General features: G+C 44.1%; 2 protein-coding genes across 2 annotated transcripts in view; one reads left to right on the top strand and one right to left on the bottom strand.

Moving 5' to 3' along the window:
• The first annotated feature begins 3,331 nt into the window (after positions 1-3,331).
• On the top strand, positions 3,332-26,769 carry Slc28a2 (solute carrier family 28 member 2). Its single transcript, XM_028878737.2, has 18 exons — positions 3,332-3,583; positions 4,140-4,236; positions 4,339-4,409; positions 11,022-11,113; positions 11,904-12,087; positions 14,727-14,868; positions 16,185-16,298; positions 16,595-16,672; positions 17,054-17,134; positions 17,490-17,570; positions 20,059-20,184; positions 20,267-20,397; positions 20,768-20,936; positions 21,104-21,301; positions 21,868-21,949; positions 23,228-23,326; positions 23,513-23,624; positions 25,971-26,769. Exons 2-18 carry the CDS (start codon positions 4,156-4,158, stop codon positions 26,092-26,094), a joined length of 1,965 nt encoding a protein of 654 aa, XP_028734570.1. The 5' UTR covers positions 3,332-3,583; positions 4,140-4,155; the 3' UTR covers positions 26,095-26,769.
• Positions 26,770-64,881: 38,112 nt separating this feature from the next.
• The window catches only part of Gatm (glycine amidinotransferase), a 17,067-nt gene continuing 11,319 nt past the window's right edge, over positions 64,882-70,629 (bottom strand). Inside the window, exons 6-9 of the mRNA XM_028878738.1 lie at positions 70,518-70,629; positions 68,649-68,712; positions 67,849-67,965; positions 64,882-65,445 (exon numbers count right to left, since the gene is read on the bottom strand). The exon at positions 70,518-70,629 is cut by the window's right edge and continues 53 nt beyond it. Of these exons, the coding sequence (XP_028734571.1) occupies positions 65,333-65,445; positions 67,849-67,965; positions 68,649-68,712; positions 70,518-70,629 (406 nt within the window). The 3' untranslated portion in view covers positions 64,882-65,332. The remainder of the gene's footprint in view (positions 65,446-67,848; positions 67,966-68,648; positions 68,713-70,517) is intronic.

Raw genomic sequence — 70,629 nt, forward strand, 5'->3', positions numbered from 1 at the left:
GTACAGCTGCTGCTCAGTGTTAAATCTGGCAACAACCGAGACTAACACTGTCCCTGATATTGCACCATTCTACATCATGAGCAGCCAGAAACCAGGTGGACTACATCGATCTACTTCTGTAGTAAAAATGGCAGTTATTTATTCATACTGGGAGAGATACTTATTCTGGTTTTGGGTTTGCCTTTCCTGCAACTAATACTTCAGATAAAACTACCATTTTTGGACTTACACAATACTTCCATAGTATTTCACATAGTGTTTCTGACAAAATAACTCACTTCATAAACAAAGAGGTATGGCAATTGTTATATTAATTATACCTCGAGTGCTGTGATAAAATATCATGGCCAAAAGTAAGTTAAGAAAGAAAGTTTATCTTGACTTATGGTTTCAGAGGGCGACATCCATAATGGTAGGAATGGTATGGCAATAGACAGGCACAGCAGCAGGAGCAGGAAGCTAAGAGCTCACATCTCAATCACACACAGGAAGCAGAGAGAAAACAGGAAGTTGGGTGTGTCTGTAAACCCCCAAATATCACCCCTTGTGATGTACTTCCTTCAGTAGGGCTGTGCCCCCTAAACAGTCTATGATACCCCCAAACAACATCACCAACTGTTGTCCATTGCTCAAATACACAGGCCTATGAGGAACATTTCTTATCCAAACCATCATGTTCTCCACCGTCTTGAAGCAGCTGGCTGGAATAAATGGTAGAATGGCTTTTTAAAAACACAGTTACAATGCAGGAAACTGGTTTGGACTAGGAAATATTATATCGAGGTAACTGAACCTCTGTTCTCTCTCCTAGGTGGATCCTAGCATCTAACCTTTATATATATATGCATTTACTTGGGAGTAACTGTGTAGATCCCAGGAAACTAGAAATGATTCCAGGCAAAGGGGGAAAGGCATCTTTAGTGGAAGCAGAATGTGTGTAACATGAAAATGGAAAGGGGAATGCTGGGAGTTGAGAGGTATAAGGAGGCGTGGCAGGGACATAGGAGAAAGGAGTCAGCCAAACATAAGGATACCTGAAAACACTACAAGAAAACACGATCCTTGATCAGCCAACAAAGATAAAGTTAATGGTTTGAATGGAGGTAATGTGCAGGTAGAAAACACTGAGCCCAGAAGTCATGGGATATTTAACAAAAACCCGTGTCAGGGATAAGATACCCTCCTATGGGTTGTTTCTCAGCAAGTCTCATGGGATGGGGGCAAAACATGCCATGGCCATTGTTTGCTCTCCAGTACTAGGTAGTAAGACCAGATTGCTGAAGATGCCCCATTCCTTGACCACAAGACACAGAAAATTTTAGAACGTGGCTAGAAATTTCTTTTAGAATTGTTATCAATAATCTTACTTAGCTATGGACACCATGTGCAACAGTATTGACTGGCCAGATAAGAAAAGCCCACTAGTACAATAACGGTAGGGGAAAGCCAACAGCTATCTGACTGGATTTGATGTCAACCAACAGGAAGGAATTCACAGTCAAAAGCCTATGGTTAGGGAAGTTGTATTTCCCAATAGGGAAGTACTGCTGCTAAATGGACATGGTGTTCCCATCAACTGCAGCTCTAAGCACAAGCAGCTCCGAAGACCTGTTTATGTCCATAAGATGGTAGTCATCAGTTTTATCAGTGGATTTTCTCTCTTAGTGGTCAGTGGTGATAACTGGTCAAAGTACTTCCAATGCTGACCACTGGCTATTTGTCCAGCAATCTGAGAGCTGGAAGGAGACAGATGATTTGGACTGATGACTTCTGGTTGTGACTCAACAGTCATATCAAACACTCTTGGGTTCACGTTGGCAGCTAGGATTATTCATATAAGATATGCATGGCATTAAGCCTGAGCTGTCCACACTCTGCTCAGGGAAGGCTAGAGACTCGGGGAGTCCCACTCTTTCCTGAGCCTTTATTTACGGCATTAGTGGTTGATAGAGAAAGGAGGCACGTTTTCTTCAGGTACAGCCACTGGTAAGGTGCCCATAATCCTGTAAAAAAATCCTAATGAGATGCCCTGGGTCACAAAATGAAAAAAATTGAGACGTGGAAGTGGAAGAGGGCCTAGTTTGGAAGAGAAAGAGTGTTAGTGGGGGTGGGGAGGGAGGAGAGGATAAAGGGCTGGAGGTGATCAAAATACATTATGTACATGCATGAAAATGTCATAATGAATTCCATCATTATATGTAATATAGGCTAATAAGAACTTAACCCCAATCCCCTCCGGAAAAGATGCAGTTGTTTAGCCAGCTAGGTGGTAGCAGCCTGGAATGCCGAGGTTCTCCAGCAGGTTAAACACGCTCAGTTCAGTGCCCAACATATAGTTTCTCCCATTACTCAGTATTCACAGGTCCAGGATGGAGATGTGGAAATGGAAATGGTACCTCATCCCCAGTGAGCCAGCAGCTAAACCTTTGCTTTTTTTTTTTTCTTTCCTCACAAGCTCATGCTCTGCTGGCCTAGAAGTCTTGGTTCCAGAAGAGGGAGTGTGTCTGTCAGGAGACACAGGAGACATCCCACTGAGCTGGAAGCTAGGACATCTCCCTAGCCACTTTGGGTTCCTGATATCCTCGAGTCAATAGTCTGAAAAGAAAAACAGAGTTAAGAGGGGTGAGCGACCCAGACCAAAGGGAACTTGGATTGTTTCTCCACAATGGAAGTAAGGAAGAACATATCAAATACAAGAGCTATGCCTTGTGATTGAAGTTAATGGGAAGCTACAGCAACCCAATCCAGCAGGAAGATACACGGCCCAGACCCTTCAAGAGTGGGTCCCTCCTCCAGGCAAAGAACCAAGACTGGCTGAGGTGCTTACCGAAGGTGGAGGGGCTATGGAATGGGTTGTGGAAGACACTTATTAACTCCAGGTAAGTCCACAAGACCTGCAATAGAAATGAGAGTTGTTATTGCCGAGAGTGGGTCTGTCCTGATTTTGTTAGGAATGTGTTTGAATATATAGACACATACATTAAGCAAATACTTGTGTTTTCTTTCCTTTTTTTTTGTTCCTTTACCTGTAATGTAACGACTAAGATAATACCAGTAATTAAATATTCTTCAACTAATATTGTCCTAGTTAAGCTATAGGCCACTGAAAGACTATGCATTCCTCAAGGGACCTTGCCATTTACCCTGCGGGAAGAATGGCGCATTTTCAGTGGTTCATGAGATAACTATATAATGTTAGGAGAGTTATGATCTTGTCATTTGTCCTCATCTGAAAATAACAATGGCAAAGAAACACACTCCCAAGAGAGCCCCTCCCCTGGAGTGGGCGGCACTTAGGGTGGTAACCACCTAAATAGAAGGAAGTCAGAGGGGATCAGTGCTGTTTGCTTGCCTGCCTCCACTTCCTGCGGTTGAGAGCATTCATCTCTAGGCCGGCTGTCTTTCTCCACTGACAGCTGGCTCCAGCTTCTCCAGGAGTTCATGTGGACCGAAGACCAGTAGCTCTCCAGGAGTCTTCCGGGCACCAGATTTGGAACTACGGAGGTATCTGGCTTCGTAACTTGAGCAGCTCCCAGGTTCCAGCCACTGTCAGACTGGACTGTGCAGACCCATCCAGCACCTTGTAAGTCATTCTAAGAAAACCCTCTTTTCTATACACACGTTCTATCGGTTCTATTCCTTAGAAAACCCTACCGAATGCAGTCTGTTTATCTCTCTTCTTTCCCCAGAAATCCTTGTCACCTGGGGCTTCCTCAGCTGTCATATTCCCTCTTTCCTTCCAGCATAGCTCAGTGGGGCCTGCTCCAGGAAAGAAGATAAAGAACATTACTAAATGACCCTTGATTTGAGGAACTAAATGGGTTATAGTTCAACCCAGGTCCTGAGGCCCTGGGAGGCCCACCAGTTCTTTCCAGTTCTTTCCTGCCCTTTATTTCTCCCCTGTCATATTGCCTTCTCTTCCATAACCATTTACAACAAGAAGTCACATTTTACCTTTCATTATTTATTATATTTATCCACTCCCCATCTTTCCAGTTCTTACCCTTAATAGAAGCAGCTGACTTTTTAGAGAAGTTTAGTCTTGTGTTTTCTGAGACGATCTGGCCTTAAAAATTCTCCCTCGTCCCACAAGACAGAACGAGCAATCTGCCAGCCTTAGCCTTGAGTTTGTTTTTCAGCTGAGGATAACAGGAGATGGAGAAAGCAGAGAGAAGGGAGTCTGTTCCCCAGGCCTCAGTGGAGAACGGCATCGAGAACCCAGGGCTGGAACTCATGGTAATTCGGTGTTGTGGACTTTGGCATGGCTCTAGCCGCTCTCTGTCTATTGACCCTCTGGCAGGCCTGCATGGCTGATGTCACGTTTATCTGTGTTTGTAGGAAAGAGGAGATCCTGGACCAAGCAAGAAGTTAGAAGTGACACAGAGACACAGCCTGAAGGATGGCCTGGGGTAAGGATGGTCCAGAGTCCAGCTTAATTAGCACCCAAGAGCCTGGGGCGTGGGGAAGAGAAGTGAGTGAAACGGATCAAAGCTGCTCATTTTCAGACTGCTTAACTCACAGACAAACCAGGATCACTGCATGTCCCCAACATGTACATGTTTGTGTTTTGTAGAATGAACTGAAGCGTTAGTCCATCCATGACAATGACAATTAGTATCAGCCTAGATGACATGAAAAAAATATCAACAACAGCAATAATAACAGTAACAATGGCTAACAGGTTTTTTTTTTTATGGCTAACATTTATTGAGTACTATTATGTGTAATTTTGTGTAATTAATTTTCATAACAGGAAAGTACTAATTTTGATACTTTTGTCTAAATTAGAGCATTAGACTTAGGAATGAACCTACTCATATCAATTAAAACAAAACAAAATAAATCTCTTTGAGGCCAGGCCTTGGGGTGCACGCCTTTAATCCCAGCCCTTGGGAGGCAGAGGTAGACTGATCTCTATGAGTTTGAGGCCAGCCTGGTCCACATAGCAAGTTCTAGACCAGCTAAGGCTACATAGTGGGACCCTATATAAAACAAAACAAACAAACAAAAAACCCAAAACAGCCCACCTCTATCAGGATTAAAGAACTTTTCTGGAATACTCATATCCAGGAGTAGGAAAAAGAACTTTCTGTGGAGGCTAAAGAGAGACGGTGAGTTGGACGTGAAGGGCAGGGTCTGCTGAGGAGAGCTGCGGTCCGCAGGGCTGTGTGCTCGGGAGCCGAGGAGGGTGGACGGACCAGAGGTATTTAATGAGTTTGGACACGGACCTGGGTCAGAGCTAATGTCAAAGGTTGGGGAAAACTGCTCAGCTGTGTTCTGTGGCATGAAAGGCAGGAACTGAGAAGCATGCCAAGAACAGAATACTGGATAGCTGATGCAGAGAGTGTAAGCCTATGTTCCAGAGATGCTCTAGAGTGAAAGATTTTTTCTTGTTGGTTTTTTTCCCTAAAAATTAATTAGCTCAGTAACATCTTCACCTTTTAATTGTCTTATGTTCTATAATTGCCACAGTTTGGTTTATAGATTTTTGTATTTATTTATTTATTTATTTATTTTGGAAAGAGAGTCTCTTGTAGCCCAGATTCTCCTCTAAGTCATTATGAAGCTAAGGCTGGCATTGACCTGTCAGTCCTCATTTCTAACTCTGAAGTGCTAGAATTACAGACCCGCACCATCATACCCCGGTTTATCTACAATTTTTATATAAAATATCTATGTCAATTGACACGTATTTAAATGTAATTTTGTTGTTCTACTTTTACTTTTTGAGATAGGGTTTCTCTGTGTAGCTGTGGCTGCCCTGGAACTCACTCTGAGGAGAAGGCTGGCCTTGAACTCAGAGATCTGCCTGCCTCTGCCCCCTGAGTACTGGGATTAAAGGTGTGCGCCACCACACCCAGATGTTTTCCTACTTCTAAAAACATTTATTTTTATTTTATGTTTATGAGTGTTTCGTCCGCAAGTATGTATGTCCATCACATGTGTGTAGTGCCCAAGGTAGCCAGAAGAGGGCACTGGATTCCCTGTACCTGTGGGTTTAGGATTCAAATCTGTGTTCTCTGGAAGAGCAGCTAGTGCTCTTAACTGACGAGCCATCTCTCCAACCCTCTACTTATTTGTTATGCTACCTCTTTACTACGTGAACAACCAACTGTACTTTTTTGTAATCACAACATTCATACTTTGGTTAGCAGTTTAGCAGTCAATAGTGAAAATCCTGCTTAGAACTATATCTGAGCTCTATGCAGGAATGTACTGGTTTTCTTTGTTTGGCTTTGGGTCTTTTTTTCTTTTTTTTTTTTTTTTTTTTTTTTTTTTTTTTTTTTTTTTTTTTTTTTTTTTCGAGACAGGTTTCTCTGTGTTTTGCGCTTTCTGAGCTACTTGTAGCCAGCTGGCTCACAGAATCGCTGGCTCTGTCCGAGTGTGGATTAAAGGCGTGCGCCACCACGCCCGGCTCTTTTTTCTTCTTTTTGTTTTTTGACTTCTATGTAGTCAAAACTGGCTTGGTACTCACTTGATAAACTAGGGTGGCCTTAGACTTACAGCTGTTCTCTTACCTCAACCTCCTGAGGGCTAGGATTATATGCAGGCTGTTAAATGCGTGAGAGTGGGATTTCTGCTGATAGAGTGGTGCATGTCTATCAACCCATTACTTCGAGGAGGCTGAGGCAGGAAGGTGAGTTCTGGTCTTGATGAGTGTGAGAACAGTCTGGGCAGTATAGTAAGATCCTCTTTCTAAAAAAATTTTTTTTTCTCTTTGAGCACAGTTTAGACATGGGTGTTATAGATTCATTTTCTTACCTACCAAGTAAGATTAGCAATTGGTGTACTTTTTTGTGAAGGGTAAAGTAGTAAGCAGTTTAGTTTGTAGGTTGTATAGACTCTGCTGCATTTACTCAACCCTAACATTTTAGTGAGAAGCCACAGATAACAATAAACAAATGGGCGTGGACATGTTCTAATAAAAATTTATTTGAAAGTAGGTGAATGGACCTAGCCCATCCACCACTACAGTTGACAGTCCTTGATGTGGAAGAGCTATTATAGCAAGCTCCTCTCTGTAGCATTGACATATAGTGTAAGTACTCCATGGTTGATGTACGTTACCAAAGGATGCCACTGAGCAAGATACCAGGGAGAGATGCACACTGGCTTGTTGTGATCTGATACCTCAACCGTCACACACACAGCAGGTGTGAAGAGTCTCAAGAGCTTGGCCTCTTTAAATTCTAGTACAGCCTCATGCTTCCCACTCTGGCTTACTCTCCTCGACTTCTAAACACAACTCACTCATTATATCTATGTAGTGGATGTGGGACTTGTAACCTCATCCTCTTGTTCCTTAATTATTCAAACAGCACCTACAATTTTGCTTGCAAAAGAAATATATACAAGGCCCCAGCCTGAAATTGGCATGGGGTGTAGTCATGAGATAGAACAGTTTCCCTGAGAAGACTCCACTGCCTATCAGAATAAATGCTACCTCCAACTTGGAGAGAGAAGAATTCTGGAAGGAAGAAGCTGAGGGTAGGTTGGAAAACCCACTGTATAGGTTCTTCATATTTGTCTGTCTATTGGGGCGTTTTTATTATTTCAGTCCGGCTGGCCTCATACTGCTGTTTCCTGACAGATTTTCCCCTGGATTTCCAGTCCCTACTCAGCTCTCCACATTGGTTACTAACATCTGTTTGTTTTGGAGACTTGGTTTCCTGTACAACGCTATCATCCAGCTCTTAAGTTCAGAACCAGTTACGTACATAACTTTGACTATGGAAAAGTGGTTCGTCAGATGATAGGTCTGTGGTTAGGAAGACCAGGACAAAACCTCTTGCCTGTGACTTATTTCTGCTATACCAGAGCATGTCTCTTGTTTTGCAGTAGCTTTTTCCAGCTGGTATTTAATTGGGTGTAAAATAAGACCTTTGACCTTTTGAAAGACTCTGGTCTCTGTGCTAGGCGATCCTCACACGATCCTCACACTGTAAACTGATCCTGAGTTGACTCCTGTATTTCCTTCTTTTATCTCGTCCTTCAAGCTGGAGTAGCAAAGACTCAGGCAGGGCCACACTGTCTCCTGTCACTAGAGCTGGATCCTCTGAAAGCTCCCTCAAGCTTTCCACATTAATGGCTAAACAAGAGTTCCAGGTTGCAGCAGTTACCAAGGCTCTGTCTCCCTCAGTTAGGAGAGTTTCTACATCTTGCAAGTAGGTTACTAAGAAAATGCATGAATGTCTTTGCTGCTGGATCTGGTGATCACCAAAGTCATGTTTAGCTGGTACTTTTGACCAGGTTCACCGATTTCTTTTCCACCTATCACTCGGCGATGCAGTCAGTAAGCATGTGAGAAGGTCGTCTTTAGTCAATACCCAGAAAGCCTCCCATACGAACTCTTGGAGGGAGAGGCAAAACATCAGTGTTCACTTATGTAGCAGTTAAACGTCTCAATTAAACTCCTAGTCATTGCACAGATACCAAGGCTCAGAGTGTACCATTGTGTAGTGTAAAGAGCTTGTACTATTAGTGAGATATTGGACCAGGCAAGACACCTGCTCATGTGCTGCTATGAACTGCTTGATTAGTATAAAAGGCTGAAAAATCTTTTCTTGTTTTGTTTTGGAACATTTCTCTTTATAACCCATCATCATTGTTTTGTTTGTTTGTTTATTTGTTTTTCCAAGACAGGGTTTCTTTGTGTAGCCCTGGCTGTCCTGGAACTCACTCTGTAGACCAGGCTAGCCTCAAACTCACAGAGATCCTCCTGCCTCTGCTCCCAATTACTGACTGGGACTAAAGGTGTGCACCACCATCGTCTGGCTCATTTGTTTTCTGTTTGATACCAGAGGCTCAGTTCTAACCCGGTGTTAGATTCCGTTGTTAACGAGTTTTGCAAAAATCTTTAAGCAATTTCTGAAATACACACTGAAATTTAGTTCCAAGGAAACAGTGGGTTTGCAGTGAAGAGGTAATGGCAGAAACCCTAAACCTGTGATTTCTGTCTACTCTTAGACCAGTATATGGACCCTCCTATTTGGCAGTGGCTTTTCTCAGTTGTTATTTAATTGGGCGTAGTTTCAAGCCAGCTTCACCTTGTGTGTTAGGAGACAGGTGGCATATTTAAACTAGAATAACCAGAAGAAAGTTCACTCATAAAGAGGCCATTATGTGCAAATAAAGTAAAATGACACATGTATAAAAATACCATAATGAAACCCAATACTAACTGGAAAAAAGTTAAGGAAAGAAAAACAAAGCAAAAAGAAAAACAAAAGAGTGGCTGGAGAGATGACTCAGTTGTTAAGAGCATGTACTGCTCTTCCAGAGAACCCAAGTTCAGTTCCTAGCACCCACATCTCGTGGCTTACAATGGCCTGTGACTCCAGCTCCATGAAACTTGATGTCCTCTTCTGGACTCTACATGCACAACCCCAACCCCACAAATATACACATAACAACAAATAAGCAAAGACGAAGATGGACATTTGAAAATGGTATGAAGTAGAGCAGAACCATGGGGAAGGATGGCACAAGACCTAAGGTTTGAAATAGTGAACACGATCTATTCCTAGACCAGAAGGGGTATGGTGCAAGAGAACCTGGTAGGATGGCCAGATCAAAATCCCTTCCTGCTTACTTGTGGACCTCAGCTGTCCCGTACTGAGATCTCCGGTGAGGTCACATTGGCAGAATCCCATTAGATAAGCCAAAGGGTTTGTAGTCCAGTGGTGTAGTCCTCACAGACTGAACTTTCAGGCCCCAAGCAGGGTAGTGTGAGGACCTGGAGGAGCAAACAAAGACCTGGCACTCCCGGAAGTCTAGAGTTACAGTCAATTGCATGGCTTGATGTACCTTGTGAATCATGTTCCAAAGGTAATGACGCCTTCAGGTACTGACTTTGTAAACAAACTTTCTGGCTCACTACTTTCTCCACTAATGGACAGTGGCAGTGGTCTTGAGATCCCCAACGCCCTCTGGAGGTGATGGGCTTAGACAACCCATGGGTGATGAGGATAGTTTCCTTCCCCCTTTGACTTCTCTGTACCTGAGAATGTACACCCTGCTCAGGCAAGCCAGGGTTGGACTACCTGTAGAAGATAAGGGGAGACGTAGGGGTGAAGAAGGAAGGATATAGAGGCAATGGGTATGACAGGTTCAATCTCAAGTAAGATGGGAGAGGCAACAGTAGAGAAGGAACTCAAAACTGTGTGGACCTAGACCCCAGACCACTTAGTCTCTGGTCTCATTCCCGGTTAAGCACCACACCTTAGCACCATAGTCACACAGGACACGTCTTCTTTGTTGAAAGTGGAATCTTTTTGCTCATATGGCTGCAATGTGCTCATAAGGACACTTAGAAGTGGCAAGGGTGGGTGGTGACCTGGGGTTCAGCTCAGGTGCAGCCTGGCAAGATCATTGAAAGCTTAGATTCAGGACAGGCTACTCAGATTTGAGATCTACTCCTTCCAACCTCTGGGACCTTGGGACATTTACTCAGCTCCCCTGGCTTTCAGTTTCCAATAACAACCTCCAGTGGTCTTCGAGGAGCCCTGTTAGTATTTGCCAAAGTCTTTGAGCCCAAACTCATGGAAAACACTATACAAAGAATCTTAAATCGTTCTTGCTGGGTATCTTCCCTCAGACCTGTTGACATAGGGATTCCTGATGCTGGTTTGTCTTCTCTCCCATCTGTCAATGTATGCACAACTCCTAAGGCTTTGTGCGATGTTAGGAGAAGGGCAGGCAGAATATGGAAGCTGAACAGCATCTGTCCTTAGGAAAAACACAAGGAGTAAGTCCCTGGCGTGCTTAGTGTCCACCGCTTCTTGGTGGGAAATTATTGAAGAGGTAGCTACTCTAGGCTGATAGGGCCATTCTGACCTGATGCCCAGACACAAGGCTTGAGCTGGCCTTTGGAGCCTTTGCTGGAACACTATCGAACACCTGCCAGCTGAGTAATTTTCTTCATTGACTAAGAACAAACTCTGCCTTGGGCCATCCGAGGTCTAAGAGGTGCACAAACAGAATGAAGTAATTCTCACGTTTTAATTTTGGTTTCTCATCAGGAGGAGTCTGCAGCCTTTCATCAAGGCGAGAAGTTTCTTCGAAAGACATGCTGTTTTATTCAAGAAAATCCTTCTCGGTCTCTTGTGTTTAGGTGAGATCATGAGAATTCATGGAAGGAAGAAACACAAACATTTTTAGAAATGTTAACTGTGTCATGATTATTGCTGGGTAAAAAGAAGTATCACTCATAAATTAACCTATAGGCAATTTGAGATATAGATCTTGACTGCCTGTAGGTAAGCCCTGATTTATTGCCTCATATCCAGAAAGATAAGTAAAACTTAAACATAAGCTATAGTTCAAAACTGTACTATTTGACAGGCTTAAAAGTTTAAGAATATATATATTTACAAAAATATGTAAATATATATTCTCTTTTTTAGTTCTGAGGCTTGACTCAGGGCACAAGTCTGTAGTCCTTATGAAAGACGCCTATTATACACAACTTATTTACTGGTTTGTAATTAAAATCAGTGCTGCACATTATTTTTGAAAGTCAGAAAACCTTGTTTATAGTAAGTTGTCAGTGACATGTAGGGCTTTGATTAGATGCAGCTGGGATAGTGAGATCAAAAATGATTCTCGGGGGTGAATCTGGGAGCACTGAGAAAAAAAGCACCATGTGGCTTTTCCTCTCTTAGGTGCAGCCTCCTTTACACAGCTCTGCTCAAGAGAAAAGTTTAATCATCTGACATTCCAATGTAGGGGGGGGTAAAATTAAAATTCAAGAAGAGATGTCCGGTTTCCGAAGAGTCTAACAGTGGATGTTGACCAAATCTAAGGGAGAGAGTGAGGACAGCAGCTAACATGGAAGGGAGCAGAGAGGCATGCTTTGGTTCTCCACGGAAGCTCAGCTTTCACTCTTCGCATTCTCTCTGTAGCTTATGCTGCCTACTTCCTGGCGGCCTGCATCCTGAACTTCCAGAGGGCGCTGGCGTTATTTGTCATCACATGTCTTGTACTCTTCATCCTGGCTTGCCGCTTTCTGAAGAAGTTCTTCGGTGAAAAATTAGTAAGCTGTCTGAAGCCCTTTAACAACTCCCGCCTGAGAATTTGGATGAAGAGGTAAGTGCGTCAATCAATTTTGTTGCTGTTCATGAGCGCCTAAGAACAATGTGCAGGAGACGCTGCTCAGAGGCTTAGCCCAGGGCCTCACCTAAGAACAATGTGCAGGAGATGCTGCTCAGAGGCTTAGCCCATGGTCTCAGCCCCATCGATGCTGTCTGGTGATAGGGCAGAATATCATGGTGGGGAGTGAATCGGTAAAGCAAAGCTGCTCACATCCTGGAGGCAAGGAGGCAAAGAGATCAGGAAGGCAAGGGACCTGGGAGAAGGGCATGTCCCCAGGGACCAGTTTTCTCCAATTGGGCCCCACCTCCTACAGCTTCCACCACCTCCTGATTGTCCTTTGATTGTCCTTTCTCTCCTTTTCCTTTTCTGTTTTGATACGAAGTCTCTAGTTCAGGATGGCCTCAGAGCTCTCTATGTAGCCAAGGATGATGCTGAACTTCTGATCCTCCTGCCTCCACCTCTTGAGTGCTAGGATTACAGGCATGTACTACTACACTCAGTTTACAGAGTGCCAAGGATTGAATAGAGTGCCGGGGATTGAACCTAAGGCCTTGGGCATACTAGGCAAGCCATCTACCAGTTGAGCATCACGACCATCTCATTTCACATTTTAACGTTTTCACAGTTCCCGAGAGGGCTCCAGGCTCTTACCTATACAAGGTGTAGAGACCACAGAGCAACCCAGCCTTTGGGCCGCAAAGCCCAGTCCCGTTCTTACAGCCTTGGGTCAACATTGCTGGTGTAGATGGGACTCTAGATCAGGGAAGAGTTTCCGTCTGAAATCCCAAGAGCCTGTGACAGAAGTGAGAAAGTCCATGCTTCTCTTTAATGGAGTGGTCAGAGCAGATGCTTGCACTTACATTAAGCTACCAACCAAGTTGCTTCTCTCTTCCCTAAACTTTTTCTTCTCTTCTCTTCTCTTCTCTTCTCTTCTCTTCTCTTCTCTTCTCTTCTCTTCTCTTCTCTTCTCTTCTCTTCTCTTCTCTCCTCTCCTCTCCTCTCCTCTTCTCTCTTCTCTTCTCTTCTCTTCTCTTCTCTTCTCTTCTCTTCTCTTCTCTTCTCTCTTTCCTGGAACTCACTCTGCAACCCAGGCTGGCTGGCCTCGAACTCACAGAGATCCTCCTGCCTCTGCGTCCCGAGTGCTAGGATTAAAGGCATGCACCACCACCACCACCACCACCACCTGGCTCTTCCCTATGCTGTATCTTCCTCCCTTCTAGTCCTCCAGGGCCCCTCTACCTGCTTTTGTTGTTTGCAATCTCTCAACCCTCCTAATACTGGGACCTTTAGTACATTCCTCATGCTGTGCTGACCCCAACCACAACAATGATTTTCCTTGCTACTTCAGAACTGTAATCTTGCTATTGTTATGAGTTGTCATGTAAATGTCCGATATGCCACCTCAAAGGGTCATTACCCACAGGTTGAGAACCATATCTTAAAGTCTAGGAGCAAACTGGATCATCAGCACAACTGAACTGGCTTCTTCAGCAGCTGTAGCTAATCTAACCATGCCATGTCCATGTGCATCGACCGTAGGCCAGACTCTGGAGAAAATGCCTCTTTTCCTGTTCTCCAGTGAATGCACAGAAAATAGGTGTTCAATAGTGATAATTTGGAGAAATAATAGATAACTATCGAAGTTTTGTACCACTGATTTACTTGATAGTGTGTGTGAGGAGAAGCCAGAGCGAGTTTATTCATTAACTACGTTTTTGGAACTCAGAGTTTATTCACTTTGGGAGAGGTGTGTAGAAAAGAGCTGCGTGTGAATTCTGCTCTGGTTCTGTAGTTCCCTTGGGGCATTGCTGTGGAGGTGTCTCAGTGGGTCACGTGCTTCTTTTGGTATTGCTTTATATGTATGAGTGTTTTGTCTGCATGAATGTATGTGCACCATGTGTGTGCCTGGTGACCACTATGTTCAAAGAGGGTATCAGATCCCTTGGGATTGGGGTTACAGATGGTTGGTGAGCCACCAACTGCAGTGCAAGTGAGAATTGAACTTGAGTCCTCTGAAAGAACAAGTGTTCTTAGCTGCTGAGCCAATTCTCCAATCCCAACATTAAAATCTTGATCCTCTTGCTTCCATTTCCTAAGGCTTGCACTACCATGACCAGGTCCTTATTTATTTTGGTAGGCTGGGGATTGGACCATTGTAGGCAAGTGCTCTGCTAAGCTATGTCCCAAGCCTCCATTCTATGTATTGAAATATGTATAGTGCATGTAAAGACCATACATCCATAAATTACTTACTTAGTTCTCACCCTTGGAGTGGTTAAAAATTGAGTAGCACTCCATATGGGACCAATGCATTCTCTTCTTGGGTTTTCAGTATTTTGATTAGTCATTAGAAGCACCATCAGGGATGAATCTTTATATAGAATTTCATTGATATGGTTATATGAGAAAAGGGAAGCCATGTGATTTGTATTGTTGGATTAGACACTTATTTCTGTAAACTGGGGGAGAGCAGAAGCTAGGGAACTATCAGATGATTCTCGAAGTCCATCTCTGTCTAATCAAGAGTAAATCATTGAGTTATCTCACTGACCCTAAGACTAAGCCGCCTGTTAGAGGACTCTTGGTTGCTCGTTCGCTGAGTTGGTGACATAGCTCTGGAATTTCACCTTTAGGGTGTTCACAGGAGCCTCTGTGGTCGGCCTTATCCTGTGGCTGGCTCTCGACACAGCTCAAAGGCCAGAGCAGCTGATCTCCTTTGCAGGAATCTGTATGTTCATCCTCATCCTCTTTGTCTGTTCCAAACACCACAGCGCGGTGAGTTTGGGGTATTAAGTTGGACATAGCAACCCACAGCCAGGGCTAAGTAGAAACTACAGCATGTATGTGTCTGATATTTATGATAAAGACACAGAACTAAGTGACAACTCCTGGAATTTTCCTCTGACAGTCCTATTCCTAAGAGAAGTTGGAAAGTGTTTAGAGACCTTAGGCCTGTCAACGATTATTGTGGTATATATGAATCTAGACAGCACTAGAGGAAAAGAAAATATAAAGAAGGAAGGAAAGAAAGAAAACAGACTGTGGCGGAAAATCAGGTGGCACTGTGTAAAAATGACATTTGTGGACCTTATTTGTATGCCTGTGTCATAACATCACGTAACTTATTTTAAAAATCTGTATGGACATACTTGTCTCTTTGAACAGTCACCCTATTTTTAATTACCAGTCTCCCTGTTCCCTGTGCCATTGTCTTAGGGTACTATTTCTGTGATGGAACACCATGACCAAAAGCAACTTGGGGAGGAAAGGGTTTATTTGGCTTATTCTTTCACATCACTGTTCATCATAGAAGGAAGCCAGGACAGGAACTCAAACAAGGCAGGAACCTGGAGGCAGGAGCTGATGCAGAGGCCACAGAGGGCTGTTGCTTACTGGCTTGCTCCTCATGGCTTGCTGTTTGCTTTCGTACAGAACCTAGGACCACCTGCCCAGGAATGGCACCACCCACCATGGACTGGGCCCTCCCATGTCAATCTTTGTTTAAGAAAATGCCCTACAGACTTGCCTACAGCCCACTCTTTTTCCGAGACAGGGTTTCTCTATGTAGCTTTGCGCTTTCTGGACTCACTTGTAGCAGCTGGCCTCGAACTCACAGAGATCTGCCTGGCTCTGCCTCCCGAGTGCTGGGATTAAAGGTGTGCGCCACCACTGCCCGGCTTTACAGCCCACTCTTTTTTTTGTTTTTTGTTTTTTTTTTGTTTCTTGTTTTTTCGAGACAGGGTTTCTCTATGTAGCTTTGCGCCTTTCCTGGAACTCACTTGGTAGCCCAGGCTGGCCTCGAACTCACAGAGATCCGCCTGGCTCTGCCTCCCGAGTGCTGGGATTAAAGGCGTGCGCCACCACTGCCTGGCTACAGCCCACTCTTATAGAGGCATTTTCACATTGAAGTTCCTTCCCCTTAGACGACTTTAGCTGATGTCAGGTTGACATAAAGCTAACCAGCACAGCCATGTTATCCCAGACTGACTGTTAACATCCTCACTGAACTCCATTCCCAGTACAAGGCTGAACTAGGCAGTGGCTGAGTAAGGTTTGGAACTCATACTGGAATATTTTCTTTTTGATCCCAGGTGTGCTGGAGGACAGTGTTTTGGGGCCTGGGCCTTCAGTTCGTCTTTGGGATTTTGGTCATCAGAACGGAACCTGGATTTAATGCATTTCAATGGTTGGGAGATCAGATCCAGGTACAGGGGACTGAATGTTTCGTTCATCTGGAACCCCAGAGGATGTAGATTTGAGGGAAGCATGAGGCTTTGGGACTATGTCTTCATGGTGGTATGGGGAATCTGGTTGGGTAAAGAGAGAGAGTAATGGGGTTCAGGTGAGAGCACAAGTGAGGAGAACTGATTGGCCGAGTCTGTCGTTTCATGACCAACTCTTGGGACACGGCCTGCCCACAGGTGGTCACATCTGAGGCAGATCACATCTTCCTCTGTGTCCTGCCTGTCCTAACTCTCATCCCTTATTCTCCCCACTTCAGATTTTCCTGGCTTATACTGTGAAAGGCTCCAGTTTTGTTTTTGGTGATGCACTGGTCCAAAATGTCTTTGCTTTTCAGGTAATTCCTCTTTTGTGGGCAGGGATGACGTTGTCAGTGAAGGGTACAGGGATAAAGCAGAGGTTGATATGTGTACTCAAGAGATCGGGAGGTCTCTTCACCAATTTGACCTAGAAGGGAGTCCACTCTTTTCCCATGATCCTTACCATCATGAAACTGTTTGAAAGGCAGGTTCGAGGAGAGGCTTAGGAAATATCCTGTGGTTTAGTACTGACAGGCTTACAGGGTTGCGGTACATTTTGAGTTCATTCCTAAACTGCATTGTACCAGATATCCTGGGAATGCCCAGGGCTGGATTTAGAGGCCCACAAGAGCTTGCTTGGGGCACACACAGCGCACGTAGTATAATTCTCTCACCCCTCGCCCCCTTTCTCATTGCAGTCCTTGCCAATCATTATCTTCTTTGGATGTGTGATGTCCATTCTCTACTACCTGGGCCTTGTGCAGTGGGTGGTTCAGAAGGTAAGTCCGTGAAAGGCTCTTCAGCGTGGACCTGTCAGGGGAGCGAAAGACGCGGAACCGATGAAAAGGCACTCACTCCCCTTTGAGCATCCTGATGTCAAATGATGACCCAGGCCGGAGATAGGAAAAGCTGGGCTGGCCTGCACTTTAACACCGAGTGTGGTGTGCTCAGTGTACAAGTCCCAGGGCCCGAGTTCTGGCTAACACATTTGTGACTTGTTCTGTCACCCCGCCACACTATATTTCCCTAGCTCTCGGTTTCCTTACGAGAAAATGGAATAGGGGGAGGGACTTTGCTGGATATTATCCAAGACTCCTGCTAATGTAGATGATTTAGTTGTCTGGATCCTTTTAGATTGCCTGGTTTCTGCAAATCACCATGGGTACCACTGCTGCAGAGACCTTGGCCGTGGCAGGAAACATCTTTGTGGGAATGGTAAGTACCGTGGGCCTTCTGTCTTTCTTCTCTCTCGAGAACTGAGAACTTGGCAGAAGACAAATTCAGAAAGAGGATTTTCCCTTCTTACCTTCCCACCTCCTTCCTTTCTTTTTCTCTGGAAGAGAATCTCCTATAGCTCAGACTGACCTTATACTGTGTAGTTGAGGATGACCTTGAATTCCTGATCTCCCTGCCGCCACCTCCCAGGTGCTGAGAGTATAAGCACATGTCACCACACAGCTCAAAAGCCCATTTTTCTTATGAAAAGTCTGAGAAACGGAGATTGTGAAGCAGTTGGTTCCTTACGAAAGGAACCTCAGAGGGTCAAGGAGAACTCAGTTCATTGCTCTAACCCTTGATGTCTGGTACAGTCTGGACACACTATGCCAAGGCACTTAGCAACTGGTCCAGCTTCTTACACAGGAATACAGGTGAAAGTCTTAGTCCAAACCTTATCCCCTCCAGGAGCTAGGAAGGATGTTTGAGCTGCTTTCTGGTTTCTTGGTGTGACGTCCTGTGATCCCTGTTTTCCGAGGTCTCTGAGGAGGCAATGGCTTGTCTTGCTTGAGACTAACAGGGCTCTTCTCCACAGACTTTCTTAGTGCGTCCTTCTGTGTGGAATTGTAACAAGCCTTGCTCTGCACCATCAGCCCCAATACCGACACAGAGACTTATTATTAATCGTGAAAGCTTGACCTTAGCTTAGGCTTGTTTGTAACTAGCTCTTATAACTTAAATTAACTCATTTCTATTAATCTACGTTCTGTCACATAGCATCCATCCTGTTTCTTCTATGTCTCCTCCTGTCTCTCTCGCATCTAGATTCCTCCTCCTTCATCTTTCTCTGCTTGGAATTCCACCTACATATCCTGCCTAAGCTATTGGCTGTTCAGCTCTTTATTAGACAAATCTCACCAAATGCATCTTCACACAGTGTACAAATATCCCACAACATGAAATAAGAGTGGTCTTTGTGTGTAACAGGTGCCCTTCTCTATTGCTGTGATAAAATACCCTGAAAAAAGCATATTAAGAGAGAAATGACTTATTTTTGACTCACAGTTTGAGAGTACAGCTGTCATGTTGGGAAGGTCTTGGTGGCAGGAACTTGAGGCAGCTGATTATATTGCATCCCGTCAGGAAGAAAAGAATGATGCCTGTGCCCAGCTAGCTTTCTCTTAATGCAATCCAGAACCCAAGCCTAGGGAATGGTACTACCCATTGTTCGAGTGGGTCTTTCCACCTCAATTAACCTAATTAAAACAGTCTCACAAGCTGACCTAATCAAGATAATCCTCAAGGCATTCCTAGAGTCTTGTCTCCTAGAAGATTTTTATCAATTGTTGATAATCAGTATTAACCATTATAGTATTAAATATTTGCTAGTGATTGACCAAATCAATATGAGGGACAATAGTTTTTCAAATGGGCAAGAAGTTAACATTGGCGTCTTTTCCCCCAAAGCCTTAGGCTGATTATCTGCTTTTGTTATGTTTTCACAGTACTTCTGATTCTTCTATTATATCCTTCAAATCTTGCTAAAATGATTTACAATCAGTTTTGCACTAACGGTCTTAGTGGCTAGGTCCTTTGTTGTCACTCATTAAAGGACAAATGACATCCTAGATCGAGCTCGGTAATTTCCTAGTTGAATCTTCCTAGTTGATAAACATTTTACAGACATTTCTTTAAAACTTTATTACATTTATTTAATGCAGAGTGTGTGTGTGTGTGTGTGTGTGTGTGTGTGTGTGTGTGTGTGTGTGTGTGTGCGTGCACAGGTGTGTAAGCATTCCTGTGCCATGGTACTCATGTGGAGGTCAGAGGACAACTTATGAAAGCAAGTTGTCTCTTTTACCATGTGAGTTCTAGATAGTGAACTCAGGTTCTCAGGATGAGCTTTCTTGGCGGCCTGATATTGTTACTATTTCTTTATTATTTCACAAAGCATGCTTAGATAAGTTATTTCCAGTTCATGTACTGCATGCTTTGTAGATATCTAGTGGGTGGTCAGTAAGTGCACTGTACTCCATAATGCACTCAGAAAGTGTATGCATTTAAACATGGTAGAGCCGGTGTTGAGGCGCGCTTTAATCCAGCACTCGGGAGGCAGAGCAGGCGGATCTCTGTGAGTTCAAGGCACCTGGGCTACCAAGTGAGTTCCAGGAAAGCGCAAAGCTACACAGAGAAACCCTGTCTCGAAAAACAAAAAAAAAAAAAACAAAAAAAACAAAAAAAACAAAAAAACATGGTAAACAGAATAAATGAATACTGGTTGTCTGCAGCCTTTTATAACATGATATAGAAATAGGTGGAAACACGGTCATCAAGGAGATGGTTTGGCAGGTCTGAAGCCTAAGGGCAAAACTTTTTGTCCACTGGCTGGAAGGGCATGCATCTGATGGGTCCATGCCACGCCTCAAATAAGCACTTCAGGATGGGCTGTGCTGCTCTTGGAATGTGACTGCTTTTTCTTTGTTTTTAGACAGAGGCGCCTCTGCTCATCCGTCCCTACCTTGCAGACATGACCCTCTCTGAAATACACGCAGTGATGACTGGAGGCTTTGCTACCATTGCAGGCACTGTGTTGGGAGCCTTCATATCCTTTGGGGTGAGGCACCGTCCACATCATCACTCCCAGTGCACCCAAGTGGAGCCCTGCAGTGGTGCTAATGCCCCATCTGGCCTTACAGATTGACGCCTCATCCTTGATTTCTGCCTCAGTGATGGCCGCCCCGTGTGCACTTGCCTTGTCCAAACTGGTATATCCAGAAGTAGAAGAGTCCAAGTTCAAGAGCAAGGAGGGAGTGAAACTGCCCCGTGGGTGAGTCAGGGGAAGTGTGTAATTTGGGAGATGGTAAGGTGTGCTACCTAGAGAGGACCTGTGGTGGTAGAGACTTCCAGTCTCCCCGAAGGAAGAATGTCATTCCATGTCTCCTTTTGACGGCTCTGCATCCAGCTTATCATTTTCGTTTTGTTTGGATTGAATCTTCCCACCTGGCATTAACTCCTTAGACACTTACTCCAGGTCCTTGGCATCAGACTGTCATGGCAATTACATCTGAATCACTTCAGAGTAATCTTCACTATTGAAATCACAAAGGGATCCCATCAATTCTCACACTTCGGGGGCAAGGGAGCTTCTCTTCTCTGAGGAGCTGAGGTAGCCTATACTTTCTGTCCAATAACCACAGGGAAGAGAGGAATATCCTGGAGGCTGCGAGCAATGGAGCCACGGATGCCATAGCCCTTGTTGCTAATGTTGCAGCCAACCTGATTGCCTTTTTGGCTGTGTTGGCCTTCGTCAACGCTACTCTTTCCTGGCTGGGGGAAATGGTGGATATACATGGGCTCACTTTCCAGGTAAGTCTTATTATACGTGTTGGCCATGATTTCTTACCCACAGTAAGCTAAGAGAAAGCCCTAGCAAGAAGATGGAAGTGTAAGGAGAGGAGGGCTGAGTCTCCAGAGCGGCTTCTGGACCTGACCTTGTCTGCTCTTGTTTCCCTGGGGTGTTTCTCTTCTATCAGGTCATCTGCTCCTATGTCCTTCGGCCCATGGTTTTCATGATGGGTGTAGAGTGGGCAGACTGTCCACTAGTGGCTGAGATAGTGGGAGTCAAATTCTTCATAAATGAATTTGTGGCCTATCAACAACTGTCTCAATACAAGAGCCAACGTCTCTCCGGAGTAGAAGAGTGGATCAATGGCGAGAAACAGTGGATTTCTGTACGTGACAATCCAGAAAAATCACCGAGTGGGAGGTTTGGGCCATGCACATCTGAGGGAGTGCACAAAGTTCCACACAGACATTGTGGACCCACAGTCATTTCCCAGTGTCCCAGCCTAACCACAAGACAAGTAGAACCATATGTCTCAGTGGTGAGCTTCTGCCCCAGGTCTGTGTGTTATTTCTCCTCCGTATTCTGGCCCAACTTTGATCTAGAAGGTAACTGTGCTTCTTAGCCTTGGCACAGTCTGAGGAGCACACCTTTTGGGTGTTCTGAAGTCCCTTTATTTATACATTCAAATTGTTGTGAGTTGATTTTCTTTCTATCTGTCGTTGTGTTGCTGGGTAATTTTCTCCTTATCTTTAATAAGAACAGTGCTCTGGGCAAGGAGTCTTGTGGTTATTACCATATCATGGCAGCTGTTGTAACTTAAGGGTCAGCTATTTTCTGAGCATCTTTTATGGTTCTTTAGAACACTGTAAGAAAGAGTTGGTGTGCCCTGGAAAATCTACCATGGTTGTGACACACGGAAGGACTGAATTTATCTACTTGTTTCCCCCCTAGGTGAAAGCTGAAATTATTGCAACATTCTCGCTCTGTGGATTTGCCAATCTTACTTCCATAGGAATCACATTGGGAGGCCTGAGTGAGTTGTTAAATTCCCCCCGGTCCTCAATATGCCAGACAGATCCCAACCTTTGCTCCTTTCAAAGCTGAGGCTAGACAGAGTAGTTGATATGAAGTGGGCCTCTTAGGCCTTGAGGAACTCAGAGCTCATGCAGTCAGGCTGACTGGGGCTTAAGTCCTTTACAGTCAGAGCTTTATTTGCCTTCTTCTCCTTCCTGCCAAGGCACCAAAAGGGTTTATTTTTATTTTCCTTGCAAGGGAGAAGTTACTAAAATGATATTTCTGTCTTTCCATTAAACTGCCCAAGGTACGTTCTGAAATTAAGCTGCTCAATAGTTTTGCTTTTTCACGAAAGCGGTATTTGTACAGGAATAAAAAAACAAAACAACAACAACAAAACAAAACAAAACAAAACAAAACAAAACAAAACAAAACAAAACAAAACAAAGCAAAACAAAAACCCCGAAATGACAGGAGACAAAAAAAGCAAACAAATAGAGCAAGTGAGTATTGTGCATTGTCGGGTTGAAAGCTGAGGGTCCTGGAGTACCGAGGACTTAGTATTTGAGACAGAGGCATTCAGATGGCTGGTGAGATTGCTGAGTGTGCCTTATGGCTGCAGGAACACCAGGAGAGAGGGAGTGGTCCTGGAAGGCAGAGTGGGGGATGTCTATCAGAATCCCAAGCGCTTGGAAGAGCCAAGTTAGATATGGGTCTAAGAAGAAATAGAACATGAAAAGAATGTGTGAAAAATGCCGTTTCTGGCAATCTATTCTGGGGTGGAATTATTAAATTTATTTCATTGTTAGCTGATTAAACAGTTCGAAGGTGGAACATTTCCTTCTGGTGTATCTTCCCCCTTCTGTTAAACACCTGTCCACGTTGTCCTACTTCTGCTGCGTGATAGCTGTGATTCTGGAGACGGGAGTGAGGTGGATGCTGCCCTCTCTAGTCCGCTAGTTCACAGTGATCCATCTAACTCCAGTCTAGACTTAAGAGTGTAGATCTCAACTGGCACACACCAGGCGTGCACCTGCTTGGAGCCTTGCTTGACTCAGATATATCTTGAGCAGATTCCAGAACCACTGAGGTGAGGGTCAGATATACAACCCAGGAAAAGCCTGAGTTATTTATCAAGACTGATGTATGCACACACCTCTTATGTCAGTTTTAGAAGCACTGTTCATCTGATGTGGGTTTTTTTTCCCCTCCCATATTCTTCTGAATGGGGACTCCTGGGCCACTCCTCCTTGCTGTGTGGGGAAGACATCTCATTGTTCTCTTTTGTTGCCCGTAGCGTCAATGATACCCCAGCGGAAGAGTGACTTATGCAAGATTGTGGTCAGGGCCCTCTTCACGGGTGCTTGCGTCTCCTTCATCAGTGCCTGTATGGCAGGTGGGTGCCTAAGCACTGTCTCTGGCAGAGATCACAGCGTCTCTCTCCGAGTAGTCACGTAACTCACTATCCATCCCACAGGCACCTAATCTACAGTGTTACCAACTCCCAACCAAACAGTAAAGAACTTTGGGGACCATGTGCCAAATATTCCGCCTTCATGTAATGCCTGTCTTCTTCGTGCAGGAATCCTCTATGTTCCCAGGGGCGCAGAAGCTGACTGTGTCTCATTCCTCAGCACAAGTTTCACCAACAGAACCTACGAGACCTACGTGTGCTGCAGGGAGCTTTTCCACAGGTAGGTGAACACCATAGTTCCTGCTCCCTCCTCCTACCTCCTCTCCTCCATGAAGGAAACTTCCGGATGTTGGGAGATGAGAGGTCTTGAGTACAGTCCTGTGGAAGCTGTATGGAGTATATGAAACACAACATGAATGTTGGCGATGGCCTCCATCTGTATTCCTTTCTCTTATTATCTTCAGTATCAGCCCTGCTGCGTGTGACAGGTTCTGGTTATCTGTGCCATGTAGGCGAAGGGAAGGAAGTGTGGTCCCTCTGTTATTGTGACTGAAATATAGTTTATAGGTGATAATTTTACAAGTCCTACTTGGCAAAACTCGGAGGTTTTTTTTCAAATAGAAATGAAGCAGACCATCAGGCGTGGTGGCACGCCCCTTTAATCTCAACACTTGAGAGGCAGAGGCAGGTGGATCTCTGTGAGTTCAAGGCCAGCTTGGTCTACAAAGGGGTTCTAGGATGGCCAGGGCTGTTACACAGAGAAACTGTCTCAAAAAACCAAAAACCAAACCAAAACAAAACAAAACAAGAGACCAAGAGAAGATAAATTTTATTTTACAAGATAACCTCGAGTTCAGATAGTATAAAGATGATTTCACTTACTGCATTTTAGAATGTGAAAAGGACCTATCATTGAGACAAAAGAACTAGTTTGGGGCCTCATAAAAGGAAGGTGTGAGGAATTAGAATATTTGACATTGCCAAAGCTGAAGGTGTGTGCTGGTGGAGGTCTGCAGGGGATTGGGGAGAGCTTTAGAAAGAAAGGCTGAAACATTGTTGAAAGGCCTTGTATGAAAGCCTAGAGAAGTTAGATTTTGACCCCAGCACAGCAACCACATGCTGTAACAGTCTCAGCAAGAGATGATGAGATACTTAGAAGGGTTTAGGTATGCTAGACCAAGCAGAATCAGTTAGGACTGGTTCTCAACTAGCTAGGAGGAGCAAGGCCCAGGTGAGGAGGAGAAGGAACTCCCTTTTCTGTCCTGAGCTATGTGTCCACCACAGTGAGGAGCAGGACTAGTAGAGGAATAGGAGCAAAGGAGAAAGGTGTGGTCCCCTCCAGTCCCGGATTTGATAACTTGGAGGTTCCTGTGTGAATATCACATAAAGCCACTCCCAAGTCAGGAGTAGGGCTCAGGAGAAAAACCACAGCTGGAGTCTGCTTAGGAGGTGATATGTATGCAAGTGATCTCTTCACTGTGGGGTATTCAGAGGTTAGCTGCATAAAAGGTCAAGAAATAAAGTAAAAGGAAATGAAACCGGGCAGTGGTGGTGCAGGCCTTTAATCCCAGCACTCAGGAGGCCGAGGCAGGCGGATCTCTGTGAGTTCGAGGCCAGCCTGGGCTACGGAGTGAGATCCAGGAAAGGTACCAAAGCTATACAGAGAAACCCTGTCTCAAAAAACCAAAAATAAATGAATCATTAATTTTATGTATCGTTAAAGGAGAATTTATAAACTGGATAGATCTTTAGTCTGGTCTGTATGTTCTCAGTGGATTTTCTAAAGCCATGTTATAAGAGTCATTGGCAGCTAGAACCTGAAAGGAATGTTTTTGGAGCTGGAGGAGATGGCCCAGCAGTTAGCATGCTGCTCTTGCCCAGGACTCCAATACTATTCCCACCATGCACATTGGGTAGCTTCCAACCAGCTGGAACTCCAGCTTCAGAAGGATCCCATGCTTAAGTCCTCCGCAGGCACCCGCTCTCTCCTGCACATATCCACATCCACACATAAACATAATCTGAGAAAACTAACAGCTGGCTAACATATGTCCATAACGATAATCATTGAAAAAAAGAGGATATTAACTTGAGAGTGGAGGGGATGACAGGAACGGTTTGAGGGAGTGCATCTGGGAGGGGCTGGAGGGAGGACAGGGGTGGAGTGATGTAATTCTACTTCAATGGGAATAAAATGGACATCAAAGAAATTTAAAAGAGAAATATCTTTGCCTAATTCATTTATACCAATTAAATGTAAGGAGGTTTTTGGCCTTAAGAGGAAAATGGCCTTAGGTTATCAGCTTATTTTTTTTTTATTATTAAATTCAATTCTAGATCATTTTTAAGGCATTAATTTTGTCTCAGCTGTCTGGAAATGTTATTTCTAACTGGGCTGAGGTTAGGAGCTGACCACAGGGCAGACACTAGACAGGGTTCTGTACAGCATTAACTAAAATGTGAGCAGCAAAATGCATTTGAGTGGATCCCATTTCATTGGTTGTGGCCAACAGACCCACCCACAGGTTTGGGGTTTCGTTCTCAGCTACTTGGTAAAACGTGTTGATGTGTTGTGTTGCCTTGTTTGGTCTGACCCCTGCGCATCTCCCTGGCTTTATCGTTTCAGTACGTCGCTGAACCTGAACGGCACCAACGTGCCTTCTTTCTCGGGTCCCTGGGAAAACAAGGAGTTCAGTGCCCAGAGTCTCGCTAACTGCTGTGGCCTCTACAGCAGCCCTGTCTGTGTGTGAGGCTGGGGGCAGGGGCATTTCCATGATAATTCTTATAGAACGGGTTTGTTTGGCCAAACACACACTTAAGCTTCCAATTCTACAAGGACCACACTAGAATCCACAAAGTGAAATTCTGGGCTCACTCTAGCCCTGTATGAAAATCAGCACCCACCTTTCCCCTGGAGTGCTGCACACCAGACAGGAATCTCCTCATAGGCCCTCCGGAGCCAAATTATGGTAGCAATGTAGCTAAGGGGATAATATCTGTATGGAAAGGGCCAAGATGCAGGCTCCATCCCTGGCCAGGCCCGGAATGGGGGAGAGCAAGGAAATCAAAAGCAGATGCTTGGATTTAAATCTGGAATGGTGGCACACCCCTGTAATGTCCTAACGGTAAGCCCACAGCTGAGGAGGATTGCCTCAGAATCAGGGCAAGTCTGGTTTACAGTGTGAGAGACTGTTTCAAAAACACCAGAACTCAAAAGTGTTTCATAAAAGTGATATAGGATATGATGAGTCCTTGGGCAGAGATGGAGGTGAGGAACTATATTTCTAAAGTTGTATATATGACATGCATATGAATATTTAATGATAACAGTTTTTGCATTGCCAAATATTTGTAAACTTGAAAACTCCTTATCATCTTCATATAGTAACAAAAAGTTCACTGTACATAAATTATTTTTTAAAGGATTTATTTTATTTTTTTTAATTATGTGGATGTGTCTGTGTGGGTCTGTGTGTGGGTCTGTGTGCATGAGTGCAGAGGCCAGAGGTGTGGGCACCTGGAGCTGGAGTTAAAGGAGCTGTGCCACCCAGTGTGGGTACTTGGACATGAATTCAGGTCCTCTGTGGGAACAGTACACAGCTTAGCTGCTGAGCCGTCTCTCTGGCCCTCTCTACATGAAGTCCTAAGGAACATCCACCTTTAAAGGCCTTTGCTTTGTTTGGCATTCTCCTTATGTGCCAGCTCTTTGTGCCTCAGGTTTATAGAAGGTCCATTAAAAATAGTTTTGGGCCAGCAAGATGGCTCACACTGTAAAAATGCTTGCCTGATAGTCCAAGTTAGATCCTTTAAGAACCTCTCAGAAGCAGAAATTGTTAACAATTGCTCACAGCAACCTCACGGATCCCGGCTTCAACTCCTCAGTAAGGGGCCAAGTGTGGCGACACATGCCTTGGATCTCTGTGAGTTCAAGGCCAGATTGGTCTACATAGTGAGTTTCAGAACAGCTAGGGCTACACAGGGAGACCTTGTCCCAAATAACCAGAGGGAAAAACAAAACAAAACACAAAGGAGAGTCTGCTGTGCTTATTATGGTCTGATGTGGGTGCTGTGCTGCAGGATCCAGGAGCTGTCCAGGGTAGGTAAGTGGCAGAGACAGAGCCATGAGCAACAGTCAACAGAGTTCCACAGCTCAGCCACGGGGCACAGAGAGGAGTTCCACAGCTCAGCCACAGGCACAGAGAGGAGTTCCACAGCTCAGCCACGGGACACAGAGAGGTTGGCTGTCCCGAGAAACCTCAGCATGTTTGGGTCATTTCTTTAAAAATTTAAAAGATAGTTGATGCACCAGTAGGCTAGAGGGCACAAAGGGCATCTAGAGAGCCAGTCCTTTGTGGTACTCCTGTGTAGGGGTCCTAGGGGTTGGATTCAGGGGTTCAGGGCCTCATCCTTGCACAGCAGGCACTTTACCGAATGACCCATCTCTTCATCCCAAGAGTACCTTTAAAAATGTGTGTGTGTGTGTGTGTGTGTGTGTGTGTGTGTGTGTGTGTGTCTGTCTGTCTGTCTGTCTGTCTATCCAGGCATGCAGGCACGAATGTGGAGTCAGAGGACAGGTGTCAGGAGTCAGCTCTGTCCTGCTGTTCTGTAGAGTGGTCTGGAGGCTGGTCTCAGATCTTTAGCCTGAGTGCCACCACCTCTACCTATTGGTCCATCTTGCCAACCCAAATCTATCTTCTGTCTCCTTCTTACACTGCCTCATGCTGCCTACTCCTAGAAGTGATCACTCAGTCGCCACGCAGAACTGCTGAGTTTCCTTAAACATGTATCCCTTCCTCTTTAAGTGACCCTCCGAGGTACCTAACCTCCCAAATGAAAATAACTGCAGCTTTTTAAAAGTCTTGCTGTGGAAGATGTTGTGTCTTCACTGTAACGCCACCACTGACGTGCAGAGATGAACAATGAACATTAGTGCTCTTTGCCCCGGCTTCGTTTTCTTTCCTATCTCCTGACCTAACGTTTGACACTGCTAGAATCTGAATGATTGTGCCTCGCCCTCATTCATGCATTTAAATCCTGTCCCCAAAGGTGTTAGTATTAGAGGTGAGAACTTAAGGTGTGCTTAGGTCATGAGGGTGGAGCTCTCATGAATGGGGTCCATGCCCTGATGAAAGAACCAGAGAACACTTTCCCTTCTGCGTGTTGAGGTCATAGTGAGTGCTGGGCATGAATATGGAAGCGGGTCCTCAAACACCAAGTCTCTACTGTTTTGATCTGGGTTTTCAGAAATGTGAGGAATAAATTTCTATTGTTTAAAAGACACTTGGTCTATGTGTTTTTTTTCTAATAGGTCAGGTAGATGGATGAAGGTGAATACTTTTTGTATACATCTGCCATAGTGTAATATATTTCTTTCCAGGGGTACCTGGCACCATGGCCTGCACATGCCAACTCCTCTCCTAGCTAGACCCAGAAGGGCAGGATTAAAGGACATGCTAGGTTGGCTGGAATTTGCTGAGGGGTACAGACAGGAACCCCAGGCTGCAGTTAACGTGCAAGTCTAAAGTTCAGAATTGATGGAGCCACATATACTCTTACATAATGAAGGCGACCCAAGAATGGGGGGAACCAGGCCATTAAAAGGCTCCAGTGCAAATTGTAGTTGTTTGGAACAACCCATCCCAGCAGATGAGAGCTTGGCCACCAGAGGTGAAGGTGATGAAATATTTGAGAAAGAAACAGATATGTCCAAGATTGCACAAAGCACAATTTATTAGAGATACCTATGAGTAGACACCTGTACTGGCTGATAGTGAGACATGAGGGTTTATGTACCCCAAAGTAGGAGGAAAGGTTTAAATGAGACAAAGGTATACAGCAGTCAATCAGAATGTGACTGTCCATTCTCAGAGACTACTCATGTGTCCAGTGTCAGTCAAGAAACAGTCTAGGGACCAGCAGCTTGGGCTCACTGGGTAAAAGTGCTTTCCCCAAAGGCCTAATGACCAGAGTTCAATTTCTGGAACCTATGTAAAGCTGAAAGGAGGGAATTGACCCCCAAGATTTGTCCTCTGGCCTCTGCACTCATTCTGTGGCACGTGTGTGTTCTCTTTCCTACACACACCATATACATGACAATAAATAAAACACTGTAAAACAAAAAACAAAGAAAGCGTCTTGACATGGTGCTGGCATGGCATGCTCAGCCGTTTTGACTTTGTCTCACAGAGTTTGGAGTGTATGCCAGGATCATCTGGCAGGAAAAACGGCAGTTCCAGCCAAGATGGCTACAGTCAAGCTGAATCTCTGCAAGCAGATGCTCACGCAGACATTTTCCCGCAACAGGAGAGCAAATGTTAGGAGATGTGCTGGGAGCCATTTCCCTACAGCTAATCTTTTCACTAGACACACAACTTTGATCAGTTTCTAGAAAAGCAAAAGTTACGTAGTTTTTTTTTCAAGGCTCAAAATTCTTTTTGTCCGTCCCTCAAGGTTGACGTCTGTCACACCATCACCAGATTACCCTTGAGTACAAGAATCTTTCCCATGTATTTGAAGCAACACAGAATACTGAGGTCGTTTTTTAACAAGCACAGAGAACTGAGCTTTTTGCTGGAATCATATTTCCTCGTGTCAAGAGCTGTTGCTCCCTCAAGAGAGGTAAACATTATGCCTGTGGAACTGAGTGCCTCATAAAAAACAATTGGCAAAGCTAGCTGCTCCCTTTCCATGGCAACATGATTTGGATTTGAATTATTCATCAAATGAAAGATACTTCCTTATGGCTAAGCAAACTCAAAGGATAATGTAGCAAATTCCCCAAAGAAAATACCATTATTCTTATATTTGACATTTGAGTTTCTCTCTGCACGGCTTCAGAAGCAAATCTATGAACCCTGTGATTGGGCAAACTATCCTTCAGCTACAGGGCTGTCATTTATAAAACAAAACTAATATGAAGTTATTTCCTTGGTGGCTTTCAGAGACCAGTCAAATATTTAAAAGGTTTAAAGATGGATAGGCAATGTAAGGGATCATTAGTAGCCACTCACTACCGCCTAGCTGGATGCTATCTGGAGGGAATCACCGTCATGTGGATTTGCCAAAACTACTTGCTGTGTGGTTGGCCCACGCTGACCATGTCTTACAGCATTGCTGAACCAGCCAGATCTCATTGGCTATATATCTGATTGCCATTTTGGCACAAAGGTGCTTAACCAAGACTGAGAGAAGGTAGGTGGTGCTCCAGCCAGTCATGTTATGCACGCGACAGTCATGCTATGCACGCAACAGTCATGCCACGAAACTCAAGAATGGCTGTTAATGGTAATACTATGTAATAAGTCCTTGCTGAAATGCCAGGCACTAACCACTACTCGGCTGTGGACCCCCACACCTCTATGCTGCCTCTTACAACCATAAATCCAAAGTGAGTGCTTCCAGGAAGGAAGGCTGAAGCTCCTGGCCAATAGCCACAATGGCCTTAAGAGACTTTGGCTTCCTCAGAAGCCTCTTGGAGGCATGACAGACTGCAAGTGAACTCTTGGAGTCACCTTGGAAGACCAAGCCACCCACTTTGCCTGTGGTGAAGTGATGGCCTTTTTGGTTTCTGCTTCTTTCCTGCATCCCTCGCTCCCTCCCCACCCCTTCATGCTTTCTTCTTTCAAATACCAGCCTATAAAGCACTGTCATAAAAAGTGAATTATTGTGTGAATTATACTCCCATTGTGTGTGTGTGTGTGTGTGTGCGCGCCGCGTTATCCTAGGCTAAAAACACATGGATGTCAGAAGTGGCCTTTGGGAACGGACGTCAGAGTAGGATCTCGGGGTTGAATAGCTTAGTCACACCCGTCTGAGCTTTCAGAAACTGTTTCTGTGGTGGTGGTGATATAGAAAAAGTCCAGGCCACACCTCGATCACTACAGCTTTGAGATGAAGAGCAGGTACAAGATGAAAGATTGAGAAGGTGAGGCTTGGAACTGATGGGAACCCTGGGCAGGTGAGGCTTGGGACCGAAGGGAATCTAGGAAGGTGAGGCTTGGGACGGAAGGGAATGTTGGAGTTGCTTGGTGATGAAGATGATGATAAGGACGAGAGAATAGACAGTATGCTTTTGAACAGCATATTAACACTCTGCAAAAAGAAAATGACATAAAAGTCCCAGAGCTTTCATAAGTGAGGTGCTTATCTCTGGCAACAGCAGATTAGACACTTGAAAATTTGAGGTTTAGGACCCAGAGCATCTGCCCAAGACATCAAAGGCAAATCTTCAGTGGTTCTCTTTTTTTAGTCTCTTCCAGATAGAAAATGTGTGAGACTTTAAAAACTGGACAACAAATATTCAGGTGCGTCAGCCTCAGAATCTTAAGATTCCAAATTGTCCTCGAATGTTCCTGGCCGTTGGAAGCAGTTAAGTCTTGACAAAGAAAAGCGAGCTCCCCTTGACTGAAGACCACACAGGAACTGAGGGAAGTAGGAAAACTGTGAGACAGACTTGTATCACTTAGGGTGATAACCAATGTCAGAGCTCAGCACAGCCCAAGAAGGAAAGTAGTTTCTGCTCTAGAAAGAACTAAGCTACGCTGCATGGGACTTCCAGGATCTGGGGAACACGCAGGAATCAGGATAAGGTGAGGCTAGATCTCGGAATTGTGAAGACTGGGGAACAGGATGGTGTGTTAGACAGGATTTTGTAGAATAGGGTTCTTTGAGAGGAGGGCATCTCCGCATGAACTTCATTTAGTGTTCTCTTTTTTTCTTTTTTTGGTTTTTCGAGACAGGGTTTCTCTGTGTAGCTTTGCGCCTCATTTAGTGTTCTCAAAGGTATGCTCTTGACATCATAGTTTGCTGTGATGGTTCCTTGAAACTGGACAGGAGGTGGAAATGTCAGGAATACTATTTTGAGAAAGAAATCAAAAGTGAGAATTTTAAATAGAAAAATGATAATATTGGGATAGATTTTCTGTGTAAGACTTGTAAGCTGCCACCTGACTGAACTTTAGTAGAACACAAGAAGCTTCCTTTCAGTAAGAAACAAAGACCATGCCGAGGAAGGGCCCGACACCCATGTCTTTTTGTAAGTCAGTACCAAGAGTGGAGGATGCTGTTATAAAACTGAGATCCTTAACATCAGAGGAGGTGACGGGATTCTAGAATAACAGAGGCCAGGAAATAACACTTAACAAAGAGTACACACAGTCACTACAATGCACAACAGAGCCCGAGCAGCAATGAAGAGTCTTGACCTGCAAGGATGTTTTGTAATGATCAGTAGATTATGATACTTCTTTAAAAGTTTTTTTTTGTAAGTGTGTGTGTATGTATGTGTGTGTGCATGTATGTGTGTGTGCATGCATGCACACACATGGCACAAGGCACATGTGAAGACCTGAGCTGTAACAGATATACAGATGACATACCTTAATAAGCCATATCCCAAAGAGTGAGTGAGGTTTAGATTCATACATTTTAAAAGAGAAATCATTAGTCTTTGTCTTAAAAGTCAGGAAGAGAAAGTTTTATTTATCAAGTGTTTGATTCTACAGTGAGTGCTGTGTAACATTGCTTAAGGGATGGGGGATATGGACATAAATAAAACACAGTCACTGGATTCAGAGATCATAGACTATAGAACTGATTTACTCTTGAGTGACAACAGACAGACAGACATCTCAACCCAAACCTTACCAGTCTTAACATCTTGCTACAAGACAAATAATAACATAGCTGTACCATAGCTCTGGTAACTCACTAACCACATAAGGATATAATTATCTTTCATAGAGGATTCTATAGAAGTTTAGAGGGCAGAAAGTATATAAAGATACATTCTGACCGGGACTGGGACTCAGCAGTTAAAAGTGTTTGCTGCTCCTTTTTGTTGTTGTTGTTTTGTCTTTTAAGACAGGGTTTCTTTGTATAACAGCCCTGGCTGTCCTGGAACTTTCTTTGTAGACCAGGCTGGTCTTGAACTCACAGAGCTCCATCTGCCTCTGCCTCTGGAGTGCTGGGAGTAAAGGCGTGCGCCACCACTGCCCAGCTTGTGTTTGCTGCTCTTACAGAGGACCTGAGTTCAGTTCTCAGCAGCTCACACCTGCCTGTCACTATAGCTTCAAGAGACTGGATGCCCTCTTCTGCCTCCATGGGTATCTGCACACATGTACACATACAATCACACATAGGAAGTCTTTAACAAAGATAATTACTGGTCAACATAAAAAATGACTTGAGTATTTACTTTTGCAAAGTTAGGAACAGCAAAAAAAAAATTCTTTCTGAGGACACAGAGTGTCTGGGAGATCATCCTTTAAATGTAGTACATGTGCAAGCATTGTGTGTGAGGAAGTGTGCATTTACAGTCACTATTTAAACAACTAAGCACTCCAAACGGTTGGCAGGTTTCAAAGAACGGGGCTCTTTCAGGCGGCCCACCGTATTTTGAAGGAACTTGCATTTTCTTGACACTCGGGCAGACTCCTCCACGAGAGCGGCTGCAGATGCGGCTTCAGAGCATTTCAGTAGCAGAGGTGTGATGTCTTGATAAGCAGCCCCACTTCCTCCTGTGGGGCCTGGGTTTGGCACCTATTCCTCCTGTGAACTCACACTCATCCTCGGCCTCTGAGAAGATGAAGGGTTCCCTGAAGAGAGAGAAGGAGGCGGCCTCCAAGCAGAAAAGTTGAAACTCATCAGGCTCAGGCTCAGGGCAGGGATGGTAGTAGTGTAGAATTGAACCTGAGTAGCTGAATAAATAAACCCTGAGATTTTGTTTGTTTATTTGTTCTTGAGACAGGGTTTCTCTATGTAGCCCTGGTGAGCTTGGAACTCATTATGTAGACCAGGCTGGCCTCAAACTCATTGAAAGATCTATCTGCCTCTGCCTCCAAAGTGCTGGGATTAGAGGTGCATGCCACCACACCTGGTCCAGAGACTGTAAATCCTTTACCACTTACTTAGGAGGCAACAGCCTCCTTCATCAGGTAGGGTGATTAATAACCAAAGCTGAGTGAGGTGGTCCCTGCCTGTAATCTTGGTACTTGAGAGACCTAAGAAGCAGAAAGATCATGAGTTCAAGGTTAGCCTGGGCTAATAGGAAGACTCTATCTCATGATAAACAATAAATATTGTTTTAAATCTATATAGTACCTCATAGAAGATGCCAAACAAAAGATAGATGCTATTTTAACTGTTGTAAAATTCATTCAGAAATGGGAGAAGAATAGTCTCAAAGTTAGTTTTTCTTATTTTCCAAGGCAACCATCTCTTTGCATTGATAGCTGTCATTCTCTTAGCCATCCCGTCTGAAAACCTGTCATTAGATTTTTCTGGTTTTGTTTTGTTTTTACAACTGCCTTTAGCCAGTCGCTAGGACCTCTTCCTTTCCTCTCCCTTTGCCAGTCCCCCAGTCTCATATTTCAGATCTCCGGCCAGAACAGCTGCCATCATCTTCTAGCTGGTCTCACATCTCACTTTATGTTAGTCTTGTTCCTCGGTGCCCAAATCCTCCACGGGCCCATGTTAACCATGGAGAAAATTCCCAGCATATATCAAATCTCTCTGCAATCTGGTCCTATAGATGCCAGATTTAGCAAATTAAAAATGCAGAATGCTCAGTTAACTTTGAATTTTAGTTAAGCCAAAAAAAAAAAAAAAAAAAAAAACCGTTAGTGTAAGTAGTTTGCATGCAGTGTTTGGGACACATTTCAACTGGTAAATTATTCACCATTTATGTGAAATTCTAATTTAACCGAGTGTCTTGTTTCTCTTCTGTCAAATCCACGTGGCCTTTACCTCCCCCTCTGGTGCTGTGACTCGACACTCTTCCTGCTCTCACCGACACAGAGTCACGTGGCCTTTACCTCCCCCTCTGGTGCTGTGACTCGACAGTCTTCCTGCTCTCACAGACACAGAGTCTGTTCCAGGTCTCCTGATGCTCTCTGCTCTTGCCTTGAGGAGCCTGAGGAGAAAAAGCTCGGCCTTGGAATCAGTCCCTGGGGCTGCAGCACCCTCTCCTGGCCTCCACAGGCACCAGGCACACACGTGGTGCATAGACCTACATACAAGCAAAACACTCTCCCCACATAAATTTAAAAGAAAAAAAAATGAAGCCAAAGAAATAAATGGGGAAGAGGTAGAATTCTTTACAGCTAAAAACAACTAATAAATGTAGCAGGAATGGTGGAAATAGAGAATCAGCTATTGCTGCTCTTCACAGCAGTGCTTTTTTAAGATGAGATGGTCAGTGAAAGGTTTCATCGTACCTGGATGGATGAGGGTGGATCATGTCTTTGGAGCACATTCCCACTGGCCATCAATCAGTTACAGAGACAATGATGACCTTATGGTCGATACTACCAGATGGTTATGGTCCATACCCTCACTGGTGGGATAGATCAACACTGTGTGTCTGTCTCCACCCAGAGCTTTACACAGCAGCATCCCTGAGGTTTCCCTGTCAGGAAAGAACAGCCCGAGTCTGGTGGGGAAGCTATGGTGGGTGCTCTCTGCACACATTATCAACATCTACACATGGGCTGGAGGAAGGCTCCAGCAGCCCTCCAAGCCCCACTCCCCGCCTTGGTGAGGAGGGATGGGGTACTTGGTTGTTTTCCCATTGGTATGAGGTCCTTGACATGCTGGCTCATGTCAATAACACACAGCCAGTCAGGTCTTCATGTACTCAGAGCTTCTTCCTTTGCTCCCTACAGGGCAGAAGTGTAAAAGCATAGCAGCATGAGAGAATGAGGTGCTCAATGTTGCCCAAGTAAGAGTGAGCATGTGTGTGAGTGTGTGTGTGTGTGTGTGTGTGTGTGTGTGTGTGTGTGTGTGTGTTGTGATGATTTATATCCCAGTCCTTCTGGACAATTTTAGGGCTGTGTCATGAAAGGTTGGTGTGAAATGGTAAAGTGTTTAGGTTTCACACACACACACACACACACACACACACACACACACACACACACACACACACGTTTTTAGAGACAGAGTTTCTCTGTGTAGCCCTGGCTGTCCTGGAACTCTCTCTGTAGACCAGGCTTGGCTTGAACTCAGAGATCGACCTGCCTCTGCCTCCCGGGTGCTAGAATAAAAGGCATGTGCCACTATCATCCAGCTTCTCTGTAATTTTGAAAAGTTGCACTGTTATTAGATTTTCCTTTTGGAAAAGTCATCTTAGCTACAGATGAATTAGAGGTGGTCGAGGCTAGAAGAAGCAGCTCCTGCCATGGGTGAGAAATAGTGGGGCAGATATGCTTGAAGCAAAAAGCTTCTCCATTTACAGCTTTCCTTGATTCAGCTAGCATTCCCTGACGTTAACTCCCTGAACAGTTCACACTGATTTATCCACACCCCCCTGCCTGAGTCTGATGGATTTTCCTCTCTAAACTACTCTTAGCCAGGTTCATGGTGAGAAAGAGCAGAAAGATGTGAAAAATGTGAAGTTCAGCCAGGAAGAACATTCAATCCCAGGTAGAGCTGTGGATGAGGCAAAGGAACCACAGTAGTTAAAGAAACGAATGCTGTGAAAGAGCAGCCTTGCCCTCTGCATTTAGGACAATAGCTAAGGCGTGCTGAGGGCCAGGGCCTACCTACCAAAGGCCTGAGGGTATAAAGTGAAAATTCCCTTGAAAGAAAATACTCACACAAAAAGTACCCCTGCAAGGGTTTCCTAATCCCAAACAGCTTCCCAGGGAGGAGCGCTCAGCTGCCCAGGGCCACAGGGCCACTCTGTTGTGAAGGAGGCCAGGGTAGATCTTGTGCTGGTGGCAGAACTTGATGTCACTGTTCACGTAGTACTGGGTTTTCAGATATGCATGGTACAAGTTATGAGGAGGCCTGTACCAAGGTTCCAGGGCTGCCCGAGCCCAGTGGAGCCAGATCATGTCACCAGGAATCCTGGATGGCGGACATGGAGCTGCAGCATTTGGTGTTGGGGGAGGGAGGATATTATTGCTGTTGTTTGAGAAAGGGTTTCTCTGTGTAATAGCCCTGACTATCCTGGAACTCTCTTTGTAGACCAGGCTGGCCTTGAACTCACAAAGATCTATCTGCCTCTGCCTTCTGAGTACAGGGATTAAAGGCGTGCGCCACCACGCCTGGCCATATTCTGTGTTGTTTTTATGTTGGAATTGAGTAATTTGGATTCTGATTTACAGGTACCCATAGTTAAGAGATCTTTTGAGTCTCAGAAGAGACTTTGGACTTTTAGGTAGTGTTGGAGCTTTAAGATCTTCAAGACTTTGGAACTGGATTTGAATGCATATTGCATTGTGAGATGGCCGTGAGCCTGTGGAGGCCAGGGATAGGAAGCTACGGTTTCAATGTGAAATGTCTCCCAGAGGGCTCATTTTAAATAAACACTCGTTTCTAGCTGATGCTGGTCCAGAAGGTTGTGGAGCCTTTTGGACCTGGGGCCTAGATGGCTAATCCAGGGCCACAGGGGAGGGTCAGATCTGGCTCCCAGTCCAGCCTGAGCTCTCTGCTTCCCTGGAAGCACTAAGCTGTGAGCAGGTCGCCTTCCCTCCCACTGCTACAGACGGCTGTCCCTGCTGCAGTGACAGCTGCCATGCTCTTCTCACCATGAAACGGATGGAAATAAATAACTGGCCCTAGGTTGCCTCCATCAGGTGCTTTGTCCCATCACTAAGAAAAATATTCTTTATAAAAAAAAGATCAAGATCATGAAAGGTAATGAAAAATGGGAGACACTCACAGATTAGAAGGGACTAGGCAGAAATGATAACCACATCCTGTGTATGCTCCTAGAACAGAGAACAAATGTAAGTGGAAACATTACTGATGTTCAGATAAGCTCTGTGCTTTAAATAATAGCATTATACTAAGGTTGATCTCTTATTCTTGATGATGATGATGATGATGATGCTTTGGTTATGCAAGATGCCAGCATTAGACAGAGCTATGTGAAAGATACATGAGGATGATATTGTTTCTGTAACATTTCCTTAAGCTTGAAATTAGTTAAAACTAAATTGACTTTCGATTGAGACAAGGTCTCCTTTGTAGCCCATGCTGGCCTCAAAATCAAGATCTTCCTGACTCAGCCTCTGGAGTGATGGGGTTATATGTGTATGGACCACCATATTTGGCTTCAAAGATCAATCTTAAAGTCACAAAAAGTAAAACAGTTAATATTATGTGCTTCATTATGGGCGTGTAGAAAGACAGCACTGTCTAGGAGGAATGTGTGTGTGCACATGCGTGTGTGGATGTACAATTGTGTGCGCTGTATGTGCAGGTGCCGAGGCAAAAGGAGATCAGGTGTCCTGCTCTCTCTCTCTGCCCCACGTCCTTAAGAAAGGACCACTCACGGGACCTGGTGCTTGCTGTTTTACCACTAGAGTCTGGCCGGCTAGTGAAAAAACTAGATTGTCCCTGCTGCTGGCCACACCATCTGGGGATCTGAACTTGGGTCCTCACGTCTGAGGACCAAGCACTCTTATGCACAAGGACATCTCCCTGCCCAGGGAGATCTTTTAAAATCATAATTAGAAGGGTCTGGAGAGTTGGCTCCATGTTTAAGAGCACTTGTTACTCTTGCAGAGGAACTAAAGCTTTTTCGGCTGAGGCAGCTCATTCGGCTAGAGGCCTATCGGCTGAGGCTTTTTCAGGTTGAAGCCCCTTCAGCTGGAACTCTTTCAGGCTGAGGAGTTGGCTAGGTAAGAGGTGGTGGCTGGGGCTTGCTCTGCTTCTTTGATCTTTCAGCTTTCACCCTGATATCTGGCTTTGGGTTTTCATTATAAGACCATTTAAGATTTGAGTGACGCCACCGGGCGGTGGTGGCTCACATCTTTAATCCCAGCACTTGGGAGGCAGAGGCAGGCAGATCTCTGTGAGTTCGAGGCCAGTCTGGTCTCCAAAGCGAGTTCCAGGAAAGGTGCAAAGCTACACAGAGAAACCCTGTCTCGAAAAAAAAAAAAAAAAAAAAAAATTTTGAGTGACACCCGGTCTCAAGACCCTCGCTTGCTGTGACCACCATCGCTAACCATCATCCTTACCCAATCCTGACCAAGTCTGAGCATGTTAAGACTGCTCTTAGATTTCAAAATTTCATAAACACCTCAACTTTCCCCTTCCTCCAAGACGACCAAGAAAGGTAAGTTAAGGCTTTAGGAAACAGCTTTGTTTATGCAGTAGGCTGTTTTGGTGCTCTTTTTGATGGCTCTAAAGATCATTACCATTCAAAAAGTAGACGGGTCTGGGAGGGTAGGAGAAAGAAAACCCAGGAAAGTAAAAGATCAATTCTGGATCTCTGATAAAACTTCCAGCAAGAACAAAATGATGGGAGAAAAGTATCAAAGAATTCCAGAAAAAAAATCTTAGTACTTAAGGCCTGATACATCAAGGAAGACCCACCCAAGAATACAATCACAAAATTTCAGGAAAAATGAGACCCAGTAGGCAAAGGGAATGTTGAGTTTCTGTAGAGAGAATGTTGGCCACCAGGGGGCAGGACAGCATCAAAAGCGCCAATTAAAACAAAGCCTGGGTTTGTTACTCTTCCTAAGGCATTATTGGAGAGGTTGGCTCAGCTGGGAGTTCTAACTTTTAGGGACTTTTAGGGTAGGGTTGGGGTGGGAGTTTAAAGAACAGATTCTAAAGTGTAATTGTTGTGGTGGACACAAGGTTTCTCTCATGCAGGCATTCATTCTTAATTTATTTTTTTTTTTATTTTTGTTTTTGTCGGAGCTTAGGAACGAACGAACGAACGAACCCAGGGCCTTGTGCTTGCTAGGCAAGCACTCTACCACTCTACCACTGAGCTAAATCCCCAAACCCATTCTTATTTTTTTTTTAAAGATTTATTTATGTGTATGAGTGTTTTACCTACATGTATGTGTGTGCACCACTTGGGTGTCTGGTGTCTGGCAGGGAGGGACCCAATGGATCCCCTGGAACTGGAGGTCCAGATGGTTGTGACCCACCATGTGGGTGCTGGAAATTGAACTCAGGTCCTCTGCAAGAGCCGTCTCTCTAGGTCCTGATGGAATGTTTTCTGCTTCTATTTGTTTTAATTTTATTAATTTTTTTGTTAATTCTTTGAGAATTCCATACTCTATATGTTTTTTAGCTATTTTGTTTGTATTTGAGATAATTACATTATTTTCCTTTTCCCTTTCCTCCCTCCAGACCCTCCCATATATACCCTGCCTTGTTTTTTTTTTTTTTTTTTTTCAAATTCATGGTCTCTTTTTTACATTATATAACCCCTTTGATATTATATAGTTGTCCTTTTTACATATATAAGACTACATATGTATGTATATATATATATATATATATATATTCTTAGACATGTAAGTACAGCCTGCTCTGTCTGTGTACTGTTACTTGCACGCAGGTTTCCAGGCTGACCGTTTGATCCAATTGCTGTGCTCTTCCCTGGGGAAGACTGTTCCTCCCACTCTCAGCATTCCTTAGCTGACTAAGTTCTTTGTGTAGGTTGAGGCCTCTGGGGCTCCCCCGACGTTTTCACTCACTGCTTTGCTCAGATGACTTGGAGGTGAGGCTCTGGAACAGCCAGAGACCTACAAGTAGACTTTGTGTTGTGGGCTTTTATGAGGAATGGTGTCTAAGTGCCCCGATGGAGCTTCCCGAGAGCCTGTGTTCCAAGAAACACCCGCAGAAACTATACAGCCATTACAATCTAGTCTCAGAAGTCGCATTGTGTCACTTCCATATTCTGTTGCAGAGATCAGTCAACTATAGCCGGAAGCCAGGCCGAATCCTGCCTGCCCTGTTCTGTCCCCTCCCTGTCCCCCAGCGCTGAGCCTGCTCACCTCTTCCTGACATTGTTTTGCCACGCTGTCTTCTTGTCTCAGCTCTCTCAGATTGCTGCTTTCGGTTTCTCACGAACTGGTGTTTTGAGGAAGAGCCCTCTAAGACTTTCCAAGGGCAAAATAGATGCGTCTTATTTTATAAGAAGTTAAAAACCTAGCTGCTGTGGATGTCCAATAAGTTTCTTTTAGTATGAAGCAGGTCTTTATTTTAGCAACCAGTAGACAAGCACAACTTTGAAAGTTTATACACAAACATTGTTTCATGTTTCAAGTTTGGAGAACAGCTTATGAAATCTATGAAACTTACCAGGTCTCTTCATGTGGACATATAGAACTGCCTGTTGTTCTTGATAAGAGGATATAAAGTTCCAGTTTCCTCCATATATCCACCCTCAGCTTTTTATGCATTTTCAGTGAATACTAAAAGAAAGGCAGGAAGTATTCTTTTAGTATAAAAGTGTCACTGGCACTTTTATCTACCGGTGACATCGCCTTAGAAGTTAATGAATAGTAATAAATAGGCCACTGCCAGAGTTTTTACCTAGTTTATTTTTTCTTTAGAGAAAAAAGAACTTTATTTTACCCTGGGCATTTGAAGACTACCAAACTTGGAAGACTGATGATATACACAGCATCGTCAAAAACACGCTGAATAGCCATTTCCTTTTTAATCACTGGGTTGGATTAGTCCCTTTGATCTGAAAATCTTCAACTCTGATGTCATCAATTGCTTCAACTTCTCAAAGGATTTTGAACTTAGGGAAAGTCTTGGTTCCTGCTGAAGCTGAATTTTTAGGAGCTTGATATGATGCAGGGGAAAATGTGCATCTTCCAAAGGATGACAATATCACTGGCTGCAGGCCCATGATGTAGGTGAGCGATTGCTGGCGATATCCAAGAACATACCTAGGTCGGTATCTCCTGACCTCTGGTATGGCTGGCTGGACAGCTCTTGGCTTACCACATAGAACTGTCAGAGGGCATGGCAAGGAGGCAGCCCCATTGGAGGAAACTCTTTTGGATTCAAGACACACATGATGATTTCTCTGTCACCAGGATTGATTTGATGATCTCAGTCATTTTTATAGTTTGGCCTACTCCTTGACTGGAGTAATGAATCCATATCTTTGTAGTCTGTCCCAGAATGTCTTCCCTAGACACCATAAACTGGTCCCAGGTGTTCTTCCTGTTTTGTGGAAAATCCCTGAATGTCGAAAAAGCCTAGGGACCCATTGCTATGACAAATTCCTCTCTCTTGGAAGGAAGTTCTTTGTGGATCCCTTGAGAGGCACAGCAACTCTTCTAAAACACCCTTATAGAATATTCATTTGGTTGTGAGTGTTAGAAATCCATCTTTCAGGCGGTAATACACTTGGGTGTGGAAAACCAATAGAGTGCCAGTACCCATAGGTCCCCCTTCCTGAAGCCACAGGGTGCCATTGTCCACACATCCCTGTTACTGAAGCCACAGGGTGCCAGGGCCCACATATCCTCCTTCCTGAAGCCACAGGGTGCCAGTGCCCACACATCCCTGTTACTGAAGCCAGAGGGTGCCAGTGCCCACACATCCCCCTTCCTGAAGCCACAGGGTGCCAGTGCCCACACATCCTCCTTCCTGAAGCCACAGAGCAGACTGTTTCACTTGTCCCAGGTACCACAGCCCCCCTCTTGTCAGAGACTCTGTGCCTGCTGCTGAGTAGCAGGCACCCCAATAATGTTGTTTTTTTTTTTTAACTATTGTCAAGAGATGCAGTATGGTGCCAGAGAAGGTCCCTATGATGTCTGGAAGAAAGTAAGCCATCCAAGCCAAGGGGATGTTCAAGTGTCGAGTTGATGGTAAAATTAGCCAGTACAGTCTGCAATCCAGAAATTGTAAAGATCTGTTTGATCTGTCTCCATCATAATGGAGGAGGCGGGACAAACCACCACCTTTTCCTAGACCCAGGACAGGAGTCAGAATCCCAGGAAAAGGCTGATAATAATTGTACTCAGCTGAGGTGTTGGCTGAGCCCTCAGGCTTGATAGACCTGGACCAAAATTAACAGGACGTTAAGGAGGCCTCAAGCAGACTGGTAGCTTACTACTAGTTGTGGAGCAGACATATTTGCGTTCATTATAATAGAGTAACATAGCAATTTATAAAAGAGCTGATTCAACCTCTAGACAGTGGGCTAGAGAGAGGGTCTCTAAGTAACCCCCGGTGATGGATGATTGGCCAGGGAGCTAACTCTAGAGTGAAGGATAATGAAGCAGTTTCCTCTGAGCTCATTCAAGTAGCCATCCTGGCCCTAGAACACTAACACAACAAAAGATTTGTGTGTGTATGCAATGTGTTGTGCGTGTGTGTATGTGTGTGCATGTGTGTGTTTCCACAAAAGTGAATTTCGGGGATCATGACTGAGGCCAGAGCAAAGCTAGTGCCCACACCAGTAACTGGCCCATATCACACAAGCACATTTCCAGGGTTTCATGCAAATGAAAGAAAGACACTTTCGCTGTGTTTCTGTTTCATCTGGAACATAACCTGGGTGATGCAGTTTCTTGGGCGGTTGGGCACAGAAACTCTGCATATGTTAGGGAATGTTTTGTGCTCTGGTAAATAACATTCATCTCTCTCTTTAGTTAACCTGGGATATTTTCACACTCAGATTTCTCAGTCCCCCAAACTCGTTGCTGGTTGATATAGATGGTTTTATCAATTCCATTCAGAACCTTCCTCCGTGAAGGAAACTCTTTCACCCAGGCTTTTCTGATGACTGGTCACCTGAATTGTCAAATTTCAAACTCAGGCACCTCCCTCGCCAACTAAAATACTTGGTGCCCCTGTTTCTGGGGCTGTTTTGTTAGCAGAGTAGCCAGGGCTCTTTAATTTGTGGTGACGCCCGTCCTGATGCTAATGATCTTTTTTTCTTTGTAGAAAGTGGTCCTTCCACTTCTACCGAGCTTCCAAACAGGGTGGACCTATACTGCTTGGAATCCATGTTTTGATGGCTGGTGACTTTGCTCTCACTGAAAGACATAGGAGGGGTGCTGTGTGTATTTGGAGAGAAGATTCTCTTGTTAAGTTTGGGCGAAGGCAAGAGAACCAGATACAGATCCACTAATACAACTGCAAACTTGCATGCTTGTGCAGTAAGTCAGACATCTAACACAGCGCTGCCCTAACCCTAACCTGCCCCTCCAGAGTATCAGTTATGGAAGCCTGTGTAAGAGTTTCCTTTCTGGTCTTAAATCTTAAGAACATTTTTTAGAATATATAAATTGGTTTAATCTAGCAATCAGAAAAATCTAAAGACAACACAGTAACATACAGAATCTAGACTCCCATGTATTTTCCATCTTTATGTGACTTATTTTTTATATATACATATTTATTTTTTAAGGACTTTACTATTTTTAAACTATTTTTAAGTCTGTGACTATCTCTACCCTTTCTCTTTTCTTTCCCAAGCCTATAAATATTTTTAAACACACTGTAACCCATTTAGAGTTTTTTTTTTCCATCTGGATCTGATTTTACTGAGCATCTGTATTTTTTTTTATTGCATGAGATGAATCTTATGTCAGTTGCCACTGCTGGTTAGCTCAGTGCAGTTTAGCTTTGTGTATGGTGGTAGTGTATGGCAGCTGGTGGCTGACTCCTCCTTCAGGCAGCTGCTGGGAGATGCATCTCTGTACTTTAGCCAGCATGAGAGACACAAGACTAGAAAGCTGTGTTAGGGCTCCCATTTTTGTGTGTTTAGAACCTTTTTTTAAAGCTTTCTCTGGTCTTATGTGGATGTAGGTGCCAGGCATTCGGGTGCCATTTGTAGGTGGAGTTTCTCTGTAGCCTCTGAGCAGCCACTCTCAAATAACCATTCAGAGACTTATTATTAAGTATAAATGCTGAGCAGATAGCTTAGGCTTGTCTCCAGTCAGCACTTACAACTTAAATTAACCCATTTCTATTAATCTATATGTTGCCCTGAGGCTTGTGGCTTTTACCTTCCCTGCATGTCCTGCTTTCTTTCCATCTGGTTGGAAACTGTAGGCAGAAGTTTTTCTCCTGCCTGCCTGTTCTGCAATACCCAGCAGCTGCTTCTTAAATAATTGATTCTGAGGCTTAATATTACTTATAAATGCTCAGCTGGTAGCTCAGGCTTATTACTAACTAACTCTTACACTGATATTAACACACAATTCTTATCTATGTTTAGCCATGTGGCTTGGTTCCTTGAGCAGCTAGTCTCAGGCAGAGGCATGTTTACTAATACCTCTGAAAGCCATGTTTACCACTGCAACTCTGACAAGTTTTTGGGTCCACACTGCCACCGAGTAGTGTGCACTTGCTGCTCATAAATTACATTTAAATGTTTAGTAGCAAGGCCTCTTAAAAGAGCCACAAGGTCTTTGCCACTAATGCTGAGTCAGTCTTAAAGGAGCTGTGCCTCAGCTCACCACCACCAGCAAACAGAGCCTACAGGAGAAAAGACAGTTACAAGAAGCTGCATTTGGCTCTGTTTTTGTGTGTTTGGAATCCTTTTTTTAAAGCTTTCTCAGGTTTTATGTTGAAATTCTTGCCAAATGTTTGGGTACCACATGTAGGTGGAACCTGACTCTGCCCTTTCTCTTCCCAGAATTCTCCTAGTTTGGTCTCCCTGCCTATACTTCCTGCCTGGCTACTGGCCAATCAGCATTTTATTAAACCAATTCAAATGACAAATCTTTACAGTGTACAGGAGCATTATCCCACAGCAAGTGACTCCTCTCACTCTGCTCTTCTTCCCAGCATTCTCTCTGCCCCAACAATCTTGCCTGGTATTGGCCAATCAGCTTTTTTTTTTTTTATTAACAATGAGAGCAATACATATGTTACAGTGTATAAAGATTGTTCCACAGTAAACCACATTAGGAATGATATGCCCACATTTAGACGAGGCTATAGAGATCTTCAAGAAATCTTAGTGAAATCACATCATTTCACATTTATTAATCAAAACACATTTTATTGTTTTCTTCTTTCATATTTACTGAATGCAGCTCCAACTTATTTCAGAAGTCATCCCAGATATAATCTTGAATAGCACAGCCGCTGCACTGAACTGGACTTTAGCAAAATAAACCAAACCTTATCACATTTGAGACAGTGAACTAATGGGAAATAGAGGGTCACAAGAAGGAATGCCCCTCCAGTTTTGATTTCTGTCTCTTGCCTGAAATGTCAGCGTAATTAATCAGGCCACTCATAAAAGAATTGTACTTCCCTTCCTGGGTAACACGTCATAAATGAGACTGTTAAAGGTGGCTAGTGATCTATGTCTTGAATACAATCCCTTAAGTGACCTGTGGAGAAGCACAGGTCAATGTCCCATCTCTACAGCATGCCTTTCTCCAGCTAAAATCAGTGCGATATAACTCTTTAAAGGCTCCTCTTCACAGACACCACCTGAGGCTATGGAAAAGTGAGATGGAAACAACTTAGCCGCCGATGAAGCAGCTTAGGAGCCCCCATGTCACTGTGTAGCTGCTGCCCAGGCAGAGGAGCGCTCCGCTCCCAGCCTCCAGGCTGGCCTCCCTTTAGTGGGTCAGATCTTTCTGCCTAGTCAACACGCTGCTCACTAACTTTTCTCTACTGACTCATCCGGAATCTTCTTCTGCGGGGGATGTCAAGGACCTGAGCAGAGGCCCCAGGAGGCTCCCAGGGACTCCTCAAGCTGCCATGCTGGCAGTGGACATTGCTGAGTCGAACTTTCTGCTGCCAGCGACACACTGACCTTGGCAGGGCGTCTCACATGGGCTGCTGCCTTTAAGCGAATGGTAGGACTCTGAGCTTTTCAAAAATAGCTTTACCCAGAATCAGAGGAGTCCAAATTCAACTCAAAATCAGGCGAACAGAATGGAGTAAGGCAGCGACTGGATCTCACTTTGCATTTCTGTCACCTTATAACAAAAATGTCATAGCGTAGCCCTTCCAACATGTTACCATGTTCATCTTTATGATAAATTAGCCTTTCTGGATTTCCAAGGAAAATCTTAATCATTTCCCATAGTCAGAAACTATGGAAAAGTAGCTCTGAATTCTACTTTTTTTTTTTTTTACAGGACATTTTAAAAAGCACATTAGAATCTTGCAAGTTTTCAGGAAATGCTTCATGAGATTAATTTTTAGTGCTAACAACAGGGAGACCCAGAGCCTTGTTGATCCTGGAGCTGTGCAGCATTGACCTTTTCCCTACAGCAGCTGAGGTCCTGGGGATTAACCATCTCTGACTTTTGTGGTGTATCAGCAGCTGTGCACATGTAAAAATAAACATCTTTCTCTGAAACAGGAGATCAGACAGGAAAAGAATATCAGCGTCTATCTATAAACCATCTGGTCAGTCCACAGGGGCAGGGTTACATCTTCATCAATCTGTGTGTAGTAAAGAAAGAAGAGGGTTGTTCGAGGCCCTCCCCACGGATGCAGCCAAGCCCCATGGGGATAGGGAGATGGGAAGACACCTCCACACCAGAGGCGATGCTTCCGGAAGGCAGTGGTGTTAAAACTAGCTTTTGGTTTCCTTGATTTCAAGGTGGTTCTTGATTGGCATTTTTAGGAGTTGCCGTGGGCTAATGGTGAAAAAGGAATCGAGTGTGGGCAGGATGGTCAGAGGGAATGTAGTGGGAAAACTGGTTTGGACTTTTGCTGTCCCACCAGAGGTGTTTAGCCTAGGTTTGCAAGTTTGCATTCTAGAAACTGCTTCATTTTAACCTAGGTATTAATTAAGCTGCTGTTGGGTGTCCTTCTCAAAGACAGATTAACTGAGTCAAAGACTGCTTAAGCTTTTTATTTTAAAAAAATCATAGCACTACTAAAGGATCTAAGTGTAAATATTATCCCAAATTATCCCTGAGTTCAAAGAACTTGAACTCTATTAGATAATTCAAAAAATAAACACCTAGGTATAATAAATTATGCTTCATACTATGTTGAATATTATTACTCATTGCTTATTCTAATGTTGTCCTATGGACTTCATTTTTATCCACACCATAGGTTAAGACGAAACAACAACAATAACAATAATTTTATAATAATAAAAATAATTATTATTTGAGTCAGGGTCTAGTTATATAACTCAGTTTGGCCTTGAACACACGGCAGTACCCTGCCTCAGGCCTTCAAGTACTGGGATTACAGTCATGTGTGCCAACATACTCAGTTCAGAAATGAATTTTCCAAATTCATCCAATATGATTCTTTTTTTTACCTTAAATTTTTTTATTTAATTTTATTACTTAATTTTTTGTTGTTGTTACAAACTCCATATTTTATATTTTACTTTATGGGTCAAAGTAATAAATAGGTATCAATGGTAATTGGAAGATGATTATATAAAATGATCAAAATGTTGCTGTCTTATGTCACTGCTTTTTTTTCTTCCTTGAACTTGGTCTTTGAGGGCTGGACTCATAGTTCTCGAATCTTTAGCAGCAGTGTCAGATAGAAAAGCCAAGTTTCTCCTGTTGAGGGTTTAACAGCATTAGAATAGTGTCTGTTGATCTCAAATAAACCCTAGCTTATCTTTCCCGAGCCCCTGCTTCCGTCCTAGAATCTCAGAGTTGGCTTTCTTCCTCAGTGGGGAATCAGTGGTAATCGGGGAAGAATACCCCTCCATTACCTTTTGATGGGCAAGTTTACGCATCAACGTGGCTAGGCTGCCCTGCACAGCAGGTCAAATACCAGTGCAGCTGTTACAGCGTACAGGAGGGCATCGGTAAGAGTGGGTCAAATACCAGTGCAGCTGTTACAGCGTACAGGAGGGCATCGGTAAGAGTGGGTCAAATACAGTGCAGCTGTTACAGATACAGGAGGGCATCGGTAAGAGTGGGTCAAATACCAGTGCAGCTGTTACAGCGTACAGGAGGGCATCGGTAAGAGTGGGTCAAATACCAGTGCAGCTGTTACAGCATACAGGAGGGCATCTGTAAGAGTGGGTCAAATACCAGTGCAGCTGTTACAGCATACAGGAGGGCATGGTAGAGGGGTCAATACAGTGCAGTGTTACAGCATACAGGAGGCATCGGTAAGAGTGGGTCAAATACAGTGCAGCTGTTACAGCGTACAGGAGGGCATCGGTAAGAGTGGTCAAATACCAGTGCAGCTGTTACAGCATACAGGAGGGCATCGGTAAGAGTGGGTCAAATACCAGTGCAGCTGTTACAGCGTACAGGAGGGCATCGGTAAGAGTGGGTCAAATACCAGTGCAGCTGTTACAGCGTACAGGAGGGCATCTGTAAGAGTGGGTCAAATACCAGTGCAGCTGTTACAGCGTACAGGAGGGCATCTGTAAGAGTGGGTCAAATACCAGTGCAGCTGTTACAGCGTACAGGAGGGCATCTGTAAGAGTGGGTCAAATACCAGTGCAGCTGTTACAGCGTACAGGAGGGCATCTGTAAGAGTGGCTAGCCTTCAGATCAGGAGCGACTTCAGCTCCTCAGCTGAGGACTGATGAGTCAAGACTGACAGTGTCTGAAGGAGAAAGACTTCTCAAGACTGCAACAAGGAAACCCTGCCTGAGCAGGCTGTGGCCCTGCTCTGTGAGTTTTATAGTCAAGACTGGCAGCCACAGTTCTTGACCTGGATTTCCGGGCTCTGAAGCTGCCCTCTACTAATGTTAGCTTTGCCAGACCCAGTAACTTCCTGAGCCAATTCCTAAAAAAAATTCCATCTCATTTCTCTGGAGAACCATGACTAATAAAAACATCCTGCCAAGAACATTGCCACGCTACCCTTTCAACCTGGTTTCTCTGACACAAGATTTCTATGAATCAAATGCTTGCATGTATTTGTAAAAAGTTCTCTGTAGCACCATGGGGGTTTCCTTAGCTCTAACAGGTTTCTATTGTTTATTGCTTCTCATTTTTCAAAGCTTTATCATTCCTTTTAATTTTTTGTAGAAAAAATCCCATTGCATTTTATAGTAAGTATTGCTAAAATACAAATACAACATCCCAAATAAATGAGCATTTATCAAAGAAAATTGTAAATACAAAGTGATTCCTACATGTCCTTCCAGGACACCGTTCACTGTAGTTGTGGAAATATGAGTGAGGAAGAAGTTGATTTGAGTGAATTTAAGATTAAAAAAAGTGCATGATTGGCAACAGGATAGCACCAGAATACACACTAGATGGTAATAGTGATATACTGACATTTCCGTAGGATTTCCTCTAATGGGCTGGCGCACAGAGAGTTGCTGAGCACATTAGATTCTTTTGTAGTCTCTCTTGTTGCCGGTAGCCTTTACTGTGACTTTTCTAGGACTGCCATGGCATCCTTTCCTCAGGGATCTTGTGTGAGTCTAAGTTAGTCAAGTGGCAAGTAGGTGCTCCTTTGAGTCTTGGTGATGTAAACACACAGAAATGTGATTTAATTCACAAGGACTATAAAAGGATCCATTCATTTCCTCAGTGGGTGAAACAGTAGTTTACAAGAATTAGCACTTTTTTTTTTCATACCAGCTACATGTGAAACACCTTACTCAGGCTTCTTGGTGTGTGTGTGGGGGGGAGGGGCAGGCATTGCTTGCCTGTAGTCCCAGCTCTGGGGAGGCAGGGTCTACAGGGCTTGCAGACCAGGTAGTCACACCAAATTGGCGAGTTCTGTGTTCAGTGGGAGATCTTATCTTAAAAAAGCAAGACAGAAAGCAATTGAGGAGGTTGACCTCAGGGACACACACACACACACACACACACACACCCCTGCACTTGCAATTGCATACATAAAAGCAGCCAACCAGGAGAAAATAGACCCAGTGCCCATAATGAAGTTACCAAGGGACTGATGTTTTGTTGCTGTTGTTTTTCCTGAGACAGGGTCTCCTTGTGTAGCCCTGGCTGGACTAGAGCTCACTATGTAGACCAGGCTGGCCTCAGACTTGTAGAAATCCACTTGCCTCTGTCTCCTGAGTGCTAGGATGTTGTTGGATTCTGGATACAGTTTAACAGTAGACAGATTCACCGGGGATTTGGTGTGAGGTATGAAAACGAGAAGAATCAAGGATGAGTCTAGTAATATCTGCTTGTACTCCTGCAAGGATGGGATTGCCTCAGCTCAACAGAGGAGGATCCAGGGAGGGGCAGAGTTGGCAGGGAAGATCAGAAATCCAGTTTGGAGCAGGCCTATCGGTCAAGTGGAGACCTTGAGTTGGCAGTTGAATAGATACGTGCTGACAAGACAGTCCATACACATTTTCAAGTCGTATACACAGTGGTGCTACTGATGGTCATGTGAGAGGGAGGGACACGGGCCTTGGATTTTGCATTAGGGAAAAAGTAGCAAGAACAGTTACGTGAAGAGGTGGGGACTGAGGGCTGAGCACTGACGTGTAGAAGAGCATGTGAACTGCAGGTAGAAATCGTCTATTTGTAGAGACTGTGGAAACACAGCCGTTGGTAGACGAGGAAGTTTGGCCAGGAGATATCTGGAATGGAAATAATAGAGAAAAAACAAAACAAAACAGAGAAGGGATTGCTGAGGGCACCTCTTGTTTTAGGATGTCTTACAAAGCGGTTGTAAGTTTGTGTCAAAAGTGTCCCATTCTAGGCTCGATGCAATGCCCAACGTTCTGGTTATGGAGATGATTATGGTGGGAAGTGTTTTCGAGGTCCTTATGGAAGCTACAATCCCCGTGTCCCTGAGGGCAGGATGTGTGGATGACAATGCCAGTCTCAGTGTCTCAGAATTGACTGGAGGATATACATTTTTTTGTGTGTGTGGGGGGCATTCACACAAACCCCAACTGAGCAACATTTTATTTATTTATTTATTTATTTATTTATTTGTTTGTTTGTTTGTTTGTTTGTTTGACTTTCGAGACAGAGTTTCTCTGTGTAACAGCCTTAGCTGTCGTGGAACTTGCACTATAGACCAGTCTGGCCTCAAACTCACAGAGATCCTCCTGCCTCTGCCTCTCGAGTGCTGGAATTAAAGGCGCATGCCACCGTAACTGGCCCACAACTTTTGTTTGTAAAATGGGCAAAAATAGATTTTAGCATTTGTGATCATTGAAAGAGGAAAAAAAATCCTTTTTTAACATGAAGTGATTTTTTTTCCCATAGAGCATTAAGCCTGCTCACAAAATTACACGAGGTTATTTTTCTTAGCATTTTAAAAGGTTGTAGTTATTGCTGGGCATAGTGACACATGCTTGTAATCCACCAGATCTGGGGTAGAATTCAGGCCACCAGACTCGCCTGGAATACACTTTCACTTCCTGAGCCATTTTTCTGGCCTTGAATTTTAAATAACCAAGAAAACATTTCTTCACTCTGTTATGATCTACAAAAGTTTTTAGTGATTGATGCCAAAACACTGTAAAAAAAATAAATAAGACTCCCCTAGGACTGTCCAATGTGTTTAAATCACCAAATTACACCAAAGAGCAGAGAAAACTGAGAGAACGCGAATTCAGTCCGATAAGCCGATGAAATAGTAAAATTTCTTTGAAGTCTTCATTTAAAATATTAAAATCCACATGAATTTTACAGCTCATGTTTTAGTAAGTGCCTTACATTTTCTTTTGGGCTGAAGAGATGATTTCGTGGTTAAGAAAGCATCTTGCTCTTCCAGAGGAGCTGAGTTGGTTCCCAGAACACCCACTGTGCATGACTCAAAACTCTGTGCATGACTCAAAACTCTGTGCATGACTCAAAACTCTGTGACTCTAGCTCTGGGGGAATCTGAGGCTCTCTCTCTCTCTCTCTCTCTCTCTCTCTCTCTCTCTCTCTCTCTCTCTCTCTCTCTCTCTCTCGCACACACACACAGCATACATGTATACAAACACATACTCATAAATAGAAATCTTTAAATTTTTTTAGTTTTTAATTTTTATAATGTTGGTGGTTTAACCGAGGCCCTTACTCTGCTGAACACAACACATTTCACCCCTTAGCTACATGGCCCAATAATAACATTTTAGATGATGGTGGGAGTATTCTATTTGTCTTACTGTTTTATCAAAAAACTTCTTTTCTGTCCATCTCAGGAAAAGGGGCTGAAGTACAGAGAACGGACATCCAATTGATTCATTATCTAGGCAATGTGTCTTTTCAATTTTGGAGTAGTTTTAGACTCAGTGTCCCCAGAACCCATACACAAAGAGAAATAGTAAGAAGATGGTCACAATTTTCACCTCTGTGTTAATCAGATAAGGGTAAAAGGAAGATGATATTCCCAGAACGCACCTAGAGGGAGTTACAGTGGAATATCCTTATGTTCTAATGATAGACAATATTGACAGGTCTATCCTGTATACAGGCCATATGACCAGTGTCCTGTGCTCCGGTTACCCGCTTTAACTGTTTCAGGAAACCCACATGACTTGAGTGCATTGTACACGTGTTTAATATTCTCGGCACTGCCTTTAAAAATCTCCCGAGCCCTGAAATAAACTAACACAGAGCCTCTGGCTGCAGAGCCTGAAGACCTGCACTTGAGCAAATATTCCAAGTGATCCTAATGCACATTAAGACGTTATATTTGAATGTAATAGGAAGGGATCACTTTGGGGCAAGAGAATACAAATAAAAGAACAGGAAGACAGACTTCACGGAAGTACTTACTGGACGGTGCAGCACAATTTAATCCCCATCTCTCCGTCCTTCTAACTGATCTGAATGTTCTCAGCCGTTTTTCACTCCGTCCCCCAGGGAAGCTAATTACATGTCCCTGTGCCAAAGGTGGTTCAGCCCATTGCCTCCTCAGGAATGGACAGAGAGCAAAGTTGCCAAGAGCATTTCTGACCAGGAGATTCTGGGGGAAAAAGCAGCAATACAGAAAAAATGGCACTTAGACTCCACACCAAAGACTGCTGTCGATGACCAAAACCGAGTGGAAAGATGGAAAAACGGCATTTAAGAACAATAGCCCCTTAGTCTTTAAGAATGTGTTTGAGCCGGGTGGTGCTGGCACACACCTTTAATCCCAGCACTCCACTCGGGAGGCAGAGGCAGGTGGATCTCTGCGAGTTTGAGGCCAGTCTGGTCTACAGAGTGAGTTTCAAGACAGGTTCCAAAGCTACACAGGGAAACCCTGTCTCAAAAAATAAAATAAAATAAAATAAAATAAAATAAAAAAGAATGTGTTTGAGTTTCCTATTTCTAAACTTTCTAGAATGTAAGATACATTTTTCTTTTGTTTAACTCCTTCCTGTAGTGTTTCCTTCACGTGCATCAGAGCGGGACCTGAATGAGTCAGAGCTGATGGTCTACGAATGGGACTTTGTACATGACTGTGAAGTTGGGGTCGTCACGTGAGGGAATGAGAGTGAGGCTCACTCCATGTCAAGAACCATGTCATTGCCTATAGAGGTTCACAGTTTGGGGTTACACGGTATAAAACCAGAATAATGTCTGAGTAATCTGACTGCTGTCAGCAAGGTCCCAAATATGTGTCACTTTACAGAAAAAACTTTACTGTGAAGACCCTAGAATCTTGCCTCCTCAGGCTCTTCCCAAGACCCCCCTCTTTCTCATTTTTCCCACAGTTCATGCTTCCTGTCTCAGCTTGGCCTCTAGGATGAAGCAGGACCCGGGTCTTTGCTGAGGTCTCCTAGGGGAAAGGCAAGGCAGGGCAGACAAATGCTTAGGACTGGCTAGTTAGAAGATTCTGGATTGTTCTAGAATACACATGTAGTCTCTGGTTATTTAGTACTTGTCTCTGGGATCTGTCAGGCAGGAAAACGTGATTGAAGGCAGAAGTTGGCCTTCAGGATTGGTGGGTTTGTGTTAAAAAATGAGTTCAGTGGGCAGTGGTGGCACACGCCTTTAATCCCAGCACTCGGGAGGCAGAGCCAGGTGGATCTCTGTGAGTTCAAGGCCAGCCTGGTCTCCAAAGCGAGTTCCAGGAAAGGCGCAAAGCTACACAGAGAAACCCTGTCTTGAAAAATAAAAAACAACAAAAAACAAAAAACAAAAAATGAGTTCATAGAGCAACCCTTGGCTGTATTTAAACATCAGCTGGTCCTCGAAGAGGCTGCCTGCCATTTTATTTGAGGGAGGGGCATGTATGTAGCCTCACGCTGGTCACCAGCAAGCTTTTTATCACATTTTATTTGGGGGAGGGCATGGGTATAGACATCTTTCTGACCACTAGCAAGCTTTTTTAGTTTTACTTTATGTGTATGGGTGTTTTGCCTGCAGATGTGTATGTGTACCATGTGTGTGTCCTTGGAAGTCAGAAGGGGGCATCAGATCCCTGGAAATGGAGTTATGAATGGCTGTAGCCACCATGTGGGTGTTGGAAACCAAACCAGGGTCTCTTTGAAGAGCAGCCAGTGCTGTTAATCACTGAGTCAGATCAGACAGTAATAATTTAGGCTTTATAGGCAAAAGTCAAAATTGATATGCTGTGTGAGCACTAATATTACAAACAGGAAAAAATTTACACCAAGCCCCCTTTCAGAAAATTCAACATAAAATAATAATTGAGAATACTTTTTAATATGTGCCTTGTGGTAGTTAGCCTTGATTTTCAATGAAACAGTACTGAGGGATCTATAGATCAGTAAAGCACACTAGCAGGTGCATCTCTAAAGGTATAATTAGAGATGACTGATGTGTGCAATGGCAACTGAGTGGGAGGGACCATCCTTGAATGTGGGTCTCATTGTCCAATAGGCTGGGGCCCAGAGAAACAAAAATACAAGAAGGAGGAAGCCAGCTGGTGCACACAGCTGGATTCTCCCTTAGCTAGAGTGCCTGTAGGAGCTGCCATCGCCTGGGTATCAGACTCCACCTTCAGCATTCGAGCGTGGGCTCCCCTGGCAACACTCCAGGGACCTTCATACCCTTGGCCTCAGATGGGGCTACATCATTGGTTCCCATGTTTCTAAGGCTTTCAGACTCTTGGACTGAGCTCTCAGTCTGCAGATGACAGTTGTGAGGTTATTCAACCTCTACCTTGCAAACCACTCATAAATCCCCCTTTATAATCAATGCTTATGCTATTTCCTTGGAGAATATAATAATCTGTTTCTTTTGGGAATCTTAACTATTACAGATCTATGAGAGAAATGGAATTTTGGGGGGAGATAATGCTATGATTAATTGATATTCATAGGGCTCCCTATCATCACGCAGAGCTTGTTCATTGATGCTAAGGTCTAATGAGATCCGCATGTTTTTAAATTTGAGGGACCTGTCCACACAGTTATGAAGTGCAGAACACTGATATCAGCTCAGGAGCAGATGATTTAACTTGAGCATATTTGTTGCTTGAAAAGACATTTATAGATTTCTATTAGATTCTTTCTTGATAGCTACTTTTGGCATGTCATTACAGTGAATGTAAATCACTTTTGATTGAGGGGTAGATAGATTTCTGATAACTTGCGTGGTAACACGGATTTTTGAGAGAACTGGTCATGTTATACCCACAGTGAAGAGCAGAGATTGGTGAGCTAATACATGAATGTCCTCAGCTCACTTTCTCCATTTTTTATGCAATCCAGGACCCTAGCCTGAGAATAGCCACACCCATAGTGGGTGGGCCTTTCCACTTCAATTATATAATCAAAGTAATCCCCACAGGTGCACCCTGAGGTCCATCTCCCCTACAACACCAACCATCACAGTGTCTTTGCTTCTCATCCCAACATCTTGTTCATGGACTTAGTTCTCTGTGAAAGGTAATGAAACCAGAGTCTTGCACATGCTAAGCAAGTATGTACCTGGAGAGATGGTGTCATGATCGGAATACTGGCTGCTCTTGCAGACGACCCAAGCTCAGTTCCCAGCCTCCAAATCAGGCAGCTCACAACCACCTGTTACCCAGCTCCAGGCACTCCAAAATCCTCTTCTGATCGTCATAGGTACCCCCATGCACACACATATACATCAAAATAATAAAAAATTTAAACTAAAATATTTCAGTGTGTGCGCGCGTGTGTTTTGTTGAATCCCCAATTTTGTGGCCAAGGTGAGTATTTCACTGCACTCAATCCAGTCTCTGCCTTGTGAGCTTTATGGAGAGTCTGAAGAGACACTTGTCAACATCCTACAAAATCCTGCAAAGGTATCAAGGAAACTCCACCCATTTTATCCTTCGCAATGACATTTGTGGCTATCTGTCTAAAATTTTCCGCACAGGTAGAAGTTGAAGTAGATAAAACATTTTGCCTTTCCTGAAATGGCCCTAAAATGACAGTCACAGAGTGAAAAAGGCAAAACCCCACAAACACCTTCAGAAAGGAAGAGAACCATCAGAGAAACTTACCTGTGGAATTTTGGACAAGAGGCTATGGGGAAATGAATCGGCCCTGTACAGCACAGGTCAGGAGGCTACATTTCTAGTGGGCCCATTTGGAGAAATCAAATCCATAGAATGAGTCACAAAAGGCTAGTATCTGAACAACATCAAGGTTTCTTAGATCCCCAGAAGTCTGCAGTCTGTTCTTCCATCCAACCATACAATCTCAATGATGCAATAGGATTCGAAATGTCAGTCAGGGGCACCAGTGCCCAGTGGTGCCTCTGGCAAAGCTCCGTGGCCCCTGCTCAATGTGAATTCCCGCCAGCCTCTGAACTAGGAAAGTACCAAATGCTTCTGTTCCACTCCTTTTGGAGAGCACTGAACAGCCTTGTAATTGAACATTTGTGCAACAGCTCCCATAACCAAAGGGCACGATTGGATCAAGACTTAAAATATCCAACACATCGTGGGTGGGATCAGAAAAACACTTCAGAAAGGGAGACCGCGCTTGAAGAAACCCAGTTCTGAAATGGAAAGAGCATGTACAGGAACATCCTGGTGGGAATCTCCATGGGAAAAATTCATTCGATTTGTAAGTGTTCATAAGCAAATAGGGCCTTTTCTCCTAGGGCTGACTGTAGACCTTCCTCTAAGCAGGGAGAATTGCCTATTATTGTTGACAGACCTATCCTTTCTACCAATTACCTGACAACCAGCCTGGTTAACAGATGATTGCTCTGGTATCAAGGATCATGATTCAGTATGGAAAATAGCTGCAATAAATCCAGCATCTGACAAAATCCTCTTTTGCGGAGAAGATTGGAATGTCAGGCTAAAGGGCTGGAATGACTTGTATCCCAGGGTGACAGCAATGAACACAAATTAAAACTCCCAGGCTTTATTTATGGATGCATAATGATTCTGGGGGCCACTGACAGAGAAGTTGGCCTGGCAAATGAATAACAGAAGACTGGACTGAAACAAAAAGATTGAAAAGATGGCGGGTGACACCCAGGGAATATACTAGGGAAAGTTGGATAACACCTGTTGAAGAGGTGGGTGGTTCGTGTAGCTTTAACAGCAGGTAAAGCGAGGAACTTCACAACTCAGGAAAGAAAATTCAGCCTGTCCTAAAGGTAGTGGGAGCTCCCACTCCTGCTGGGAGCCATGGGTTAAGAAAAGGAGGCTAAGGAAATCTGCACGTAGTTTCAGTAGTGGGTAATCTATTTTATTTTTCATTTTTAAAGGTTTACTTATTTCATTATTTTATATGTATGAGTGTTTGGCCTGCATGTACGTGGGCACCATGTATGTGCCCGGATCCTGCAGAAGTCAGAAGAATGCTTCAGAGCCCCTGGAACTGGAGTTACAGAGATTGTGAGCTGCCATGTAGGTGCTGGGAATTGAACCCAGGTCCTCTATAAGAGCAGCCAGCACTCTTCACCATGAAGTCAACTCTCCAGCTCCAGCAATGGGTACTGAAAAGAGCAGAAAAGGAGGGGTGACCCAGTATGGCCAGGATGCTGGCAGGAAATGTCAGGAAAACCTTCTCTTCACAGTGCTCTGTGCCAAGCACTTGGCATCCAGTCCTCCATGCAGCTGCTATGTGATGCCATTTACAAAAATCCTCTGGGGCTGGAGAGATGGCTCAGTGGATTAAGTACTTGCCACACAAGCTTGAGGACCTGATTCTAGATTCCCTGTGTCCATTTAGAAGCTGGGAACAGCAGCACACACCTATGATCACAGCGCTGAGGAGGCGGAGGCAAGGAGAATCCTGGGGTCTTTCTGGCCAGCCAGTCTAGCTGAATCGGTGAGCTCTGGGTTCAGTGAGAGACTCCGTCTAGAAAAATATGGGCTGGGGAGATGGCTCAGTGGATAAGGGCACCTGCTGTGCAGGCCTGAGGGCCTGAGCTCAGATTCCTACAACCCATGTGAAGAGCTGGACATGGCCGTGTGCTCCTGCAACCCCAAGCTGGAGGTATGGCGGCGCAGGGAGGGAGATAGGAGACTCACTGGGGCTTCTGGCTGCCAGACTGGCCCCCAAATGAAGAACTCCAAGTTCAGTGAGAGAACCTGTCTCAAGAGAGTAAGGCAGAGAGCAAAGAAGAAGGCACATGATGTCCTCCTCGGGCTTCCACATGCAAGCATATGGCACACCCACCCACATACACACATATGCAAATATGCACCTCCACACACATACACAAATATATAGTACTGGTAAAGTGCAGGGTGCTTGGGGAAGATATCCAATGTTCTCTTTTGGCCTCTGCATGCAAGCACATGAATACAAGCATCTCATACTGCACATATACACATCACACACAAAAAAAAATGAAGTTGAGAGTGATAGAGTAATAATACACTTTGTCGACCTATGACCACCATACCTGCACATAAATATCCACATACCCATACATACATACATATACATACATATATATGTATGTACATGTATACACACACACACACACACACACACACACACAAAACCTTGTTGTGTTGGAGGTTCAGCAGCCTGAGACCCCTTGTGAACCCCAGGGCAAGGGTCATATGGCTGCACATTGAAACTTGGTCCACAGGACACTGCTAGATAGAGAAAAAACTTTGAACCAGAATCATGCAGTATTCAGCAAGCTGGAAACTGGTCAAAGACAGAATCTGCAAGGAACTTATAGACAGATTTAAGTAGCATGCCTGACATTCAGGGTGGTACAAAATATGGTCAACATTTGCAAACCAGCTCCCGGAAGGTTGCCCAGAGGTACAACCGACACCCAAGACTCGGTCTGTGAAGACGGAACGTGGGCCCAGACAGGATCTGGAGCCTGATTTCCTCAAGGAAGGCATTACAGTGAGAGGGACACATGTGGTATGACCAGCACCTGTGTCTTAGTTAGGGTTCTATTGCTGTGATGAAACACCATGACCAAAAGCAAGTTGAGGAGAAAAGGGTCTATTTGGCTTACACTTCTACACTGTAGCCCATCACGGAAGGACCTCAGCACAGGAACTCAAACAGGGCAGGAACGTGGAAGTAGAAGCTGATGCAGAGGCCATGGAGGGGTGCTGCTCACTGGTTTGCTCCTCAATGCTTGCTCAGCCTGCTTTCTTATAGAACCCAGGACCACCAGCCGAGGGGTGGAAAGCTGACATAAAACTAGCCAGGACAATTTGTGATCCCCCAACACCACAAGGGATCCCCGGGGAAGGAACACTGAGAGACTGGGCCCACCAAATAGGCCTGACAGTGTGTCTTCTACATCTCCACACGGCTCTCTCCCGTTCACACTTGTTCCTCCTGTATTTAATATCCAACGTCAACTGGGCGGACCAGCTCTGTTCTTGGTTCCTCTCCTCTCTCCTCCTCTTCTCCCTATTCTTTCCTCCATTGTTTTCCTTACCCAAAGACACAGCCTGACCTGATTTGTGGGGCCTCAGTGTTTCAGACTTCTGTTCTGTGGTATCTGATTGCATTTCTTTACTTTTCTTCTCATTCTGCCAACCTGCTTCCTCTTCCCTCCTCTGTCTGTCTGAACTGTTTCCCTCCTCGACTTTATATCAACCCCGCACAAATCACTGGCCCTACTCTGCTTTTTGGCTCCTTCTAACACATTCCCACAATAACCAATAGAGCCCAGAGTACTTGACTTCCTAGAATGGTTGGTAATTACAGGGTGATTGCCTTTTATATGACTACTACCGTGTTTTTTTTAAAGAAGATTTATTTTTTCTTTATTTGTATGTGTCTGTGTGAGTATGTGCCACTTGTGTATGGACATCCAAGGAGGCCAGAAGATGTCAGATTTCCCAGAGTTACAGGCAGTTGTGAACTGTCTAACACGAGTGCTGGAAACCTGGCAGATGCTCGTGATCACGGAGCCGTCATCCCTGCCCACTGCTACTATAGTTTAGTAGTGAGTCTACCCTGCGACAGTGACTTGTCACAGACAGAACTGTACTCTCAGGGGTGTACCCAGGACCTGGGATTGAACGTGAGTCTAGATGAGAAAAAAATGACACCTCAACCCTAGTACAACCTAGGAGCTTTTGAAGACTGCAAACACTCCCTTGAAAGGAAAAGTAACTGAAAAAATTTTCAAGCAAAAAACTAAAACCAGAGGCACAAAGCCCCAAGGCAAGTACAAAATAACCGTGAAGCTCCGAGACAACACGATACCTTCAAAAATGACCAGTCCTATGGTAATGGTCTTCCAAAGGAACGACTTAGATGAAATCCCAGACACAGAATTCAAAAGAATGCTTATAGCTGTGTTCAAAGAGAGCAAAGAAGATACAAACAAGCTCTTGGATGAATTCTAAGAGAACAAACAGCTGAAGGATATAAGGAAGTGAATACATAATATGACCAAAGAATTCAATAAAGTGATAGAAGTGTGGAAGAAAAAGAAAACGGAAATAATGGAAATGAAAGATTCTATAGGTCAAATAAATTATACCCTCTGGACAGAGTTAGCCTGAAAATCTGCCTGACTTGAGCAACAAAAGGTGGATTACAGTTCTCAGTCATTCACCACATATACACCATAAAGAAAAGATGGCTGTAGGTCAGAAAGCCAAATAAACTGTAAAGTTACTTTAAAAAATATAAGTTTATGTTAGATTTATTTATTTATTTATTTATTTATTTATTTATTTATTTATTTATTTATACTACACAATCCTAATATGTAGCCCCAAGTGGCCTTGTACTTAGGATTTTTTCCCTCAGTCTCCCCAGAAGGATGTACCACAATTCCCCACTGTCTGAAATTTTGGGGTCGGCCAGCTAGCTGTTTAAATCCAAATCAAGTAATTATTACATATGTGTGGAGTCTGTGTGTACATTTTGATTCTAGGATTTATAAGACATGGATAGCCTTCAAACTGAAACAAATCATTTTGTCAGAAAGGGCCCTTGAAATGGATCAGACGTCTAGATTGTGATACGAGGGGTTGTTATTTTCTGGGGGTGGAAAGCATACATATACCTCAGGCTGGCAGTCTTGGGCTTATAGGAAAGATACTGGCTGGTGTAGCAAGTTCCTGAAGAAAGAAATTATGATTAGAGGATAGTGTACAGATTAGATTTGTTGGGAAGGTTCTCCACATTTTCTATAGTGATGAGAGAAACCGCCCGTCTAGAGCATGGCGTGTGATGTACAAGCACTGAGATGAAGCCCGACGTTTTTTTTCTCTGGAACAGTGGTCCTCAATCTGTGGGTCTCGACCCCTTGGGGAGCTGAACAACCCTTTCACAGGGGTCATCTAAGACCACGGGAAAACACAGATATTTACATTGTGATTAATAAAAGTAGCAAAGTTACAGTTATGAAGCAGCAAGAAGTAATTTTACGGCTGGAGGTCAATACAACATGAGGACCTGTATTGAAGGGTCGCAGCGTGAGGAAGGTTGAGAACCACTGCCTGAGAACAGCTGGTAGAGAGAAACCCTGGGCAGCGCACGGCACCAGTGAGCATGTATCTGCAGGGTCCGGAGGCGAAGCTGGAGGCTCTAACGCATGATGGTCTCTATTTTAATATCTCCATGAAAAACGAATGTCATCAGCTAAGGAGTGGAGGTCTGGAAGTCATGCTGAACTGAATATAGAGGGCGTCTGACTACAGAGGCTGGGTGGTGGCTTCAGTGCGCATCAACCCACACAACTGCGTCATTCTCAAGCAGCGTCAGTTCAAGCGTCACACTGGCACTCTTAGAGCGAGCGTGTCTGTGTTCTGTGACCTGACACAAAGCGGTTACAGGAATGGCTGAAAGCTGTGACTCATTTCTAAGTAGACATCCTTTGCAATGTTCTTGTGAGGAAAAGCATCCATCAACTCCAGAACTGAGACACCTTTCCTTTTGGGGGCCCAGGACTGACACCCCACCCTGCCCCATGCTTACGAAACATGCAGACAGCTTTGTATGAGTGAGGAATATGCCAAGTTCTGACTTTGTTAATTGCCTTTCCTTCCTGTCTTCCTTCTTTCTTGTTTTGGCCCCTTCCTTCCTTCCTTCCTTCCTTCCTTCCTTCCTTCCTTCCTTCCTTCCTTCCTTCCTTTTTTTTCTTTCTTTCTTTCTTTCTTTTTCTAAGCCAAGGTCTCCTGCAGCCCAGCCTGGCTTTGATCTGGCTATGCAGCTAAGGCTGACCTAGAACTCCTGATCCTCCTGCCTCTACCTCCCAAGTGCTAGGACTGTGATCAGTCTTTGTCAACCACTTTTGCGTATGATATTAGGTTTGAATTGGGGATGAATATCTTGATTATTTCAGAAAACTACAATTCTGCTCCAAAGTGGTCTGAGGAGAAATCTCGGCTGGTAAAGCACTTGTTGAAGCACGAGAAGGCATTTGATCCCCAGAATCCAAGTAAAAAAGCCAGGTGTGGTGGTGTATGCTCATAATCCCACTGCTGGAGAGGCGGGGGTGGGCGTGGGGGGGGGGGAATCCCTGGAACTTACTGGGCCAGTCAACTAGTATACTTAGTGAGCTCCAGGCCAGTGCAAAAAGAGACCCTGTTTCAACAATCACACCTGAAGAATGACACCTGAGGTTGACCTCTGACCTCCGCACGCGCGCACGCGCGGACACACACACACACACACACACACACACACACACACACACTTGCATACCTCGCCTAACAGTTATCCACACAGCACACACATCCCCCCGCCCCTAGTTATCCACACAGCACACACATCCCCCCGCCCCAGTTATCCACACAGCACACACATTCCCCCGCCCCAGTTATCCACACAGCACACACATCCCCCCGCCCCCAGTTATCCACACAGCACACACATTCCCCCGCCCCCAGTTATCCACACAGCACACACATTCCCCCCCCCCCCCCACCACCCCCCCCGCCCCCAGTTATCCACACAGCACACACATCCCCCCGCCCCCAGTTATCCACACAGCACACACATTCCCCCGCCCCTAGTTATCCACACAGCACACACATCCCCCCGCCCCTAGTTATCCACACAGCACACACATTCCCCCCCACACAAAGAACTCTCATCAACAGCTACACTCTTGTAACTTACACTAAAGTCATGAGACAAAGACCAAACTCTAATAAAATCCAATCTGGAACAAAAAGTTTATTAGAATAAAAATACATATACAATATCCAACACTAAAATGACTTCATGTCACATTTTTTTAACCTGCATTAGTTTTTAAAAATGCTTTAAAACTCTATGCTTTAAACAATTTGCACATATGTAAACAAGTCTTAGATTACCAAAGATGCCATAATACCTGTTAGATATGGAACATCAACATTTAGGGATAGGAACTATGAGTTATACCTATTATACTAAGCATTTCTGTAAATTTTTGGGAAGGAAGGAAGAAGACAAGAATAACCCACTTGAGATGAGGTAAGCTACAGGATGAGATCTTAGGACCAAATGTCGGCACGAGAATGCTAAAAGCGTTCATGGAAAATTCACTTCACTTTCTCAGTGTTTGCATAGTCTAGGTTATTTAAAAACAAATTAAAAAAAGAAAAACTACCCAAATTTGATTTTTAGGAAAAAAAAAGACAAATATCTGATTCTACTTAGGATCTGTGGGTAATTTTTTCCCCTAAGTCTTTGTCCCGTTTAGAAAAAAAAAAAAAAAAAACAACAAACTGATACCAACATTCACAAGTTCACCAAAAAGGGGGGAAAATAACATTAAGACCAACATTTCAAGCTGCCTTTTGGAAAGAAAATTAAAAACAGAGGTAGATGGTTAAATATTAGCGGCCAAGTTACTCAAGTGACTAATTTTTGCCTTGGGATACATTTACTCAGCTTTTATACTTGAAGCCAAACAGTAAAGAACTGTAGGAGAAGAAAGTAAAACCTACTAAGAGTCATCTTCCTTATGACAAAGAAAAGTAACCCAGGCCTGGGACCCCTGTTAAAGACGTGATTGTTCAAAGCACTACAGTTCATGCATGTATTAAAGCGAGAGAATGGGCCTTGCTGCTGCACTTCTTAGGCATATCTGAGGCCAGGCCTGCTCAGTCGAAGTAGGACTGAAGGGTGCCTCGGCGCCGGACGTCACAGGTCCAGCAGTGGAAGCCTCCCCCCAGGGAATTGGCGTTTCGAATGTTAACCTTGATGGTACTGATACCTGCATTGAGAGAAAAAGACAGGTCCGTTAGACGGACTAATGAAGATATCTCAGCAGGGGGTAAGTCCAAACACCTGGAGGAACACAGAGGTTCAAATCCCTCAGGTCTATCCAGTCTGCAATGGTCTTTTCTTTTTTAATTTTGTTTTCATAGACTATATTTCATCTAACCTAGCCCATTACTGATATAACATCTTCAACAACAACAACAACAACAAAAAAAAATGTCTACAAACTCAAGTTTTGTTCTATTGACTATTCACAAATCAATAGCCTGGATGAACAGATATACCTAGCACTAAAATTAAGTACTAAAAAGTTAATTCTATATAAGCACAATAAGGATGTGTTCATCTTTTACAGATTAACTGTGCTAGACCACCTCAAGGAAAAACTGCATCAGAGCTGTAGTTTACTATCTAGGTCATATGGTTATTCAGGTTTCAGAGTGGATGAGACAATTGGCTTCATGGGGCACCATTTGTAAGGACACGTCTACACCGTGAATGGGCTACTTAATTAACAGCACTCAGAAAGAATATGTTACACGTTAGACACGGCAATCTGTTCTTTTTCCTCCTCCGTTTGAGGGGCAGATGAGCCGCAGAGTCACTACAGGGTTCACCGTATGGTGAGGAAGACAAGGAGGCAGGAGGGAGACTCCTCTGAGGCACTCCTATGTGGGGCTTTGAAGACTAAGAGTGGGGTTTGAACAGAAACACAAAGCAGATGAGGGATAGGAAGCATCCATGTCCTGTCTGGTCATGGCATATTCATCCTGAATTGGAGGGAATCGTAGCTATTTGAAATATAAGTTCTCCTTGTCTAAACAGACTTTAACTACAAAACCAAAACTATCAAATCAGATTATTGGGTGTTTTCCATTAGTTTAAGTTTGAGAAACAACAAAATCATAACAGATGAAAAAGCTGAACCCAAGTAATTTTGTTACTGAATGAAGGCCAAGGAAAAAGTGGCTTGGCATTTTGGGTCCAATCACTGGATTCTGCTCAGTTCAAAACTGTCAAGCTATCTTTTTAAAACCAATTCTACATTAAGTATGGATGTGGCAAATAAGAAAAGAGTCCTCTATGGAGTATATCTGAAATGTAGAACAAAATCTTAACAACCTAATTTTGACAAGAAAGTTGCCTGGCTCTTACCAAATTCACAATGTGTTAAGAATGGCTCACACATCAGCTGTACCTGCGACTCACATGAAATCCTTTCTTTCAGTGATTTAAATGTCAGGATAGGAAAGCTTGGCCCCAAGTAAAAATTAATCCTATTCTTTAAGAGTGGAATGACTGACTGGCATCCTTTATTACATTTCAGAACCATTTTAACTGTTTGTTTTTTTTTTAAATCATTTTACATACCAACCACAGATCCCCCTCTCATCTCTACTCCCACCCTCCCACCTCTCTCCCCTGATGAACCCCCCATCCCCTCTTCCAAAAGGGTAAGGCCTTCCATGGGTAGTCAGCAAAGCCTGGTACATTCAGGTGAGGCAGGGACCAAGCCCCTCCCCCCTGCATCAAGGGTGAGCAAGGCGTCCGACCATAGGTAATGGGATCCAGAAAGCCAGCTCATGCACCAGGGATGATGATCCCAGATTAGACTACTAGCAGTAGCGGAGAGGGTGCCTGAACTGGCCATCTCCTGTAATCAGATTGGTGACTACCTTAACTGACATCATAAAGCCTTCACCCAGTAATTGATGGAAGCAGATGCAGAGATCCACAGCCAAGCACCAGGCCAAGCTCTGAGAGTCCAGTCAAAGAGAGGGAAGAGGGATTCTATGAGCAAGGGGCATCAAGATCATGATGGGGAAACCTACAGAGACAACTGAGCCAAGCTCATAGGAACTCACGAACTTTAGACCAACAGCTGTGGAACCCGCGTGGGACTGGACTAGACCCTCTGCATTCGGGAGAAAGTTGTGTAGCTTGGTTTGCTTGAGGGACCCCTGGCAGTGGGATCAGGATCTGTCCATGTTAACTGTTCTTAATGCATACACATGTCACTTTTCCAGTTGTGTTCTTATAAGCCCTCTGAAGCATGAGATTACCATTAAATTACTTCTAAAGGACCTTCAGTAATTTCTTCTTTGTAGAGGGCAAAGCAGCTCCTCTGAGTGTGGGTGACCCTCCACACATGGGCACCAGGAAACCAGCAGACTTACAGAAGACTGATTAACTATTGCCAACGGATGTTCCAGGAACTCACAAGGTTATGCTCATTAGAAATGAAACCACTAGCCAACTATAAGGTAATAATTTGGTACCTTAAGGGAACAGAAATTGAATTCAATAAACCATATGTTAGACTATGCATGTCTTTGCTTCCGTTAGTGGTGAGCGTTTACTCGTGACAAGGTGGTGTTGCATTTATCATACATACCCAGCTTCTCAAACATCTTTTGAATTGGGACTTCATTGGCATCTACCATAACACGCTTCTCATCTAGCATTAAGACGTTCATGGAAAGCCATTTGGATGACATCCAGAGGGGATGATCTGAAAATAGCATCAACAGTCAAAGCATGCGTGTCTGATTTTTTTTTTTTTTTTTGGTCTAGAGCAAAGACTTACAAGGGAAGGGCACTAAAGTGACAGCTTGGTCCCCTTCCTGCTTTAGTTCCCATATGAGAGCTTATTTTATTATCTTATGTTCCCCTCTTCTTTCTGACAAGTTTTCTCTACAACAGAAAATTACACTGAACTTGGAGTTGTCCTGCCTCAGCCTTCTCTGTGCTGGCTTTACTGGCCTGTTCCACCCTGATCTGCGCTGCTTGTGTTTTCAGTTAGTTTTTCTACTACTGGGGATCGAACCCAGGGCCTTAAACAAGTCAGGCAAGCGCTCTACCACTGAACTACATCCCCAGTTCTGAGAACTCATTTTAATTGTAGAATAACGTACCTACAAATCTTACAAATCAACGCACATTCATCAGACATTTGGAATTCATCCTGTCTTATTTTGAAAGTCGTATCTTGCTTCATATGATATTTTAAATTCTGTCTTCTCATTTTCATTTTCTATGCAAGAAGAAAAACTCACAAACACTTGTCCTGGTCTTACTCTAGAGTCAGCCATCACTTTACTGCTCAGCGGGGAAATGTCATCTCTAGTTTGACCAAAGTTGGCTTTCTCTACAGGTCAAGATACTTGGTGACAAAGGACATAAAAGCAGACATACCATCAGGGATGACTGGGGTTGGAGGAGTAACGATGGTCCATCCCGCTTTCTTGAAAAGATCAATCTGTAAGATCAAGCAACCCAACAGACTTAAATCCACATCTGCTATTAGGTTTCTGGCAGTCGTTGTGATTTTGTTTTTAAAGATGGGGTCTGCCATGTAGCCCAGGCTGGCCTGGGCCTTACAATCCACTTGCCTCAGCATCACAAGTAGTTAGGACTATAGGCATGTGCTATGACACTCAGCTCTCTTTATCATTAACAGCTCTCTTGGCAAGCCATCTCCATTTACAAAATAAGGACACACAAAAAAAATTTAAAGTTGATGATTTGGGGGGCTGGAGAGATGGCTCAGAGGTTAAGAGCACTGGCTGCTCTTCCAGAGGACCCAGGTTCAATTCTTAGCATCCACATGACAACTCAAAACTGTCTGTAACTCCATTTCCAGGGGATCTAATGCAGACAAAACATGCAGGCAAAACACCAATGCACATAAGAATAAAAATAAACAAATCATTTTTTTTTTAAGTTTTCAATAGCCGTGGATACCTGTACTGGGTCTGTACAAGAATGGGCTGTTGACAGCGACACATGGATGGAGGAGGGACTCAGGGGTCCTACCCTTCCCCAGTGAACCGTTGGCTACTGATAGAGTCATTGCCTTCACTTTGTACCCAGTGGTGATCCCGCTGGGCTCCAGTGGATAATCTCAACCAGCTGTCACACAGATGGCCCTGGCCAAACTAAGTGGGTCACAAAACCCACCCAAAAGTCATGAATGTAGAAAGGGACTGGCAGGGAGGAGCGGGGTTGAGAGGGATGGGAGGATTGAAGAGAGAATGCATTGTATGTCTGAAGTTGTCAAAGAACAAACTTAAGTGTGTGTGTGTGTGTGTGTGTGTGTGTGTGTGTGTGTGTGTTCACTTCCAGTGACATTAGAAAGCAATAGAACTATTAAAGCTTTTCAGGTTTCAAAATTTAAAATACCAAAGATACTTTCCCAAGACATTCTCATTAAGAAAATTTAAATATCTCCGGTTTAGTTGTGAAAACAAACATTGTGATAATGCCAATCTGACAGCCTATCTGCTCCACACTCCCATCATTTTGCAGGGCCATGAATAAGGACAAATGTCAGGGATGTAGTCTCAAAGCACCACAGTTGCCACTAGATATCCATTACAAGTCAGCCATCTCCACATACAACCACACTCTCGATAAATCAACACACTCTATTAAGTGAAATGGATCATCCTGGTCCTTGGGTATGAAAATAAGGGCTAGAAACTAGCTGTGCATGGTATGAAAGTACTTTTAAAAAGGGGTCCAGCAGCCTTGCAAATAACTCACTTCCCAGCTGGACCGAGAGGCAGCAGGTAGAAGACAAGAGGCTGTGAGCGGCTGGTAGGGAGCAGGGCCAACTTGGCAGATTGCTCCTCCCCAAGTGGGCAGGCTGAAGGGAGTCTGACCCACTTGAGGGGGAAGATACCTACTGCTCAGTGGCATTGCTCTGGCCACACCGAAGTCACTTGCTTATAATCCTGTTGAAAATGGTAAGGAAATCACAGTTGAATGATAATGTAGTCAGACACGCAAATTTGATGCTTTGGTAACGGCAAACAGCTAGAATCAAAGTCTGATGACACTATACTAACCACCACAATGATGGTGTAGATTTCTGCACATTGAGACTCTTGCAAATACATAAGCAACTCAGTGTTGGATAATCATGCCACTGATCATTGCTAAAATTGACATTTAGAACCACTGGGAATCATGAGAATACTTAAGGTGCCAAGGTTCTATTTATTGTTTAAAATACAGATGCTAGGCTCGCTAGCTTTTCTGGTGTCCTAGGAACTCTCCTACCTGATGACATGGTCTGTCAGGGTTGGAGAGCACAAGACCAGGTCCAATGATGTTGAAGGTGGCGTCAATATGCATTGGGTTGGGGTCCTTGAAAGAGATGGTATGTACTCTG

The sequence above is a fragment of the Peromyscus leucopus genome, chromosome 4 (genome assembly GCF_004664715.2).
Source record: "Peromyscus leucopus breed LL Stock chromosome 4, UCI_PerLeu_2.1, whole genome shotgun sequence".
Taxonomy (NCBI): domain Eukaryota; kingdom Metazoa; phylum Chordata; class Mammalia; order Rodentia; family Cricetidae; genus Peromyscus; species Peromyscus leucopus.

What these genes read in the sequence shown, in the direction of transcription:
- Slc28a2 (XM_028878737.2), top strand. Translation starts at nt 4,156, where the DNA reads ATGGAGAAAGCAGAGAGAAGGGAGTCTGTTCCCCAGGCCTCAGTGGAG. An exon ending in ACCCAGGGCTGGAACTCATG is followed by an intron (nt 4,237 to 4,338) that starts GTAATTCGGTGT and finishes CTGTGTTTGTAG; the next exon opens with GAAAGAGGAGATCCTGGACC. An exon ending in CTGAGAATTTGGATGAAGAG is followed by an intron (nt 12,088 to 14,726) that starts GTAAGTGCGTCA and finishes TTTCACCTTTAG; the next exon opens with GGTGTTCACAGGAGCCTCTG.